The following is a 56582-nucleotide window of genomic DNA, read 5'->3' as shown; positions in this document are numbered from 1 at the left end:
CTTTTTGGGCCATTTTGTCGCTTTTTATCAATTTTGGGCAAATTTCCCTCAATTTGGGCCATTTTCTGCACTTTTTTTGCCTTTTAGCCCCATCCCCATGCCCGATTTCGTCAATTCTGGGGCAACTTCAGGAAAATTTGCTCAATTTTGGTCAATTTTGGTCAATTTTGGGTCAATTTTTGTCAATTTTTCGCAATTTTGGGTCGATTTTGGGCATTTTTGGGGCGATTTTGGAGCGATTTTTTTCCCTTTCCGGCCCCTCCCCCCTTTCCCTCCCCTCCCCTCCCCCACCCGAGCTCTTTCCCCTCCCCCCCCCCCCCAAATTTTGGGACCCTCCCCCAAAATTTTGGGCCCCCCCCCCCTCCCCCGGGGCGCTCCCACCTGTGGCTCCCCCGCCCCGCCACTTCCGCACACGTGACCCCCGGCGGCGACCAATCAGCGCTCTCCTCCTCCGCAGGGGGTGACTCCGGCCGGCCAATCAAGGCGCGGCGTTGCGCCGTCACGTGATTGGGGGGAGCGGCCAATCGGACGCGCCGGCCGCGGGCGCGTCGCCATGGCAACGCGGCGGGCTGATCACGTGACGGCCGCGGCCTACAAGGCTTCAAAAATCGACCCAAAAAACGTCCCAAAAATGCCCCAAAAATACAAAAAAAAGCCTCAAAATCGCCCCAAACCGACCCAAAACTGCTCCTAAATCCAGCACGCGGCTAAAAAGCGCCGCGAGCCGCTCAAAAATCGCCTAAAAATGACTTAAAATGCCCCAAAATGGAGAAAAAATGGCAAAAATGGGCCAAAATGGCCGCCAATGTCCCCAAATGTCCCCAAATGTCCCCAAATGTCCCCAAATGAACCCAAATGAACCCAAATGAACCCAAAATGTTCCCAGGGATGGTCTGGGGTGCCTTTGTGTCCTCAAGGGTGTCCCCAGGGCCACCCCGGTGTCCCAAAACGTCCCCAAAGTGTCCCCAAAGTGTCCCCAAGGCCACGTCAGTGTCCCCAAAGTGTCCCCAGGTTGTCCCCGTGTCCCCAGAATGTCCCCAGAATGTTCCCAAGGCCACCCCGGTGTCCCCAGAGTGTCCCCAGGGGTGTCCCCAAGTCCCCAAGGGTCTCCTCAGGTTGTCCCCGTGTCCCCAGAATGTCCCCAAGGCCCTCCTGGTGTCCCCAAGGTGTCCCCAAGGCCCTCCCGGTGTCCCCAAAGGTGTCCCAATGTCCCCAAGGGTGTCCTCAGGATGTCCCCGAAGTGTCCCCAAGGCCACCCCAGTGTCCCCAGAGATGTCCCCAAGTCCCTCCTGGTGTCCCCAAAGTGTCCCCAGGTTGTGCCCATGTCCCCAGGGGTGTCCCCATGTGCCCACAGTGTCCCCAAGGCCACCCCTTTGTCCCCAAGGATGTCCCCAAAATGTCCCCAAAGCACTCCCAGTGTCCCCAAAGTGTCCCCAAGTCCCTCCCGGTGTCCCCAGAGTGTCCCCAAGGTGTCCCCAAGGCCACCCCAGTGTCCCCAAGGATGTCCCCAAAATGTCCCCAAGGCCACCCCAGTGTCCCCAGGGGTGTCCCCAAGCCCCCAGAGTGTCCCCAAATCCCTCCCGGGTTGTCCCCATGTCCCCAGGGCCACCCTGGTGTCCTCAAGGTGTCCCCAAGTCCCTCCTGGTGTCCCAAGGCCGTCCCGGTGTCCCCAAAGTGTCCCCAAAGTGTCCCCAGGGATGTCCCCAGGGGTGTCCCCAAGTCCCCAAAGTGTCCCAAGGCCACCCCGGTGTCCCCAGAGTGTCCCCAAAGTGTCCCCAGGGCCATCCCAGTGTCCCCAGGGTTGTCCCCGGGTTGTCCCCATGTCCCCAAGGCCACCCTGTTGTCCCCAAGGTGTCCCCAAGGCCCTCCCGGTGTCCCCAAAGGTGTCCCAATGTCCCCAAGGGTGTCCTCAGGTTGTCCCCGTGTCCCCAGAATGTCCCAAAGTGTCCCCAAGGCCACCCCAGTGTCCTCAAAGTGTCCCCAGGGGTGTCCCCAAGTCCCCAAATCCTCCCCAGGTTGTCCCCATGTCCCCAAGGCCACCCCGGTGTCCTCAAGGATGTCCCCAAGGCCACCCCGGTGTCCTCAAGGATGTCCCCAAGGCACTCTCAGTGTCCCCAAAGTGTCCCCAAATCCCTCCCCGGGTTGTCCCCGTGTCCCCAAGTCCCTCCCGGTGTCCCCAAAGTGTCCCCAAGGGTGTCCCAATGTCCCAAGTCCCTCCCCAGGTTGTCCCAGTGTCCCCAGAGTGTCCCCAAAATGTCCCCAAGGCCACCCCGGTGTCCCCAGGGGTGTCCCCAAGTCCCCAAATCCCTCCCTGGGTTGTCCCCAAGTCCCCAAATGTCCCCAAGTCCCTCCTGGTGTCCCAAAGGGTCCCCAAAGTGTCCCCAAATCCCTCCCTGGGTTGTCCCCGTGTCCCCAGGGCCACCCTGTTGTCCCCAAGGATGTCCCCAAGGCCCTCCAGGTGTCCCCAAGATGTCCCCAAGGGTGTCCCCAGTGTCCCCAAGGATGTCCCCAAGTCCCTCCCCGGGTTGTCCCCGTGTCCCCAAGGCCACCCTGTTGTCCCCAAGGATGTCCCCAAAGTGTCCCCAAGGCCACCCCCGTGTCCCAGAGATGTCCCAGTGTCCCCAGGGGTGTCCCCAAGCCCCTCCCGGTGTCTCCAAGGGTGTCCCGGTGTCCCCAAAGTGTCCCCAAAGTGTCCCCAAGGTGTCCCCAAGGTGTCCCCAAAAAGGCTCCGAGGCTCTCGCTCCATTCTCAACTTTATTTCAATGTGCCCAGGTGTGCCCAGGTGTGCCCAGGTGTCCCCCAGGTGTGCCCAGGTGTGCCCAGGTGTCCCCAGGTGTGTCCCAGGTGTCCCTGGGTGTCCCCAGGTGTGCCCAGGTGTCCCCAGGTGTGTCCCAGGTGTGCGCAGGTGTGCGCAGGTGTCACTTGTAGAACTCGTGCTCCTGCTCGTCCTTCTTGATGACGGTTTTGTACGCCTTCTCAAAGTCCTTGGCCAGCACGATGTACCTGTTCTCCCTGACGGCCAGCATGCCACCCTGGGGACAATGTCACACCTGTGTCACGTGTGTCACCTGTGTCACGTGTGTCACCTGTGTCACCTACAGCTACACCTGAGTCACCTACACCGAGCTACAGCCACACCTGTGTCACCTGTGCCAGCACGATGTACCTGTTCTCCCGCACGGCCAGCATGCCACCCTGGGGACAATGTCACACCTGTGTCACCTACAGCCACACCTGAGAGTCACCTGAGTCACCTGTGTCACCTGCACCGAGCTACAGCCACACCTGAGTCACCTGTGCCAGCACGATGTACCTGTTCTCCCTGACGGCCAGCATGCCACCCTGGGGAGAGGCACACCTGTGTCACACCTGTGTGTCACCTGTGTCACCTACACCGAGTTACAGCCACACCTGAGTCACCTACACTGAGCTACAGCCACACCTGTGCCACCTGTGCCAGCACCATGTACCTGTTCTCCCTGACGGCCAGCATGCCACCCTGGGGACAGTGTCACACCTGTGTCACCTGTGTGTCACCTGTGTCACCTACAGCCACACCTGTGTCACCTACACCGAGTTACAGCCACACCTGAGTGTCACCTGTGTCACCTACAGCCACACCTGTGTCACCTAAACTGAGCTCCAGCCACACCTGTGTCACCTGTGCCAGCACCATGTACCTGTTCTCCCGCACGTCCAGCATGCCACCCTGGGGACAATGTCACACCTGTGTCACCTACAGCCACACCTGAGAGTCACCTGTGTCACCTCAGTGTCACCTACACTGAGCTACAGCCACACCTGTGTCACCTGAGTGTCACCTGTGTCACCTGTCACCTGTGTCACCTGTGTCACCTACACCAAGCTACAGCCACACCTGAGTCACCTCTGGTGTCACCTGTCCCATCCACAGGTACCACACCTGTGCCACACGTGTCCCCAGGTGCTCCACACCTGTCCCAGGTGTGCCTGGGTGTGCCCCACACCTGTCCCAGGTGTGCCCAGGTGTGTCCCACACCTGCCCCAGGTGTGCCCAGGTGTACCCGGGTGTGCCCCACACCTGTCCCAGGTGTGCCCAGGTGTGCCCAGGTGAGCTCAGGTGTGTCCCACACCTGTCCCAGGTGTGCCCAGGTGTGCCTGGGTGTGCCCCACACCTGTCCCAGGTGTGCCCGGGTGTGCCCCACACCTGTCCCAGGTGTGCCTGGGTGTGTCCCACACCTGTCCCAGGTGTGCCCGGGTGTGCCCCACACCTGTCCCAGGTGTGCCTGGGTGTGTCCCACACCTGTCCCAGGTGTGCCCAGGTGTGCCTGGGTGTGCCCCACACCTGTCCTGGGTGTGCCCGGGTGTGCCCCACACCTGTCCCAGGTGTGCCTGGGTGTGTCCCACACCTGTCCCAGGTGTGCCCAGGTGTGCCTGGGTGTGCCCCACACCTGTCCCGGGTGTGCCCAGGTGTGCCCAGGTGTGTCCCACACCTGTCCCAGGTGTGCCCAGGTGTGCCCAGGTGTGTCCCACACCTGCCCCAGGTGTGCCCAGGTGTGCCCAGGTGTGCTCTCACCTCCTGGCAGATGGAGTTGATGTCGGCCCCCGAGATCTTGTCCGGCCGCGCCACGTCTGGGTCAGGGGTCAAGGAAACGGCGCAGGTGTGCCCAGGTGCGCCCAGGTGTGGTTTTAACCCCTCCCAGGTGTACCCAGGTGTGCCCAGGTGTGTTTCTAACCCCTCCCACGTGTGCCCAGGTGCGCCCAGGTGCGGATACAATCCTCCAGGTCCACCTCCTCGGACAGGTGTGTGACCAGGTGTATTCCACCCCCCCAGGTGTGGTTTCTAACCCCTCCCAGGTGTTCCCAGGTGTTCCCAGGTGTGCCCAGGTGTGGTTTTAACCCCTCCCAGGTGTTCCCACGTGTTCCCAGGTGTTCCCAGGTGTGCCCAGGTGTGGTTTTAACCCCTCCCAGGTGTTCCCAGGTGTTCCCAGGTGTGCCCAGGTGTGGATACAATCCTCCAGGTCCACCTCCTCGGACAGGTGTGTGCCCAGGTGTATTCCCATCCCCCCCAGGTGTGTTTCTAACCCCTCCCAGGTGTTCCCAGGTGTGCCCAGGTGCGCCCAGGTGTGCTTTTAACCCCTCCCAGGTGTGCCCAGGTGTGTTTCTAACCCCTCCCATGTGCACCCAGGTGTATTCCCACCCCCCCCAGGTGTTCCCAGGTGTGCCCAGGTGTGCCCAGGTGTATTCCCATCCCCCCCAGGTGTGTTTCTAACCCCTCCCAGGTGTGCCCAGGTGTGTTTCTAACCACCCCCAGGTGTTCCCAGGTGCGCCCAGGTGTGTTTCTAACCCCTCCCACGTGTTCCCAGGTGTGCCCAGGTGTGGATACAATCCTCCAGGTCCACCTCCTCGGACAGGTGTGTGCCCAGGTGTATTCCCACCCCCCCCAGGTGTGTTTCTAACCCCCCCCAGGTGTGCCCAGGTGTGTTTCTAGCCCCTCCCAGGTGTTCCCAGGTGTGGTTTTAACCCCTCCCAGGTGTTCCCAGGTGTGCCCAGGTGTGCCCAGGTGTGGTTTTAACCCCTCCCAGGTGTTCCCAGGTGTGCCCAGGTGTGGTTTTAACCCCTCCCACGTGTGCCCAGGTGTGCCCAGGTGCGGATACAATCCTCCAGGTCCACCTCCTCGGACAGGTGTGTGCCCAGGTGTGCCCAGGTGTGTTTTTAACCCCTCCCAGGTGTGGCCAGGTGTATTCCCATCCCCCCCAGGTCTGTTTCTAACCCTCCCAGGTGTTCCCAGGTGCGCCCAGGTGTGGTTTTAACCCCTCCCAGGTGTACCCAGGTGTGCCCAGGTGCGCCCAGGTGTGTTTATAACCCCTCCCAGGTGTGCCCAGGTGCGGATACAATCCTCCAGGTCCACCTCCTCGGACAGGTGTGTGACCAGGTGTATTCCCATCCCCCCCAGGTGTGTTTCTAACCCCTCCCAGGTGTTCCCAGGTGTGCCCAGGTGCGCCCAGGTGTGCTTTTAACCCCTCCCAGGTGTGCCCAGGTGTGCCCAGGTGTGCCCAGGTGTGTTTCTAACCCCTCCCAGGTGTTCCCAGGTGTTCCCAGGTGTGCCCAGGTGTGCCCAGGTGTGTTTCTAACCCCTCCCAGGTGTTCCCAGGTGTTCCCAGGTGTGCCCAGGTGTGCCCAGGTGTGTTTCTAACCCCTCCCAGGTGTTCCCAGGTGTGCCCAGGTGTTCCCAGGTGCGCCCAGGTGCGGATACAATCCTCCAGGTCCACCTCCTCGGACAGGTTCATCTTGCCGGTGATGGTGGAGAAGATGAGGCGCTTCTGGCGCCGGTCGGGCAGCGGGAACTCGATCTTGCGGTCCAGGCGGCCGGGCCGCAGCAGCGCCGGGTCCAGCGTGTCCGCCCGGTTGGTGGCCATGATCACCTGCGGGCAGGTGAGGGGTGAGAACACACCTGGGCACACCTGAGATCCCTCAGATCTATAGAAACCCATTAAAAACCCCAAAAAAACCAGAAAACCCAAAAAAAACCCAAAAAACGCAGAATTCCTCATCCAGGTGTGCCCAGGTGTGCGCCGGTTGGTGGCCATGATCACCTGCGGGCAGGTGAGGGGTGAGAACACACCTAGGCACACCTGAGATCCCCAAAACCCACCCAGATCCATAAAACCCCGCAAAAAAACCCAAAAAACCCCAAAAACCCCCAAAAAACCCCAGAATTCCTCATCCAGGTGTGCCCAGGTGTGCCCAGGTGTGCCCAGGTGTGCGCCTGGTTAGTGGCCATGATCACCTGCGGGCAGGTGAGGGGTCAGGAGCACACCTGGGCACACCTGGGCACACCTGAGATCCCCAAATCCCACTCAGATCCATAAAACCCCCCAAAAAAACCCAAAAACCCCCAAAAAACCCCAAATTCCTCATCCAGGTGTGCCCAGGTGTGCGCCTGATTGGTGGCCATGATCACCTGCGGGCAGGTGAGGGGTCAGGGGCACACCTGAGCACACCTGGGGACACCTGGGGGACACCTGGGCACACCTGGGGACACCTGGGTGCACCTGGGCACACCTGGGGACACCTGGGGGCTCCTGGGCACACCTGGGTGCACCTGGGCGCACCTGGGCACACCTGGGCACACCTGGGCACACACCTGGGCACACCTGGGTGCACCTGGGCACACCTGGGGACACCTGGGGACACCTGGGGGGCACCTGGCCACACCTGGGGGCACCTGGGCACACCTGGGCGCACCTGGGGGGACACCTGGGCACACCTGGGCACACCTGGGCACACCTGAGGGGACACCTGGGCACACCTGAGGACACCTGGGCGCACCTTGACGTTGACGTTCTGGTCGAAGCCGTCCATCTGGTTCAGGAGCTCCAGGAGGATTCGCTGCACCTCGCGGTCGGCTTGGGGCGGAAAACGGCGATTTTGGGACGCCCCAATCCCAAACCCAAATCCCAAAATCCCAGAATTCCACCCCAAAATCCCAAAAATTCACCAAAATCCCCAAAATTCCACCCGAAATTCCCAAAATCCTACCCCAAAATCCACCCAAAATCCCAAAATTTCACACCAAAATCCACCCAAAATCCCAAAATTTCACCCCGAAATCCCCAAATTTCACCAAAATACCCAAAATTCTACCCAAAATCCCACCCCAAAATCCACCCCAAAATCCCAAACTTTCACCAAAATCCCCAAAATTCCACCCAAAATCCCACCCAAAATCCCAAAATTTCACCCAAAATCCCACCCAAAATCCCAAAATTTCACCCAAAATCCACCCCAAAATCCCAAAATTTCACCCAAAATCCACCCCAAAATCCCAAAATCCCCCAAATCCCACCCAAAACCCCAAATTCCATCCAGCTGAAGTTCTGAGGTTCTCCAGAAGGTTCCTCAAGCCCAAATTCCACCAAAAACCCCCTAAAATTCCACCAAAAACTCCCAAAATTCACCAAAAACCCCCAAAATTCCACCAAAAACCCCAAAAATTCACCAAAAACCCCCAAAATTCCATCAAAAACTCCAAAATCCGTCCAGGTGACCCCAAAACCCCACCCAAAACCCCAAATTCCATCCGGCTGAAGTTCTGAAGTTCTCCAGAAGGTTCCTCAAGCCCAAATTCCACCAAAACCCCCAAAATTCCACCAAAAAGTCCAAAATTCCAACCAGGTGACCCCAAAATCCCACCCAAAACCCCAAATTCCATCCGGGTGAAGTTCTCAGGTTCTCCAGAAGGTTCCTCAAGCACAAATCCCACCAAAAACCCCCAAAATTCCACCAAAAACCTCCAAAATTCCACAAAAACCCCCAAAATTCCACCAAAAACCCCCAAAAATTCACCAAAAACCCCCAAAATTCTACCAAAAACTCCAAAATCCGTCCAGGTGACCCCAAAATCCCACCCAAAACCCCAAATTCCATCCGGGTGAAGTTCTGAAGTTCTCCAGAAGGTTCCTCAAGCCCAAATCCCACCAAAAACCCCCAAAATTCCACCAAAAACCCCAAAATTCCACCAAAAACCCCCAAAAGTCCACCAAAAAAACCCGAAATTTCACCAAAAAACCCCCAAAATTCCACCCAAAATCCCCAAAATTCCACCCAAAACCCCAAATTCCATCTCGGTAAAGTTCTCAGGTTCTCCAGAAGGTTCCTCAAGCCCAAATTCCACCAAAAACCCCCAAAATCCCACCCAAAACCCCCCAAATCCCACCCGGGTCCCCCCAGACCCCAGCCCATGGAGACCCCTCCCCAGTTTGGGGGTCGGGGCCCTCACCCCCGGTCTGGGCGTCGAAGCGCTTGGTGGCGATGGCGTCGATCTCGTCGATGAAGATGATGGCGGGCGCGTTCTCCTTGGCCAGGCGGAAGACGTCGCGCACCATCCGCGGGCCCTCGCCCAGGTACTTCTGCACGAACTCCGAGCCCACCACGCGGATGAAGGCGGCTGGAGGAGACCACCCCCACCAAAAAAAAACCAGAATTTAGGATCTCCAAAAATCTCCAAAAATCACAAAAAAATCCCACCGGAATTCATGGAGAACACCAGGAACCAAAAACAGCTCCAGAAACACCAAAAATCCCACCGGGAACCCAAAACAGCTCCAAAAACCCCAAAAATCCCACTGGGAATTCATGGAGAGCACCAGGAACCCAAAACATCTCCAAAAGTCCCAAAAATTCCACCAGGAATCCATGGAGAACGCCAGGAACCCCTGGAGACCACCAGGAACCCAAAACATCTCCAGGAATCCCAAAATCCCACCAGGAACCCAAAACATCTCCAAAAACCCCAAAAATCCCACCAGGAACCCCTGGAGAGCCCCAGGAACCCAAAACATCTCCAGGAATCCCAAAAATCCCACCGGGAATCCATGGAGAGCACCAGGAACTTCAAAACATCTCCAGGAATCCCAAAAATCCCACTGAGAATCCATGGAGACCACCAGGAACCCCTGGAGAGCCCCAGGAACCCAAAACAGCTCCAAAAATCCCAAAAATCCCACCGGGAATTCATGGAGAGCACCAGGAACCAAAAACAGCTCCAGAAACACCAAAAATCCCACCAGGAACCCAAAACATCTCCAAAAACCCCAAAAATCCCACAGAGAATCCATAGAGAGCACCAGAACCCAAAACATCTCCGAAAGTCCCAAAAATTCCACCAGGAATCCATGGAGAACGCCAGGAACCCCTGGAGACCACCAGGAACCCAAAACATCTCCAAAAACCCCAAAAATCCCACCAGGAACCCAAAACATCTCCAAAAACCCCCAAAATCCCACCAGGAACCCAAAACATCTCCAAAAACCCCCAAAATCCCACCAGGAACCCAAAACATCTCCAAAAATCCCAAAAATTCCATCAGGAACCCCTGGAGACCACCAGGAACCCAAAACATCTCCAGGAATCCCAAAAATCCCACCGAGAATCCATGGAGACCACCAGGAACCCCTGGAGACCACCAGGAACCCAAAACACCTCCAGGAATCCCAAAAATCCCACCAGGAACCCCTGGAGAGCCCCAGGAACCCAAAACATCTCCAAAAACCCCCAAAATCCCACCAGGAACCCAAAACATCTCCAAAAACCCCAAAAATCGCACAGAGGATCCATAGAGAGCACCAGGAACCAAAAACATCTCCAAAAGTCCCAAAAATTCCATCAGGAACCCATGGAGACCACCAGGAACCCAAAACATCTCCAGGAATCCCAAAAATCCCACCGAGAATCCATGGAGACCACCAGAACCCCTGGAGACCACCAGGAACCCAAAACACCTCCAGGAATCCCAAAAATCCCACCAGGAACCCCTGGAGAGCCCCAGGAATCCAAAACATCTCCAGGAATCCCAAAAATCCCACCGGGAATCCATGGAGAGCACCAGGAACTTCAAAACATCTCCAGGAATCCCAAAAATCCCACCAGGAACCCCTGGAGAGCCCCAGGAATCCAAAACATCTCCAAAAACCCCCCAAATCCCATCAGGAACCCAAAACATCTCCAAAAACCCCCAAAATCCCACCAGGAACCCAAAACATCTCCAAAAATCCCAAAAATCCCACCGGGAATCCATGGAGAGCACCAGGAACCCAAAACATCTCCAAAAACCCCAAAAATCCCACCAGGAACCCATGGAGACCACCAGGAACTTCAAAACATCTCCAGGAATCCCAAAAATCCCACTAGGAACCCATGGAGACCACCAGGAACCCCTGGAGAGCATCAGGAACCCAAAATGTGGCCAGAAATCCCAAAAATCCCACCAGGAACCCCTGGAGAGCACCAGGAACCCAAAACATCTCCAGAAGTCCCAGAAATGCCACCGGGAATCCATGGAGAGCACCAGGAACCCATCAGGAACTCACCCAGAACCTCCCCAAACCCCCCCAGGTGTCCCCAGATGTCCCAAACCCCTCCAGATGTCCCCAAACCCTTCCCAGGTGTCACCAAACCCCTCCAGGTGTCCTTGATCTCCATCCCGAAGTTCTCCAGAACGTTCCTCACCCCCAAGAACCGCCCAAAACCCCCCCAGGTGTCCCCAAACCCCACCCAGGTGTGCCCAGGTGTGCCCAAGCCCCCCCCCAGATGCCCTCAAACCCCCCCAGGTGTCCCCAAACCATTCCAGGTGTCCCCAGGTGTCCCCAAACCCCGCCCAGGTATCTCCAACCCCCCCCAGGTGTCCCCAAACCCCCCCCAGGTGTCCCCAAACCCTCCCAGGTATCCCCAGGTGTCCCCTGACCCCACCCAGATGTCCCCAAACCCCTCCCAGGTGTCCCCAAACCCCCCCCAGGTGTCCCCAGACCCCTCCCAGATGCCCTCAAACCCCCCCCAGGTGTCCCCAGGTGTCCCCAGACCCCTCCCAGGTGTGCCCAGGTGTGCCCAGGTGTGCCCGGAGCTCACCTGTGGTGTGGTGGGCCACGGCCTTGGCCAGCATGGTCTTCCCGCAGCCGGGGGGGCCGTACATGAGCACCCCCCGCGGGGGGTCAATGCCGATCTGCGGGCGGGCGGGGCCGGGTTACCTGGGCTCACCTGGGGCCTCCAGGTCACCTGGGCTCACCTGGGCTCACCTGGAGCCCACCTGGGGCCTCCAGGTCACCTGAGAGTCCCCAGGTCACCTGGGGCTCACCTGGGGCTCACCTGGGGCTCACCTGGAGCTCCTCCAGGTCACCTGGGGCTCACCTGGAGCTCACCTGGGGCTCACCTGGAGCTCACCTGGAGCTCACCTGGGGCTCACCTGGGGCTCCTCCAGGTCACCTGGGGCTCACCTGGGGCTCTTCCAGGTCACCTGAGGATCCTCAAGGCCACCTGGATGTCCCCAGGTGTCACCTCAGCTCACCAGGTGTCCCAGGAGGTCCCCAGGAGCTCATCTGGATGTCCCCAGGAACTCACCTGAGCTCCCCAGGTGTTCCCAGGAGCTCACCAGGTGTCCCCAGGTTTCCCCAGGAGGTCCCCAGGTGTGCCCAGGTGTCTCTGGATGTCACCAGGAGCTCCCCAGGTGTATCTCAGGTGTGCCCAGGTGCGCCCAGGTGTCCCCAGGAGCTCCCCAGGTGTGCCCAGGTGTGCCCCCAGGTGTGCCCAGGTGCCCCCAGGTGTGCCCAGGTGTGCCCAGGTGTGCCCCCAGGTGTGCCCAGGTGCCCCCAGGTGTGCCCAGGTGCGCCCAGGTGCGCTCACCTGTTTGTAGAGCTCGAAGTGGGTGAGGGGCAGCTCCACGGCCTCGCGCACCTCCTGCTTCTGGATGTCCATGCCGCCGATGTCGGCGTAGAGCACGTCGGGCTTCTGCTCTGGGGGCCAGCGCGGACGGGGGTGGGCTACTGCGGCCAGTCTGGGGCTACTGCGGCCAGTGTGGGCTACTGGGATGAACTGGGGGCTACTGGGGCCAGTCTGGGCTACTGGGGCTACTGGATGAACTGGGGCCAGTCTGGGCTACTGGGGCTACTGGGATGAACTGGGGCCAGTCTGGGCTACTGGGGCTACTGGGATGAACTGGGGCCAGTCTGGGGCTACTGGGGAAACTGGGGGCTACTGGGGCCAGTCTGGGGCCACTGCGGCTACTGCGGCCAGTGTGGGCTACTGGGATGAACTGGGGCTACTGGGGCCAGTCTGGAGCTACTGGGATGAACTGGGGGCTACTGGGGCCACTGGGGCTACTGGGGGCTACTGAGATGAACTGGGGCTACTGCGGCCAGTGTGGGGCTACTGGGACCAGTCTGGGCTACTGGGATGAACTGGGGAAACTGGGGCTACTGGGGCTACTGGGATGAACTGGGGGCTACTGCGGCTACTGGGGCTACTGGGGAAACTGGGACAGTGTGGGGCTACTGCGGCTACTGGGATGAACTGGGGCCAGTCTGGGGCTACTGGGGCCACTGGGGCTACTGGGAAAACTGAGGCTACTGGGCTACTGGGACCAGTGTGGGGCTACTGCGGTGAACTGGGGGCTACTGGGCTACTGGGAAAACTGAGGCTACTGGGGCTACTGGGGCCAGTCTGCAGCTACTGGGGCTACTGGGATGAACTGGGGGCTACTGGGGAAACTGGGGAAACTGGGATGAACTGGGGGCTACTGGGGCTACTGGGGAAACTGAGGCTACTGGGGCTACTGGGGCCAGTGTGTGGCTACTGGGGTGAACTGGGGGCTACTGGGGCTACTGGGGAAACTGAGGCTACTGGGGCTACTGGGGCCAGTGTGTGGCTACTGGACCAGTCTGGGGCTACTGGGACCGGTCCCAGGCAACTGGGACTGGTCAGGGTCAACTGGGAACAACTGAGAACGAGCCCAGGTGTGCCAGGTGTGCCCAGGTGTGCCCAGGTGCGACCTGCTCACCCCAACACGACCCCACCCAACACCTCACCACCTCAAGGTGACCCCAAACCCCATTTTTTCCACCCCAAACCCCATTTTTTCCACCCCAAAACCCCATTTCCCGGATCCCAGGCGTGCCCAGGTGTGCCCAGGTGACACCTGCTCACCCCAACACGACCCCACCCAACACCTCACGACCTTAAAATGACCCCAAATCCCATTTTTCCCGCCCCAAACCCCATTTTTCCGCCCCGAAACGCCGTTTTCCGGACCCCAGGTGTGCCAGGTGTGGCCAGGTGTGCCCAGGTGCGCCCAGGTGTGACCTGCTCACCCCAACACGACCCCACCCAACACCTCACGACCTTAAAATGACCCCAAACCCCATTTTTTTCGCCCAAACTCCACTTTTCCACCCCAAAACCACATTTCCTGGATCCCAGGTGTGCCCAGGTGCGGCCAGGTGTGCCCAGGTGACACCTGCTCACCCCAACACGACCCCACCCAACACCTCACCACCTCAAGGTGACCCCAGTTGACTTTTCATCACCCCAACCACCATTTTTTTCGCCCCCAAACCCCATTTTTCCACCCCAAAACCCCATTTTCCAGGTGTGCCCAGGTGTGCCCAGGTGTGCCCAGGTGTGCCCAGGTGCGCCCAGGTGTGCCCAGCTGCGCCCAGGTGCACCCAGGTGACACCTGCTCACCCCAACACGACCCCACCCAACACCTCACGACCTTAAAATGACCCCAAACCCCATTTTTTTCGCCCCAAATCCCATTTTTCCACCCCAAAACCCCATTTCCCAGATCCCAGGTGCGCCCAGGTGTGCCCAGGTGACACCTGCTCACCCCAACACGACCCCACCCAACACCTCACCACCTTAAAATGACCCCAAATCCCATTTTTCCCGCCCCAAACCCCACTTTCCCACCCTAAAACCCCATTTCCCGGATCCCAGGTGTGCCCAGGCGCACCCAGGTGTGCCCAGGTGTGCCCAGGTGTGCCCAGGTGACACCTGCTCACCCCAACACGACCCCACCCAACACCTCACCACCTCAAGGTGACCCCAAACCCCATTTTTTGGACCCCAACCACTATTTTTAAGACCCCAAACCCCATTTTTCCGCCCCGAAACGCCATTTCCCGGATCCCAGGTGTGCCCAGGTGTGCCCAGGTGCGCCCAGGTGACACCTGCTCACCCCGAGACGACCCCACCCAACACCTCACCACCTCAAGGTGACCCCAAATCCCATTTTTTTCACCCCAAACCCCATTTTTCCACCCCAAAACCACATTTCCCAGATCCCAGGTGTGCCCAGGTGCGCCCAGGTGTGCCCAGGTGTGCCCAGGTGACACCTGCTCACCCCCAACACGACCCCACCCAACACCTCACCACCTCAAGGTGACCCCAACCACCGTTTTTTTCACCCCAAATCCCATTTTTCCCACCCCAAACCCCATTTTTCCACCCCGAAACCCCATTTCCCAGATCCCAGGCGTGCCCAGGTGTGGCCAGGTGTGCCCAGGTGCGCTCACCTGAGGTGAGCATCATGATGCTGCTGTCGGCCTCGGGCGGCAGGACGTCCACCAGGGCGTTGCTGTGCTTGTGCAGCGCCACCGAGGCGTTGGGCTTGAGCAGCTCGCGGTCGATGGTGCTCAGGATGCGCACGTAGTAGTTGGAACCTGTGTGACGCACCTGGGCTCACCTGGGGCTCACCTGGGGCTCACCTGGGGCTCACCTGGGCCGCGTGGGACGGGTGGGACGCGGCCGGAATGGCCGTGGGGAGGTGTGGTTATCTCGGCGTCCGGGCTTGCGGCCTCGGCGCGCCCAGGTGAGGCCTCAGGTGTGGCCAGGTGAGGCCTCAGGTGTGGCCAGGTGTGGCCAGGTGTGCCCAGGTGTGGCCAGGTGAGGCCTCAGGTGTGGCCAGGTGAGGCCTCAGGTGTACCCAGGTGAGGCCTCAGGTGTGCCCAGGTGAGGCCTCAGGTGTGGCCAGGTGAGGCCTCAGGTGTGCCCAGGTGAGGCCTCAGGTGTGGCCAGGTGAGGCCTCAGGTGTACCCAGGTGAGGCCTCAGGTGTGGCCAGGTGAGGCTTCAGGTGTAGCCAGGTGAGGCCTCAGGTGTGGCCAGGTGGAGCCCACCACGACCACGGGCCGGTCCACACCCTCTGATGAGCAATGGGACACCCCAAAATCACGTTCCCACCCGTCCCAGGTATCCCAGGTGAGTGCCCAGGTGTGTCCAGGTGTGCCCAGGTGAGGCCTCAGGTGTGCCCAGGTGGAGCCCACCATGACCATGGGCCGGTCCACACCCTCTGATGAGCAATGGGACACCCTGAACTCACGTTCCCACCCGTCCCAGGTATCCCAGGTGAGTGCCCAGGTGTGTGCCCAGGTGTGCCCAGGTGTGCCCAGGTGGAGCTCACCATGACCACGGGCCGGTCCACAGCCTCTGATGTCCAAGGGGACGCTCCAAAGTCACGTTCCCACCCATCCCAGGTATCTCAGGTGTGTGCCCAGGTGAGGCCTCAGGTGTGCCCAGGTGTGCCCAGGTGTGCCCAGGTGGAGCCCACCATGACCACGGGCCGGTCCATGCCCTCAGATGAGCAATGGGACACCCTGAACTCGTGTTCCCACCTATCCCAGGTATCTCAGGTGTGTACCCAGGTGTGCCCAGGTGTATCCAGGTGTGTGCCCAGGTGTGCCTCACCTGTGGTGGAGCCCACGATGGCGGTGTTCTGCTCCACGGCCTCCAGGAACTGCCCGATGACCAGCGGGACACGCCCTACCCATGGCCCCACCTACCCCAGGTGTGTGGAGCTATTCCCAGGTGTACCCAGGTGTATCCAGGTGTGTGCCCAGGTGTGTCTCACCTGTGCTGGTCCCCACCATGACCATGGTCTGGTCCACGGCTTCTGATGACCAATGGGACACTCAAACCCACGGTCCCACCTACCCCAGGTGTGTGGAGCTATTCCCAGGTGTGTTCCCAGGTGTGCCCAGGTGTGTCTCACCTGTGGTGGAGCCCACCATGGCCGAGTTCTGCTCCACGGCCTCCAGGAACTGCCCGATGACCAGCGGGATGCTGCCAACCCCCATCCCCCGTGTCCCTCACCTACCCCAGGTGCACCCAGGTGTTCCCAGATGTACCCAGGTGTGCCCAGGTGTGTGCCCAGGTGTGTCTCACCTGTGCTGGTCCCCACCATGACCATGGTCCGGTCCACGGCCTCTGATGGCCAATGGGACACTCGAACCCACGATCCCACCTACCCCAGGTGTGCCCAGGTGTGCCCAGGTGTGTCTCACCTGTGGTGGAGCCCACGATGGCCGTGTTCTGGTCCATGACCTCTGATGACCAATGGGACACCCCCAACCCATGGCCCCACCCACCCCAGGTGTGTGGAGCTATTCCCAGGTGTGCCCAGGTGTGCCCAGGTGTGCCCAGGTGTGCCTCACCTGTGGTGGAGCCCACGATGGCGGTGTTCTGGTCCACGGCCTCCAGGAACTGCCCGATGACCAGCGGGATGCTGCCAACCCCCATCCCCCGTGTCCCTCACCGATCCCAGGTGTTCCCAGGTGTATCCAGGTGTATCCAGGTGTGCCCAGGTGTGTGCCCAGGTGTGTCTCACCTGTGCTGGTCCCCACCATGACCATGGTCCGGTCCACGGTCTCTGATGACCAATGGGACACTCGAACCCACGATCCCACCCACCCCAGGTATCTCCCACCTACCCCAGGTGTGTGGAGCTATTCCCAGGTGTGCCCAGGTGTGTGCCCAGGTGTGCCCAGGTGTGTCTCACCTGTGGTGGAGCCCACGATGGCGGTGTTCTGGTCCACAGCCTCCAGGAACTGCCCGATGACCAGCGGGACACGCCCAACCCCCATCCCCCGTGTCCCTCACCGATCCCAGGTGTGCCCAGGTGTTCCCAGGTGTATCCAGGTGTGTCTCACCTGTGCTGGTCCCCACCATGACCATGGTCTGGTCCACGGCTTCTGATGACCAATGGGACACTCAAACCCACGGCCCCACCTACCCCAGGTGTGCCCAGCTATTCCCAGGTGTACCCAGGTGTGCCCAGGTGTGTTCCCAGGTGTGTGCCCAGGTGTGCCCAGGTGTGTCTCACCTGTGGTGGAGCCCACGATGGCCGCGTTCTGGTCCATGACCTCTAATGACCAATGGGACACCCCCAACCCATGGCCCCACCCATCCCAGGTGTACCCAGCTATTCCCAGGTGTGTACCCAGGTGTATCCAGTTGTGTACCCAGGTGTGCCCAGGTGTGTGCCCAGGTGTGTCTCACCTGTGGTGGAGCCCACGATGGCCGTGTTCTGGTCCACGGCCTCCAGGAACTGCCCGATGACCAGCGGGATGCTCTGGATGCGCTTCACCTCCTCCTGCGCGTGCAGGAATTCCTTCTTGAGGTTCCGCTGCTCGTCCTTGATGTACTCCTCCTGCACCTCCAGGAACTCCAGCTCCTGCTGCAGCTTCTGCAGGTGAGAACACACCTGAGCCAGGTGAGACACACCTGGGTACACCTGGGGCACACCTGGGACACACCTGGGGTACACCTGGGTACACCTGGGGCACAGCGCAGGAGCTGAGCTCCTCCTGCACCTCCAGGAACTTCAGCTCCTGCTGCAGCTTCTGCAGGTGAGACAGGTGAGACACACCTGAGACACACCTGGGTACACCTGAGACACACCTGAGCCAGGTGAGACACACCTGGGACACACCTGGGCACACCTGGGGCACAGCGCAGGAGCTGAGCTCCTCCTGCACCTCCAGGAACTCCAGCTCCTGCTGCAGCTTCTGCAGGTGAGAACACACCTGAGCCAGGTCAGACACACCTGAGACACACCTGAGACACACCTGAGACACACCTGAGCCAGGTGAGACACACCTGAGGGACACCTGAGCCGTGGGACATTGTCACACAGGTGTGCTCTCAACTTGTACCTGCTGTACAGGTAACCTCACCTGTCCCACAGGTAACCTCACCTGTCCCCAGGTGTGTCACTCACCTTGTACCTGCTGTACAGGTCCTGTAACCCCTCACCTGTCCCACAGGTAACCTCACCTGTCCCAGGTGTGTCACTCACCTTGTACCTGCTGTACAGGTCGTTCCCAGCCCTCACCTGTCCCCAGGTGTGTCACACAGGTGTGTCACAGGCGTCACTCACCTTGTACCTGCTGTACAGGTCCTGTAACCCCTCACCTGTCCCACAGGTAACCTCACCTGTCCCAGGTGTGTCACTCACCTTGTACCTGCTGTACAGGTAACCTCACCTGTCCCCAGGTGTGTCACTCACCTTGTACCTGCTGTACAGGTAACCTCACCTGTCCCCAGGTGTGTCACTCACCTTGTACCTGCTGTACAGGTCCTGTAACCCCTCACCTGTCCCACAGGTAACCTCACCTGTCACTCACCTTGTACCTGCTGTACAAGTCATTCCCAGCCCTCACCTGTCCCAGGTGTGTCACTCACCTTGTACCTGCTGTACAGGTAACCTCACCTGTCACACAGGTGTGTCACACCTGTCACTCACCTTGTACCTGCTGTACAGGTCCTCCAGGTCCTCGGGCTCCGGCACCAGGAAGGCGAGGCCGGGGAGGGGCCGGGGGGCGGCCGAGGCCGGGACATCGTCCTGGGCAGGTGAGACAGGTGAGAGACAGGTGAGAGACAGGTGAGAGACAGGTGAGACAGGTGAGACAGGTGAGACATGGACAGGTGAGACACAGGTGAGACAGGTGAGAGGTGAGACAGGTGAGAGACAGAACAGGTGAGTCAGGTGAGACATAAACAGTGAGATACAGGTGAGACAGGTGAGACACAGACAGGTGAGATATGGACAGGTGAGACAGGTGAGACACAGGTGAGATACAGGTGAGATACAGGTGAGACAGGTGAGATACAGACAGGTGAGATACAGACAGGTGAGACTCAGGCGGGACAGGACAGGTGAGATCCAGGTGAGAGACAGGTGAGAGAGACAGGACAGGTGAGGCACAGGTGAGACTCAGGTGGGGCAGGCAGGACAGGACAGGTGAGACAGGTGAGAGACAGGTGAGATCCAGGTGAGACAGGTGAAGGACAGGTGAGGGACAGGTGAGACAGGTGAGGCACAGGTGAGATGGATGGGACAGGTGAGGGACAGGTGAGGCACAGGACAGGTGAGACACGGACAGGTGAGGGACAGGTGAGATCCAGGTGAGATGGATGGGACAGGTGAGACAGGTGAGACAGGTGAGACAGGACAGGTGAGACAGGTGAGATACAGGTGAGATACAGACAGGTGAGGCAGATGAGAGACAGGTGAGATACAGACAGGTGAGACTCAGGTGGGACAGGTGAGACAGGACAGGTGAGGCCCAGGTGAGATCCAGGTGAGGCACAGGTGGGACAGGTGAGAGACAGGTGAGATGGGCAGCACAGGTGAGACAGGACAGGTGAGATGGATGGGACAGGTGAGACAGGTGAGACAGGTGAGACAGGACAGGTGAGGGACAGGTGAGATCCAGGTGAGATGGGCAGCACAGGTGAGAGAGACAGGACAGGTGAGATGGATGGGACAGGTGAGGGACAGGTGAGACAGGACAGGTGAGGCCCAGGTGAGATCCAGGTGAGGCCCAGGTGAGCAGCGGCACCCAAAATGGGGGAGGGGCACCCCCAGGTGAGGGGGGGGGCACCTGGGGGAACACCTGGGGGTGGGGGAGGGGCCCTAAAATGGGGGGAGGGGCTTTAAAAATGGGGGGAGGGGCTTTAAAAATGGAGGAGGGGCTTAAAGGGGAGGGGTTCAAAAATGGGGAGGGGGCTTAAATTGGGGGGAGTGGTTCGGAAATGGGGAGGGGGCTTAAAAGGGGAGGGGCTCAAGCGGGGCTTTAAAATGGGGGAGGGGCTTTAGAATGGGGAATTTAAAAGGGGAGGGGCTTAAAACCGGGGGGCGGGGCCTTTAAATTGGGGGCGGGGCCTCGGGGTGTGGGGCGGGGGGGGGGACAACTGGGGGAGGGGTCCCAAAAATTTTTGGGGGGGGTCCTGACCTCCCCTCCCCCCCCCCCGCAAATCGGCATCCAAAAAAAGGGGCGTGGCCACAACGCCGGAAGTGGGCGGAGCCCGCTTAAAAAAAAAAATAAAAACAAAAAAAAAACGCTCGGGGCCCCTCCCCCCCCCCCCCCCCAATTTTTGGGGGTCCCCCGGGTGCTCCCCCCCCTCCCCTCCCCCCCCCCGGGGGTTTTGGGGACCCCCCCCTCCCCTCCCCCCCCTCACCTGCGGCTTCTCCCCGAGCAGCCCCAGCTCCTCCATCGTGACCGAGCGCGCCGGAAGTGACGCCAGCGCGCCGCGCAGGCGCGCGGTGACGTCAGGCGGAGAGGGGGGGTGGGGGGGCGTGGCTACGGCCGCGCGCGGCGGGCGGGGCCCGGGCGGGGCTCCCAGTTCGGACCAGTTTGGGACCAGTTCGGGACCAGTTCGGGACCAGTTCGGACCAGTTGGGGCCAGCTGGGCCCGGTGCACGCGGGGAACCCTCCCAGTTCAGCCCAGCGCCCTCCCAGTACAAACCAGTAACCCCAAACCCCAAACCAGTACAAACCAGTAACCCCAAATCGCCTCCCAGTCCCTCCCAGTAACCCCCAGTTGCCCCCCAGTTCCTCCCAGTTCCCTCCCAGTCCCTCCCAGTTCAATCCCAGTTCCCTCCCAGTAGCCCCAAACCCCAAACCAGTACAAACCAGTAACCCCAAATCCCCTTTTTACCCCCCCAATCCCCTCCCAGTTTGTCCCAGTTTATCCCAGCTCCCTCCCAGTCCCTCCCAGTTCCATCCCAGTCCCTCCCAGTTCCCTCCCAGTTCCTCCCAGTCCCCTCCCAGTTTGTCCCAGTCCCTCCCAGTCACACCCGAGCATCGTGTCCAGCTCTCCGTTCTCCTTTATTGCCGTCCCAGTCCCTCCCAGTTTGTCCCAGTTTGTCCCAGTTCCCTCCCAGTCCCCTCCCAGTTTGTCCCAGTTTATCCCAGTCTCTCCCAGTTCCCTCCCAGTTTATCCCAGTCCCTCCCAGTTTGTCCCAGTTCCTCCCAGTTCCATCCCAGTTCCTCCCAGTCCCTCCCAGTCACACCCGAGCCTCGTGTCCAGCTCTCCGTTCTCCTTTATTGCCATCCCAGTCCCTCCCAGTTTGTCCCAGTTCCCTCCCAGTCCCCTCCCAGTCCCCTCCCAGTTTGTCCCAGTTCCCTCCCAGTCCCCTCCCAGTCCCCTCCCAGTTTGTCCCAGTTCCCTCCCAGTCCCCTCCCAGTCCCCTCCCAGTTTGTCCCAGTTCCCTCCCAGTCCCTCCCAGTTTGTCCCAATCCCGTCCCAGTCCCTCCCAGTTTGTCCCACTTTATCCCAGTCTCTCCCAGTTCCCTCCCAGTTTGTCCCAGTCCCTCCCAGTCACACCCGAGGCTCGTGTCCAGCGCTCCGTTCTCCTTTATTGCCATCCCGCTCCCTCCCAGTCCCTCCCAGTTCCCTCCCAGTCTGTCCCAGTCTGTCCCAGTCCCTCCCAGTTCCCTCCCAGTCTGTCCCAGTCCCTCCCAGTCTGTCCCAGTTTGTCCCAGTCTGTCCCAGTTCGGGTCATCTCAGCCCCAGTTTCTTCTTCTCGCGCTGCTTGCGCCGCACGACCTCCAGGTTGCGATCCTTCCACTGGCTCTTGCGCAGCTTGATGGGCCGGCTGCCCACGTACTTCCCTGCAAACTGGGCTTACTGGGAGCACTGGGAGCACCCAGGGGGGGACTGGGACAAACTGGGGGGACTGGGATGGACTGGGAGTGCCGGCTGCCCACGTACTTCCCTGCAAACTGGGCTTACTGGGAGCACTGGGACGGGCTGGGGGGGGACTGGGACAGACTGGGACAAACTGGGACAGACTGGGATGGACTGGGAGCGCCGGCTGCCCACGTACTTCCCTGCAAACTGGTCTTACTGGGAGCACTGGGAGCACCCAGGGGGGGACTGGGGGGACTGCGGGGGACCCCTGCAAACTGGGCTTACTGGGAGCACTGGGACAGACTGGGGGACACTGGGACGGACTGGGGGGGCACTGGGACAAACTGGGGGGCACTGGGACGGACTGGGGGGGCACTGGGACAGACTGGGAGGGACTGGGAGCACCTCGGGGGGGGCTGGGTGGGGCTGGGGGGAGACTGGGAGGGACTGGGAGGGAACTGGGGGGGGACTGGGAATGAGTGACGGGGACTGGGAAGGGATTGGGAACGACTGGGAGGTTGGGGGGACCCCAAGGTTCCCACGACGTCCCCAATGTCCCCAACCCCCCCCGCTGTCCCCAATCTCCCCAATCCCCCCCAGTGTCCCCTCAGTGTCCCCAATGTCCCAAATGTCCCCAATCCCCCTGATCCCCGTGACGTCCCTGATGTCCCCAATGTCCCCAATCCCCCCAATGTCCCCCCAATGTCCCCTCAGTGTCCCCTCACCGTTCATCTCCTGCATGGCCCTGACATTCCCCCTGATGTCCCCAAACCCCCCAATCCCCCCAATGTCCCCAATGTCCCCGATGTCCCTGATGTCCCCAATCCCCTCGATGTCCCCCGTGTCCCCCCGCTGTCCCCTCACCGTTCATCTCCCGCATGGCCCTGACGTACCCTGATCTCCCCAATCCCCCCGATGTCCCCAATGTCCCCAATCCCCCCGATGTCCCCAATGTCCCCAATCCCCCCAATGTCCCCGATGTCCCCAATCCCCCCGATGTCCCCAATGTCCCCAATCCCCCCAATGTCCCCGATGTCCCCAATCCCCCCAATGTCCCCGATGTCCCCAGTGTCCCCAGTGTCCCCAATCCCCCCAATGTCCCCAATGTCCCCAATCCCCCCAATGTCCCCGATGTCCCAAATGTCCCCAATCCCCCTGATGTCCCCCAATGTCCCCAATGTCCCCAGTGTCCCCAATCCCCCCGATGTCCCCAATGTCCCCAATCCCCCCAATCCCCCCAATGTCCCCAATCCCCCCAATCCCCCCTCAGTGTCCCCAATCCCCCCGATGTCCCCAATGTCCCCAATCCCCCCGATGTCCCCAATGTCCCCAATCCCCCCAATCCCCCCAATGTCCCCAATCCCCCCGCTGTCCCCCCCGATATCCCCCCTCAGTGTCCCCTCACCGTTCATCTCCCGCATGGCCCTGACGTTCCCCAATGTCCCCAATCCCCCCGATGTCCCCAATGTCCCCAATCCCCCCAATGTCCCAAATGTCCCCAATCCCCCCAATGTCCCCTGTGTCCCCAATCCCCCCAATCCCCCCGCTGTCCCCCCCGATGTCCCCCCGCTGTCCCCCTCACCGTTCATCTCCCGCATGGCCCTGACGTTCCCCAATGTCCCCAATCCCCCCCAATGTCCCCGATGTCCCCAGTCCCCCCAATCCCCCCGATGTCCCCAATGTCCCCGCTGTCCCCTCACCGTTCATCTCCCGCATGGCCCTGACGTACCCCAATGTCCCCGATGTCCCCAATCCCCCCGATGTCCCCAATCCCCCCGATGTCCCCAATCCCCCCAATGTCCCCGATGTCCCCAATCCCCCCAATCCCCCCGATGTCCCCAATGTCCCCGCTGTCCCCTCACCGTTCATCTCCCGCATGGCCCTGACGTACCCCAATGTCCCCGATGTCCCCAATCCCCCTGATGTCCCCAATGTCCCCGATGTCCCCGCTGTCCCCTCACCGTTCATCTCCCGCATGGCCCTGACGTAGTCGTTGGGGTCCTTGAAGGACACGAAGCCGTAGCCCTTGGTCTTGCCCGAGCGCTTGTCCCGGATCACCTTGGCCTTGAGGAAGGACGGGAAGCGCCCGAAGGCGCGGCCCAGCGTCTCGTCGTTCACCTCGTTCCCCAGGTCCCCGCAGAAGATGCGGAAATCGTCTGGATTTTGGGGCGAAAAACGGCGGGTTTGGGTCGTTTCGGGGTCGTTGCGCAGTTACGGGGTCATCACGACGTTGTGGGGTCACCACGCAGTTCTGGGGTCGTGGGGAGACCCCAGGGTCGTGATCTAGGCCAGGCTCTTGTCATTGACCTCAATCCCCAGATCTCCCCAGAAAAAGTAGAAATTATCTGAATTTGGGGTGAAAAACGGCGATTTTGGGTCATTTTGGGGGTCATTGTGAAGTTATGGGATCATCACAAAGTTCTGAATTCATGGGGACATCTTGGAGCTGTGACCCAGCCCAGGCTCTTGTCATTGACCTCAGTCCCCAGATCCCGACAGAAAAACCAGGAATTGTCTGGATTTTGGGGCCAAAAACGGCGATTTTGGGTCGTTTCGGGGCCATCGTGTTATTTCCTGGACTACAACTCCCATCATGCCCTGCGGCAGCATTCCCACGCTCCTTAAAACGGTCCCAGTTCCTCCCAGTCCCTCCCAGTGCTCCCAGTCCCCCGAATCCCCTCCCAATCCCCACCCAGTCCCTCCCAGTTTATCCCAGTCCCCTCCCAGTCCCTCCCAGTCCTTCCCAGTCCCTCCCAATTCCCCCCAATCCCCTCCCAGTCCCTCCCAGTGCTCCCAGTCCCCCCCAATCCTTTCCCTGTCCATCCCAGTTCCCTCCCAGTCCCCCCCCAGTCCCTCCCAATTCCCCTCAATCCCCTCCCAATCCCCTCCCAGTGCCCCCCAGTCCCCCCCAGTCCCTCCCAGTGCTCCCAGTCCCTCCCTATCCTCTCCCAGTCCCTCCCAGTGTATCCCAGTCCCCCCAATCCCCTCCCAATCCCCTCCCAGTCCCTCCCAGTCTCTCCCAGTCCCGCCCAGTCCCTCCCAGTTCTTCCCAGTCCCTCCCAGTTCCCCCCCAATCCCCTCCCAGTCCCCTCCCAGTCCCGCCCAGTTTATCCCAGTCCCCCCCAATCCCCCCCAATGCCCTCCCAGTTTATCCCAGTCACTCCCAGTTTATCCCAATCCCCTCCCACTCCCTCCCAGTTTATCCCAGTTCCCCCCCAGTCCCCTCCCAGTGCTCCCAGTCCGTACCAGCGTCCCACTCCAGCAGACTGGGATCCTCCCAGCTGCTCCCGGCCGCCGTGCGGATGCAGCGCTTCAGCCGCTCGCCCCGCCCCTTCCGCTTGTCCTCGGCCGCAGGCTCCGCCCCCACCTGGCCGACAGCCGTCAATCACCCGGGACACGCCCACCACCCCGCCCGGACACGCCCACACTAAAATGAACCCTGGGTTTGTAAGCTCCGCCTACTTTTGGGTAGCCCCCGCCCAGCCTTTACGGGAAGCTGTCAATCATCTGGACACGCCCATCACACAGCGGACACGCCCACCCCGCTCCCAGCCAACCCAAAACCTCCTAAAGTTGGAGCTCCACCCACTTTTGGACAGCCCTGCCCCATCCTAATGGTCACCTGTCAATCAACTGGGACACGCCCACCTGGACAGAATTCCCACTTGTAGGCTCCGCCCCCTTTTGGACAGCCCCGCCTCATTCTAACAGACAGCTGTCAATCACCTGGGCACGCCCATCCAACCGTGGGCACGCCCACTCTGCTTGGGCCCCGCCCACCCAGCAGGAAATGCCACCACCCCTGAGGCTCCGCCCCTTTTCCCACAGCCCCACCCCATCCTGATGGACAGCTGTCAATCACAGGAGCCTGCCTGTGGCCACGCCTACCTCCATTTGGCCACGCCCCATTTTTCTTACCACGCCCTTCCAACCCTGAGGCCACGCCCCAATTCTCAAAGCCCCGCCCCTCCTGAACACCTGCCAATCATTTCTGAATGCCACGCCCATGTCCCCCTCTAGCCCCACCCACACAACCAATTAACCCCGCCCCCTTTGCCCCCACCCACCCCATTCAGGTCCCGCCCCTTTAAGCCCCACCCACCTCTGGCACAGGGAAGGGCGGGGTCCTGTGGGCGTGGCCTGCGCAGCGGGCGTGGCACCGGTGCCATGTGGGCGGGCCCCGGGCGTGGCTCCGGAGGGGGCGTGGCCATGGCCGGGGGTGGAGCCGGGAGGCTGGGACCAATCCGGGGCTCCTCGGGGGGCGGGGCCCGGGGGGGCGGGGTCTCCTCCTGCGGGGGGTGGGGCCAGAAAGGGAGGGGTTAAGGGGGCGGGGCTTCCTGGGGCGTTAAAGGCAGCGCTAAATGGGTGTGGCTAAAGGGGAGGGGCTAAACAGGGTGGGGTTAAAGGGGGTGGAGCTAAATGAGGAACAATTAAAGGGGAGGGGCCAAACAGGGTGGGGTCAAAGTGGGAGGAGCAAAAGCTCAGAGATTAAAGGGGGAGGAGCTAAATTGGGAGGGTCCAAAAGGCAGAGAATAAAGGGGAGGGGCTAAACAGGGTGGAGCTAAACAAGACAAAAGGGAGGGGCCAAACAGGGTGTGGCTAAGGGGGAGGGGCCAAAGGGGTGGGTTGGGGGAGGAGCTAAAAGAGGAGCACTGGAAGTGGGAGGGGCCTGGAGGGGCGTGGCCTCGCGTTGTGGGGAGGGGCCTGGAGGGGGAGGGGGTGAAAGCGGGCGGGGCTTCCTCAGGTGGGGGAGGGGTTAAAGGGGGTGGGGTTAAAAGGGGCGGGGCCACAGGGGGGCGACACTGAGGGGACGTTGGGGACACCGGGGGGGGTCAGGGGGTCACGGGGGGGGGGGGAGGGGCTCACCGGGGCGCGCCGGGGGGGGGTGGGGTACACGGTGGGCGCGGCCTGGATGACGGGCGGGGTCGGTTTGGGGGGGCCCGGGGGGGGGGCCCGGGGGGGCCACTCGGGGTCCCCGCGGCCACCGGGGGGAGGGGGGGCACGGGCGCCCCTCCCCCCCCCGCCTGCGGGGACAAACGGGGTCAGGAGAGGATGGGGGGGAAACATAAAAAAACCCCCAAAATTCTGACCCAAAAAACCCCAAAATTCTGACCCAGAAAAAGCAAAATTCTGACCCAAAAAACCAAAATTCTGACCCAGAAAAATCCAAATTCTGCCCTAAAATATCCCGAAATTCTGCCTCAAAATACCCCAAATTCTGCCCTAAAATATTGCAAAAATACTGACTCAAAAAATATCCCGAAATTCTGCCTCAAAAAACCCCAAATTCTGCCCTAAAATATCCCAAAATTCTGACCCAAAAAAACCCCAAAATTCTGCCTCAAAATACCCCAAATTCTGCCCTAAAATATTGCAAAAAATACTGACTCAAAAACCCCAAAATTCTGCCTCAAAAAACCCCAAATTCCACCCTAAAATATCCCAAAATTCTGCCCCACAAACACAAAACTCTGGATCAAGAAACCCCAGAATTCTGTCCCGAAAATCCCAAATTCTACCCCCCCAAAAAAACCCAAATTCTGCCCAAAATTATCCCCAAATTCCCCTCAAAATGCAGAAAAAAACCTTAAATTTTGTCCCAAAATCAGCCCAAATTCCACCAGTTCCTCCCAGTCCCTCCCAGTCCCCCCCAGTCCCTCCCAGTTCCTCCCAGTCCCTCCCAGTCCCTCCCAATCCCCTCCCAGTCCCTCCCAGTTTATCCCAATTCCCTCCCAATTCCCTCCCAGTTCCCCCCAGTCCCTCCCAGTTCCCTCCCAGTCCCCCCCAGTTCCCTCCCAGTCCCTCCCAGTTCCCCCCCCAGTCCCTCCCAGTTGCTCCCAGTCCCCCCCAGTCCCTCCCAGTCCCTCCCAGTCCCTCCCAGTCCCTCCCAGTCCCTCCCAGTCCCTCCCAGTTCGTCCCAGTCCCTCCCAATTTATCCCAGTTCCCTCCCAGTTCCCCCCAGTCCCTCCCAATCCCCTCCCAGTCCCTCCCAGTCCCCCCCAGTCCCCCCCAGTTGCTCTCACCGGGCCGGCCGCTCTCAGGGCGCCCCCCAGCGGCGCCCCCAGGGGGGTGGGGGGGGGTCTCTGCAGTGGGGGAGGGGCGAGCAGCAGGGGGGGGGGCGGGGGGGGCCCCCAGGGGAGGCCCCACCCCCACCATGGCCCCGGGGGGGGGGGCGCAGGCCCAGGGGACCCCGGGGACCCGCTGGGGACAGCGGGGGGGGACAGCGGGTCAGCGCCGTGCCTCAGTGTCCCCAGAGCGTCCCCAAAGTGTCCCCAAACCCCAAAAACGTCCCCAAAAATGTTCCCAAACCCCCAGAAATGTCCTCAAAATGTCCCCAAAAATGTCCCCAAACCCCCAAAAGTGCCCCTAAAGTGTCCCGAAACCCCCAAAATGTCCCCAAACCCCAAAAACATCCCCAAAAAATGTCCCCAAACCCCCAGAAATGTCCCCAAACCCCAAAAACATCCCCAAAAATGTCCCCAAACCCCCAGAAATGTCCCCAAACCCCAAAAACATCCCCAAAAATGTCCCCAAACCCCCAGAAATGTCCCCAAACCCCAAAAACATCCCCAAAAATGTCCCCAAACCCCCAGAAATGTCCCCAAACCCCAAAAACATCCCCAAAAATGTCCCCAAACCCCCAGAAATGTCCCCAAAGTGTCCCCATACCCCCAAAAATGCCCCCAAACCCCCAGAAATGTCCCCAAACCCCAAAAACATCCCCAAAAATGCCCCCAAACCCCCAGAAATGTCCCCAAAATGTCCCCAAAAAATGTCCCCAAACCCCCAAAAGTGCCCCTAAAGTGTCCCGAAACCCCCAAAATGTCCCCAAACCCCAAAAACATCCCCAAAAATGTCCCCAAACCCCCAGAAATGTCCCCAAACCCCAAAAACATCCCCAAAAATGTCCCCAAACCTCCAGAATGTCCCCAAAGTGTCCCCAAACCCCCAGAAATGTCCCTAAAGTGTCCCCATACCCCCAAAAATGCCCCCAAACCCCCAGAAATGTCCCCAGAATGTCCCCAGTGTCCCCAAACCCACAAAGTGTCCCCAAACCCCCAGAAATGTCCTCAAAATGTCCCCAAAAATGTCCCCAAACCCCCAGAAATGTCCCCAACCCTCCCAATGTCCCCGATGTCCCCAATGTCCCCCCATGTCCCCAATGTCCCCAATATCCCCAATCTTCTGAATGTCCCCTGAATGTCCCCCCATGTTCCCCCAGTGTCCCCAGTATCCCCCCATGTCCCCAGTGTCCCCCCAATGTCCCCCCCAGTGTCCCCCGTGTCCCCAATGTCCCCCCCGTGTCCCCTGTCCCGTACCCGGGCGCTGCAGCACGTGTGGCACGAAGGCCGGGCGCAGGATCGGCGGCCGCTGCGGGGACACGGCTGGGGACAGAGGGGACAACGTTGGGGACACTGGGGACATTGGGGACATTGGGGACACGGCTGGGGACAGAGGGGACAATGTTGGGGACATTGGGGACACTGGGGACATGGCTGGGGACAGAGGGACAGAGGGGACAGAGGGACAGAGGGGACATTGGGGACACTGGGGACACTGCTGGGGACAGAGGGACAGAGGGGACATTGGGGACATTGGGGACACGGCTGGGGACAGAGGGACAGAGGGACAGAGGGACATTGGGGACACTGGGGACATTGGGGACACGGCTGGGGACAGAGGGGACAACGTTGGGGATATTGGGGACATTGGGGACACGGCTGGGACAGAGGGACAGAGGGACAGAGGGACATTGGGGACATTGGGGACACGGCTGGGGACAGAGGGACAGAGGGACAGAGGGACATTGGGGACACTGGGGACATTGGGGACAGAGGGACAGAGGGACATTGGGGACATTGGGGACACGGCTGGGGACAGAGGGACAGAGGGACAGAGGGACATTGGGGACATTGGGGACAGAGGGACAGAGGGACATTGGGGACACTGGGGACATTGGGGACAGAGGGACAGAGGGACAGAGGGACATTGGGGACACTGGGGACATTGGGGACAGAGGGACAGAGGGACATTGGGGACATTGGGGACACGGCTGGGGGACAGAGGGACAGAGGGACAGAGGGACATTGGGGACATTGAGGACACGGCTGGGGACAGAGGGACAGAGGGACAGAGGGACATTGGGGACACTGGGGACATTGGGGACAGAGGGACAGAGGGACATTGGGGACATTGGGGACACGGCTGGGGACAGAGGGACAGAGGGACACTGGGGACATTGGGGACATTGGGGACATTGCTGGGGACATTGGGGACAGAGGGACAGAGGGGACATTGGGGACATGGCTGGGGACAGAGGGACAGAGGGACAGAGGGACATTGGGGACATTGGGGACACTGGGGACATTGGGGACACGGCTGGGGACAGAGGGACAGAGGGACAGAGGGGACATTGGGGACATTGGGGACAGCCAAGGGACAGCGGTGACACTGCTGGGGACAGAGGGACAGAGGGACAGAGGGACATTGGGGACACGGCTGGGGACAGAGGGACAGAGGGACACTGGGGACATTGGGGACATTGGGGACATTGCTGGGGACATTGGGGACAGAGGGACAGAGGGGACATTGGGGACATGGCTGGGGACAGAGGGACAGAGGGACAGAGGGACATTGGGGACATTGGGGACATTGGGGACATTGGGGACATTGGGGACACGGCTGGGGACAGAGGGACAGAGGGACAGAGGGACATTGGGGACATTGGGGACACTGGGGACATTGGGGACACGGCTGGGGACAGAGGGACAGAGGGGACAGAGGGACATTGGGGACATTGGGGACAGAGGGACAGAGGGACATTGGGGACACTGGGGACATTGGGGACAGAGGGACAGAGGGACATTGGGGACATTGGGGACACGGCTGGGGACAGAGGGACAGAGGGGACAGAGGGACATTGGGGACATTGCTGGGGACAGAGGGACAGAGGGACAGAGGGACAGAGGGGACAGAGGGGACAACATTGGGGACATTGGGGACACGGCTGGGGACAGAGGGACAGAGGGACAGAAGGGACAGAGGGGACATTGGGGACACTGGGGACAGCCAGGGGACAGCCAGGGGACACCGGGGGACACGGGGGACACCGGGGACAGCGGTGGCACTGACCTGGCCCCACGAATGGCACCGGGGGTGTCCCCAAGGGGGGGACGGTGGCGGCGGCGGCGGCGCGAGCCTCGAGGGACTGCTGGACCTGGGGACAGAGGGGACAGAGGGGACAATGGGGACATTGGGGACATTGGGGACAGTGAGGGGACATCGGGGACACTGAGGGGACATTGGGGACATTGAGGGGACATTGGGGACATTGAGGGGACATTGGGGACATTGGGGACACTGAGGGGACAATGGGGACATTGGGGACACTGAGGGGACAGTGGGGACATTGGGGACATTGGGGACAGAGGGAACAGTGAGGGGACATCGGGGACACTGACGGGACAGTGAGGGGACAATGGGGACATTGGGGACATTGGGGACACTGAGGGGACATCGGGGACAATGGGGACATTGGGGACAGTGAGGGGACATTGGGGACATTGCAGGGATAGTGAGGGGACATTTGGGGACCCTGGTGACACTCAGGTGACATTTGGGGGACACTCAGGTGACATTTGGGGGACACTCAGGTGACACGCCTGCTGGTAGGCGTTGGTGGCGGATGAGGGGGGTTGGGGACACAGGTGACACTCAGGTGACATTTGGGGACATTTGGGGACACTTGGGGACACCCAGGTGATATTTTGGGGATATTTGGGAACACTTGAGGACACCCAGGTGACACAGGTGACATTTTGGGGACACAGGTAACACTCAGGTGACACTTAGGGACACTGAGGTGACATTTTGGGGATATTTGGGGACACTTAGGGACACCCAGGTGACATTTTGGGGACACAGGTGACACTCAGGTGACATTTGGGGACACTCAGGTGACACAGGTGACATTTTAGGGACATTTGAGGACACTCAGGTGACATTTGGTGACATTTTGGGGACACTCAGGTGACACAGGTGACATTTTGGGGACGCCCAGGTGACATTTTGGGGACATTTTGGGGACATTTTGGGGACACCCAGGTGACATTTTGGGGACATTTTGGGGACATTTTGGGGACGCCCAGGTGACATTTTGGGGACATTTTGGGGACGCCCAGGTGACATTTTGGGGACATTTTGGGGACATTTTGGGGACACCCAGGTGACATTTTGGGGACACACCTGCTGGTAGGTGTTGGTGGCGATGATGGGGCGCAGGACGGGGGGCGGGGCCAGGGGGTCCCCGGGGGCGGGGCCTGGAGCCCCCAGCACCTCCTGCTCGAACCTGCACCAGTACAAACCAGTAAGGACCAGTACAGACCAGTAAGGACCAGTACGGACCAGTACGGACCAGTACGGGCTGGAAACCCCCCAGTGACCCTCCCAGTACCGCCCCAGTGCCCCCCAGTAACCCCAAACCCCGCCCCCGTCACCACGGCAACGCCAGACCCCGCCCCTCCCTCCTTCAGTCCCCGCCCCCGTCACCACGGCAACGCCAGGCCCCGCCATCGCCCCACCAACCTCACCCCCGTTGCCATGGCAGCACTCAGACCACGCCTCTCCCTCAAGCTCCGCCCCCGTTGCCATGGCGGCCGTCAAAGCCACGCCCCCCTCCCGGCCGCCATGACAGCCCCGCCGCTCCCTTCCCCTCACAGCGCCATCTCCGCCTCCATCTCCTTCAGCCGCTCCTCGCCGCTCTTCACCGCGGCCCCGCCCGCTCCCGCCGCCGCTCCGGGCCCGGGCCCGGGCCCCGCCGCCACCACCGCGGCCCCGGGCCCGGCTCCCGCCGCCATCCCCGGCCCCGCCGCTCCGGGAGCCGCCGCCGCCGCCATGGCCGAGACCGCCGCGAGCACTTCCGCCCGCCTGAGGGGCACTTCCGGCGCGGCGCAGTGACCGCCGCTCAGCGCGACAGCATTGAAAAAACGGACGCGGGTTTGGGGCGAAATCGCCGGGAAAAGGACAAAAAGGGCGGCGGAAGGGGCGAGAAGCGCTTTAATGGCGGCGAGGCGGCGCGGAGGCCGCGGGCAGGGCGCGCTCAGCGCTTGAGCACGCTGTACACGTCCCCGCGCACGCCTGCAGCTCCTGGTAGGGCGAGTCCTGCTCCGGGGAGCGGGGCTTGGGCGGGGCTGTGGGCGAAGGGGGCGTGGTCACGGTGGAGACACGCCCCGTGACCCCCAGTGCCCTCCCAGTGACCCCCAGTGACCCCCAAAGCTCCTCCCAGTGACCCCCAGTGACCCCCAAAGCTCCTCCCAGTAACACCCAGTGCTCCCAGTGACCCCCAGTGACTCCCAGTAACGCCCAGTAACCCCCAGTGCCCTCCCAGTGCTCCCAGTGACCCCCAAAGCTCCTCCCAGTGACCCCCAGTGACCCCCAGTGCTCCCAGTGACCCCCAAAGCTCCTCCCAGTAACACCCAGTGCTCCCAGTAACACCCAGTGACCCCCAAAGCTCCTCCCAGTGACCCCCAGTGACCCCCAAAGCTCCTCCCAGTGACCCCCAGTGACCCCCAGTGCTCCCAGTGCCCTCCCAGTGCTCCCAGTGACCCCCAGTGACCCCCAGTGACCCCCAGTGACTCCCAGTGCTCCCAGTAACACCCAGTGCCCTCCCAGTAACCCCCAGTAACCCCCAGTAACCCCCAGTGACACTCAGTACCCCCCCCAGTCACCCCCAGTGCCCTCCCAGTCACCCCCAGTGACTCCCAGTAACTCCCAGTAACCCCCAGTGCTCCCAGTACCCCCCCAGTAACCCCCAGTGCCCTCCCAGTGCTCCAGTGCCCTCCAGTGCCCTCCCAGTCACCCCAGTAACCCCCAGTGACCCCCAAAGCTCCTCCCAGTGACCCCCAGTGCTCCCAGTGACCCCCAGTGACTCCCAGTGTCCTCCCAGTGCTCCCAGTGACCCCAAAGCTCCTCCCAGTGCTCCCAGTGCCCTCCCAGTGCTCCCAGTAACCCCCAGTGCCCTCCCAGTGACCCCCAGTGACTCCCAGTAACGCCCAGTAACCCCCAGTAACGCCCAGTAACCCCCAGTGCCCTCCCAGTGCCCTCCCGGTGACCCCCAGTACCCTCCCAGTGCTCCAGTAACCCCCAAAGCTCCTCCCAGTGACCCCCAGTGACTCCAGTGACCTCCCAGTCACCCCCCAGTGCCCTCCAGGAACTCCCAGGCCTCTCCTCGGCCACGCCCACAAACTACTCGTCCTGTTTGGCCACGCCCACAAAGAGCCCTGGCGGTTTGGCCACGCCCATAGGTGATCCCTCCCCTTTGGCCACGCCCAGATCGCGTCCGTTTCCGTTTGACCGCGCCCACAAACAGCTCCTCCCACTTGGCCACACCCAGACACGGTCCCACCCTCTTTGGCCACGCCCACAACCATTCCTTTCCCGCTGGACCACGCCCACAAATGTCTTCTCCTGCTAGACCACGCCCGTGATCAGCCCCGCCCCTCGGGCCACACCCAGAAAAGGCCCTCCCCCTTTTGGCCACGCCCACAACCTGCCCCTCCCCTTTGCCACGCCCGCGATCACTCCCCTCCCACTTGACCACGCCCACAAGCTGCCCCTCCCCTTTGCCACGCCCGCGATCACTCCCCTCCCACTTGACCACGCCCACAAATAGCCCCACCCTCTTTAGCCACGCCCACAAATGCACCCCCATATTAAGCCACGCCGCAAACAACCCCTCCCTCTTTAGCCACGCCCATAACCCGCCCAGCCCTTTGACCACGCCCACAAACGACCCCTCCCTCTTTAGCCACGCCCACAAAAGCTCATCCCACTCTGACCACGCCCACCTGGGCGGCCCCGCCCCGCCAGCCAATAGGCTCCGCCCGCGATCAGCAGCGTCAGGATGACGGTCAGCGGCCACGAGCGCCGCGATTGGCCCCGGCCCCGGGAGGCAGCCGGAACATTCTGGGAAAAGGGGGCGGGGCAGGGGCGGGGCCGCCTCGTGACCCCGCCCTCACCCCCCCGTGACCTCTGACCCCGCCCTGGGGGAGGGGCCTCACCTGGCTGGGCGGCGGCCGCTCCTGGCACCGGCAGCGGGAGAGGGGGCGGGGCTTGATCAGCCACGCCCCAACCACGCCCCATTTAGCCCCTCCCCCCGCCTGGGGCGGGGTGGGGGAGGGGCTGAAGGGTGGGGGAGGGGCTAAAATGGGGTGGGGGAGGGGCGGGTCAGGGAGACCCAGGGTGGGGGAGGGGCTCACAGGGGGGGGGAGGGGCTCGGGGGGGGTCCCCAAGGAGTGGGGGAGGGGCAAAAGGGGATCCTCAGGGTGGGGGAGGGGTTCAGGGGTGGGGGAGGGGCTCGGGGGGTCCCCAGGGGGTGGGGGAGGGGCCGACCCCCCCCCCATTTCTCCGCCATTCCCCTCCCCCACCCCGGCCCGGCCACTTCTGCTTTTGGGGGCGGGGCCCGGGAGGGTCCCCGGGGTGGGGGAGGGGCAGAGGGGACCCCCCGGGGGTGGGGGAGGGGCGGGGGGGACCCCCGGGGGTGGGGGAGGGGCCTCACCCAGCAGCAGCAGGACGAGGCCGAGGGTCCCTGGGGGGGCCATGGCGGCGCTGGGGGAGGGGGAAAGGGCGGGGCCGGGCGTGGCACACCTCAGGCCACGCCCTCATCTGGGGGCTCGGCCTCTGATTGGGCGGCCCCGCGACCCCGCCCAAAACTCGTGATTTTTCTCCCCCACCCCCCTTCCCCCAAAACTTCCCCATTTTGGGGTCCCTGCTGTAGCCACGCCCCCTTCCCAACAAGCCCCGCCCAGTCGCCAGCAAGTTCCGCCTTTATTAAATCCCGCCCCTCCTTTAAACCCCGCCCCTTTTTAAATGAGCGCGGGTCCTTTAAGGCTCCGTGGGCGGGGCCTCCATTTCCCATTAGGCCACGCCCACCGCGCTCTTTGATTGGATGAACCAGCGGAGGTTATTCCGCGCGCTGATTGGCCCCGGCAGCGCGAATAAACGCGGAAGTCGCGCCCTGATTGGTGGAATTCGGCGAGGCGGGAGCAAGGCGGGAAAAGGCGGGCGCTGATTGGTCGGCGCCTCACGGCGGCGCGCGCGGCATGCGCGCGCGCAAGGCAGGGCGGGAAAGGCGCGGCCTGAGGCGGCCCCGGGCGGGCGCGACCACTGCGAGTACGGGGGAGGGGGGGGAACGGGGGGTCCGGGGGGATTTGGGGGGTCCTGAGGGGGTTTGGGGGGGTCTGGGAAAGACCATTGGGTGCGGGGGGGGGGAATTTGGGGGGGTTCGAGGGGGTCCCGAGGGGTCTGGGAGGGCTGAGGGGGGGGTGGGAGGGACCACTCGTGTTCCGGGGGGGGAGGTTTGGGGGTCTGGGAGGGACCAACTGGGGGTTTGGGGGGGGATTTTGGGGGTGTGGGAGGGACTATTGGGGGTTTGGGGGGGATTTTGGGGGTGTGGGAGGGACCATTTAGGGGCTGGGGGGGGGGGGGCTGGGGGTTCCTGAGGGGTTTGGGGGGAGTGGGAGAGACCATTTGGGAGTTTTAGGGGGGATTTAGGGATTCTGGGGGGATCTCAGGGGGATTTTGGGGGTCCGGGAGGGACCATTTGGGGGATTTTTGGGGGGGTCTGGGAGGGACCATTTGAGGGTTTCCGGGGGGGTTTGGGTGTTTGGGAGGAACCATTCGTGTCACGGGGAGGGGGGTTTAGGAGGTTCGGGAGGGACCATTTGGGTGTTTGGGGGGGATCCCGAGAGGGTTTTTGGGCTTCTCAGGAGAATTTTGGGGGTCCCAGGTGGAAATTTGGGGGTCCCAGGTGGATTTTGGGGTGTCTGAGTGGATCTGGGGTTTTTCTGAGTGGATTTTGGGTGGGTTTGGGCAATCCCAGGTGGAATTTTGGGGGTCCCAGGTGGATTCGGGGTTTTCTGAGTGGATTTGGGGCAATCCCAAGTGGAATTTTGGGGGTCCCGGGTGGATTTTGGGGTTTTTCTGAGTGGATTTTGGGTGGGTTTGGGCAATCCCGGGTGGAATTTTGGGGGTCCCAGGTGGATTTTGGGGTTTTTCTGAGTGGATTTGGGGCAATCCCAGGTGGAATTTTGGGGGTCCCAGGTGGAAATTTGGGGGTCCCAGTTGGATTTTGGGTTTTTCTGAGTGGATTTTGGGCAATCCTAGTTGGATTTTGGGTGTTTCTGAGTGGATTTTGGGCGGGTTTGAGCCGTCCCAGGCCGGATTTCCCCCGTTCCCAGCGGGATTTCCCCCGTTCCCAGCCGGAATTCGGGGGGGCTGTGGTGAATTTCGGGGTTCCCCCCCAGCCCCCCGTTTTCCTGCCCTCCAGGCCATGGCTCCGCCGCGCTGCAGCCGCTGCCCGCTGCCCTCGGCGCTGCTGCGCTCGCGCTCGCTGCTCCCGTTCTGCCGCCGCTGCTTCCTCAGCGCCTTCGAGGCCGAGACGCTGCAGGCGCTGCTGCAGCCCGGCCCGGGGCTGCCGCCCCGAAATCACGGGGTTCGGCCCCAAAATCCCGGGATGGAACACCAAAATCCCGGGCTGGAACCCCAAAATCCCGGGCTGGAACCCCAAAATCCCGGCGTGGAACCTCAAAAGCCAGGGGTTCCACCCCAAAACCTGCAAAATCCCAGGGTTCCGCCCCGAAATCCCGGGGTGGAACACCAAAAATCTGGGGTGGAACCCCAAAATCCCGGGGTTCCGCCCCAAAATCCCGGGGTGGAACCCCAAAACCTGCAAAATCCTGAGGTTCCGCCCCAAAATCCTGGGGTTTCGACCCAAAATCTGCAAAATCCCGGGGTTGCACCCCAAAATCCCGGGGTGGAACCCCAAAATCCCGGGGTTCCACCCCAAAATCCCGGGGTTCCACCCCAAAACCTGCAAAATCCCGGGGTTCCGCCCCAAAATCCCGGGGTGGAACACCAAAGTCCTGGGGTGGAACCCCAAAATCCCGGGGTTCCATCCCAAAACCTGCAAAATCCCAGGGTTGCACCCCAAAAATCTGGGGTTCCATCCCAAAATCCCGGGATGGAACCCCAAAATCCCGGGATTCCGCCCCAAAATCCCCAGGTGGAACCCCAAAACCTGCAAAATCCCGGGGTTACACCCCAAAACCCCCCGATTTCCCCCCAAAACCCCCCGATTTTCCCCCAGAATTTTGGGATTTCCCCCCAAAACCCCCCAATTTCCCACCAAAACCCCGGGATTTCCCCCAAAACCCCCCCATTTCCCCCAAGATTCTGGGATTTCCCCCCAAAACCCCCCGATTTCTCCCCAAGATTCTGGGATTTCCCCCCAAAACCCCCCAATTTCCCCCCAAAACCCCGGGATTTCCCCCCAAAACCCCCCCATTTCCCCCCAAGATTCTGGGATTTCCCCCCAAAACCCCCCGATTTCTCCCCAAAACCCCCCAATTTCCCCCCAAAATCCCGTGATTTCCCCCCAGGATTTCGGGATTTTTCCCCAAAACCCCGGGATTTCCCCCCGGCACCCCGGGCCCTCCCCCTCGCCGGCCCCGCGGCCGCGCCCCCGGCCCGGCGACGCGGTGGCCGTCGGCGGCCTCGGGGGGCAAGGACTCCACGGTGCTGGCGCACGTGCTGGCGCGGCTGGGCCGGCGCCTGGGGCTGCGCCTGGCGCTGCTGGCCGTGGACGAGGGCATCGCGGGCTACCGGGACGCGGCGCTGCGGGTCCTGCGCGCCGCCGGCGCCGCGCTGCCGCTGCCGCTGGCCGTGGTCTCGCACCGCGAGCTCTTCGGCTGGGCCGTGGACCAGCTGGGGCCGGCGCTGGGCCGGCGCAGCCGCTGCACCGTGTGCGGCGTGTTCCGCCGGCACGCGCTGGAGCGCGCCGCCAGGGAGATGGGCGCCGACTGGATCGCCACCGGTGAGCACTGGGACGGACTGGGAGAGACTGGGAGAGACTGGGTTATACTGGGAGAGACTGGGTTGTACTGGGTTATACTGGGTTATACTGGATTATACTGGGTTATACTGGGTTATACTGGGAGAGACTGGGTTATACTGGGTTGTACTGGGAGGGCCTGGAGCGCCCCGCCAGGGAGATGGGCGCCGACTGGATCGCCACCGGTGAGCACTGGGTTATACTGGGTTATACTGGGAGAGACTGGGAGAGACTGGGTTAGACTGGGTTATACTGGGTTATACTGGGTTATACTGGGAGAGACTGGGTTATACTGGGAGGGGACTGGGTTATACTGGGTTATACTGGGAGAGACTGGGAGAGACTGGGAGGGACTGGAGCGCACCGCCAGGGAGATGGGCGCCGACTGGATCGCCACCGGTGAGCACTGGGTTATACTGGGTTATACTGGGAGGGGCTGGGAGGAGCTGGTGGTAATGATGGGTCACTGCCGGTCACTCGCGGTCACTGCTGGTCACTGCCGGTCACTCGTGGTCACTCATGGTCACTCGCGGTCACTCACGGTCACTCACAGTCACTCGTGGTCACTCACGGTCACTCTGCTCCCCCAGGCCCACAACGCCGACGATGTGGCCGAGACGGTGCTGATGAATTTCCTGCGCGGCGACGTGGCGCGGCTGCGGCGCGCGGCCAACGAGGCCTGGGGGGCCACCAACGAGGCCTGGGGGGCCACCAACGAGGCTACCGTGGCCACCAACGGCAACAAAGCCTGGGGGGCCACCCAGGGACCCACCGTGGCCACCGACGAGGCCTTGGGGGCCACCACAGAGGCCAACGGGGCCACCGATGTCAGCGGGGCTACCGATGAGGCCACCACGGCCACCAACAGGACCGTGGCCACCAGTGAGGTCTCAGGGGCCACTAACGAGGCCACCACAGTCAACGAGGCCGCTGTGGCCGCCAACGCGGTCAACGCGGCCAATGACAGCAACGAGGCCACCAATGAGGTCGCTGCGGCTACCAAGGAGGCCACCGTGGCCACCAGGAGCTCCGGGGAGGTTCCTCCACCCTCGGTGGCCTCCAGTGGCCCAACGGAAGCCAACGATGGCCAAAGGAAGCCCTTGGGAGAGGCAAGGGATTGTCCCGAAAACCCAACGCGAATTTTGGGAAACTCAACAAGACCCAACCAAAACCCAACGAAACCCAACGGGAACCCAACGGAACCATTGGAGAACCCAACGGAATCGTGGGAAAGTTGGACAAAACCCAACGAGAACCCAACAAAACACTTGGAAAACTCAACCAAACCATTGGAAAACACAACGAAACGCAACGAGAGCCCAACGAAACTCAATGAGAACTCAACAAAACTCAACGAAGACCCAACGAAACCCAACAAGAACTCAATGAAAGTCAATGAGAACCCAACGAAACCCAACGAGAACTCAACCAAACCCAATGAAACCCAGCAAGAACCCAATAAGAACTCAATGAAAGTCAATGAGACCCCAACGAAACCCAATGAGAACTCAACGAAACCCAACGAGACCCCAACGAAACTCAACGCAAACCCAACCAAACCCAACAGGAACCCAAGGAAACCCAACAGGGACCCAACCAAACCCGCCAAGCCCTCGAGGAAGCCCAGCGCGGCGGCGCCGTGGCCGACGGTGCCGCGGCTGAAGCCGCTGCGGCACGCGTCGCAGAAGGAGATCGTGCTCTACGCGCACTTCCTGGGGCTGCCCTACGCCAGCGCCGAGTGCCGGCACGCGCCGCTGGCCTTCCGCGGCCACCCGCGGGCGCTGCTCAAGGAGCTGGAGGCCGCGCGGCCGGCGGCCGTGGCCGCGCTGGCCCACTCGGGCCGGCGGCTGGCCCTGGGGGCGGCGCCGGGCGCGGGGGCGGCGCCGGGGGCCTGCGGGCGCTGCGGCGCCGTGGCCAGCGGGGAGCTGTGCATGGCCTGCGTCCTGCTGGCCGCGCTCGACCGCGGCCGGCCCAAGCTGGCGCTGGGCAAGCGCGGCCTCAGGGTGGCTACCGAGGGCGGGAGGTGGGAGGGGGGCGGTGGCTACTGGGAGGGGGACGGTGGCCACTGGGACGGGGGTGGTGACCACTGGGAGGGTGGCCAAGGGGACTGTGGCTGTAGGAGTGGGGGTCAAGTGACCTGTGGCCACCAGGATGAGGGTGGTGGCTACTGGGGGGGAGGTGATCTAGGGGCTGGTGGCCACCAGAGCAAGGACATTGAGGGTGGTGGCCAAGGGCTCGGCGGCCACCAGGATGGGGGTGGTGGCCACCGGCCAGGTGGACAAGGCTGTGGTGGCCACGGCAGCTGTGGCTGCAGGGCCGGTGGTCGAGCGGCCATCGCTGGCCACGGGGGTGGCGATGCCAGCGGTAAGAGTGGCCACCAGGCCCAGGGTTTTGGTGGCCACGATGACCACCAGGGTTTTGGTGACCACCAGGGTTTTGGTAGCCATAGTGACCACCAGGATTTTGGTGGCCGGCGCGCGGCCGGGCCGGTGCGGGTGGAGCTGCAGGGCCGCGCCGGCCGCTCCGAGCGGCGCCTCCGCGGCTTCGGCCACGGCCGGGGGGGCCCCGGGGGGGCTGGGGGACATCTGGGACTTCTGAGGGGACACCTGGGGACGTTTTGGGGACATTTTGGGGCTTTTTGGATGTTTTGGGGATATTTTTGGGGAGAATTGGGGATATTTTGGGGTTTTTTGGGATTTTTTGGGGACGTTCCTGGAATATTTTGGGGTTCCTTGAGGACATTTTTTGGGGACATCTGGGACTTCTGAGGGGACACCTGGGGACGTTTTTGGGGACATTTCTGGGATATTTTGGGGACATTTTTTGGGGTTTTTTTTGGACATCTGGGGGACATTTTGGGGACATTTTTGGGGTCGTTTGGGACATTTTGGGGACATTTGGGGACATCTGGGACTTCTGAGGGGACACCTGGGGATGTTTTTGGGGACATTTTTGGGGACATTTTTGGGATATTTTGGGGACATTTTTTGGGGACATTTCTGGGACATTTTGGGGATATTTTTAGGGAGATTGGGGATATTTTGGGGTTTTTTGGGACATTTTTTGGGGACATTTGGGACTTCTGAGGGGACACCTGGGGACGTTTTTGGGGACATTTCTGGGATATTTTTGGGGACATTTCTGGGACATTTTGGGGACATTTTTGGGGTCGTTTGACACATTTTGGGGACATTTTTGGGACATTCTGAGGTTCCTCGAGGACATTTTGGGACATTTGGGGACATCTGGGACTTCTGGGGGGACACCTGGGGACGTTTTTGGATTTTTGGGATATTTTGGGGTTCCTTGGGGACTTTTTTGGGGTTTTTCGGACATTTGGCAACACCTGGGGGCATTTTTGGGACATTTGAGGACATTTCAGGGGCTTTGGGAACATTTTGAGGGCATTTTTGGGGTTTTTTTAGGACATTTTGGAGTATTTTTGGACAATTTCGGTGGTTTTGGGACAAATTGGGTTTTTTTGGTGACGTTTTTGGGTTTTTTGGGACTTTTTTGGGGTTTTTTGGGACTTTTTTGGGGTTTTTTGGGACATTTTTGGGTTTTTTTGATGACGTTTTTGGGGTTTTTTGGACTTTTTTGGGGTTTTTTGGGACATTTTTGGGTTTTTTGGGCTCCCCGGGGCCGTCAAACCGCGGGGGGGGGGGGGAGGGGTGGTGAAGGGGGCGGGGCCAGCGGAGTTCATGCAAATGAGCCGCTGATGGCGGGGCGTGTTTATGCAAACCAACCCAATAAAGCGATTTGAAACCGGTGATTATGCAAATGAGGCGCGTTCGTGAGCGGGGGGCTCATTAACCAGCGGGGCTGCGCGGAATCATGCAAATTAAGGGCGTGTTTATGCAAATTAAGAGGCCGGTTATGCAAATGAGGCGCGGAAGCGCGGCGGCGCTATGCAAATATGAACGGTGGGCGGGGTAAGAGGCGTGGCCTGATTTCCGTATAAGGAGCGGGCGCCGCCGCGCGGGCCAATCGGCGCGCGGGATGCAAATCGGGCTGCCGCGGTGAGTGACGTCACTTCCGTCGCGCTGTCGGTGACGTCACGCAGCAATGGCGGCGCCGCGGGTGTCGCTGGGGGCGCTGAAGGAGCCGCTGGGGCTGAACCGCGGCCTGCAGTGGGTGCGGAACTGGGGGCACTGGTTTATACTGGGAGCGACTGGGGGGGCACTGGTTTATACTGGGAGCGACTGGGGGGGCACTGGTTTATACTGGGAGGGAACTGGGAGCACTGGTTTATACTGGGAGTGGAACTGGGGGCACTGGTTTATACTGGGAGCGACTGGGGGGGCACTGGTTTATACTGGGAGTGGAACTGGGAGCACTGGTTTATACTGGGAGGGAACTGGGGGGGCACTGGTTTATACTGGGAGGGAACTGGGGGGGCACTGGTTTATACTGGGAGGGAACTGGGGGCACTGGTTTATACTGGGAGGGAACTGGGAGTACTGGTTTATACTGGGAGGGGCTCCAGGGGTTACTGGGATGAACTGGGATGAACTGGGATGAACTGGGAGGGGATATTGGGGTCACTGGTCTGTACTGGTCTGTACTGGTTTGTACTGGTTTGTACTGGTTTGGGGTTACTGGTTTATACTGGGAGGGACTGGGAGGGACTGGGGGCAGCTGAACCCAAATCTGGGGAATTTTGGGGCTGAATTTTTTGGGATTTTTTTGGGTTTTTTCCTGATTTTTGTTGGATTTTCCTGAAATTCCCATTTTTTATCCCACTGTGGCCCCAAACATCCCAAAATTGTCCCGAATTTTCTCATTTTAACCCAAATTTCAGCTGAAAAATTCCGGAGTTCCCTGAATTTCCCCATTGTTACCAAAAATCCCAAAATTTCCCAAATTTTCTCTTCTTTAAATCAGATTTTTACTTCAAAAGCTCCAAATTTCCCCATTTTTCCCAAAATTTTGGCCCCAAAATTCCCAAATCCCGATTTTCCCTGCACGTCCAAGGGGAAATTCCCAATTTTCCCGTTTTTCTCCTGATTTTTGTCGTTTTTTTTCCCAATTTTTGGGTTTTCCCCCCCAGTTTTTGTTAAATTTTCACAATTTTCTGGTTTTTGTCCCCAGTTTTTTCCTGTTTTTGCCCAATTTCCCCATTTTTCTCCCCAGTTTTTGTCAGTTTTTCCCAATTTTCCCGTTTTTTTCCGTTTTTTCCCAATTTTTGGGTTTTTCCCCCCAGTTTTTGTCAGTTTTTCCCAATTTTCCCATTTTTCTCCCGTTTTTTTTCCTGTTTTTTCCCAATTTTCGGGTTTTTCCCCCAGTTTTTGTTGAATTTTCCCAATTTTCCCGTTTTTCTCCTGTTTTTCCCCGTTTTTTCCCAATTTTCGGGTTTTTCCCCCTGTTTTTTTCCCGTTTTTTCCAATTTTTGGGTTTTTCCCCCCAGTTTTTGTCAGTTTTTCCCAAATTTCCTGTTTTTTTTCCCGTTTTTCCCAATTTTCCCCGTTTTTCCCCCCCAGTTTTTGTTGAATTTTCCCAATTTTCCCGTTTTTCCCCCCAGTTTTTCTCCATCTTCGCTTTCGCCACCTGCGGCGCCTTCGAGGGCTCCGTCACCTTCAGGGTCACCTGCGCGGGGCTGGAGAACGGCAGCGTCAGCGCCGCCTTCGCCTACCCCTTCAGGTGAGACACACCTGGGCCAGGTGAGACACAAAACACACCTGGGCCAGGTGAGACACAAAACACACCTGGGACAGGTGAGGGACAGGTGAGACACACCTGGGACAGGTGAGACACAAAACACACCTGGGACAGGTGAGACACACCTGGGCCAGGTGAGACACAAAACACACCTGGGACAGGTGAGGGACAGGTGAGACACACCTGGGCCAGGTGAGAGAGACACAAACACACCTGGGACAGGTGAGGGACACCTGGGACAGGTGAGACCCCAAAAACAGTCTAAAACACACCTGGGACAGGTGAGGGACAGGTGAGACACACCTGCGACAGGTGAGACACAAAACACACCTGGGACAGGTGAGGGACAGGTGAGACACACCTGAGACAGGTGAGACACAAAACCAGCCTAAAACACACCTGGGACAGGTGAGAGAGACACAAAACACACCTGAGACAGGTGAGACACAAAACACACCTGGGACAGGTGAGAGACACCTGGGACAGGTGAGACCCCAAAAACAGTCTAAAACACACCTGGGACAGGTGAGAGAAACACAAAACACACCTGGGACAGGTGAGACAGGTGAGACACACCTGGGACAGGTGAGAGACACCTGAGACACACCTGGGACAGGTGAGACACAAAACACACTTGGGACAGGTGAGACAGGTGAGACACACCTGCGACAGGTGAGGGACAAAACACATCTGGGACCAGGTGAGAGGCACACCTGAGACACACCTGGGACAGGTGAGGGATGGGACAGGTGGGGGGGGGTGGAAGGTGCAGGAAGGTCCAAAGCAGCCCCAGGTGTTCCCAGGTGTGCCCCAGGTGATCTCAGGTGACCCCCAGATGTATCCAGTCCCCCCCAGATGACCCCAGGTGTGCCCAGATGACCCCAGGTGCCCCCAGGTGACCCCCAGGTGTGTCCAGATGACCCCAGGTGCCCCCAGGTGACCCCCAAGTGTGTCCAGGTGAGCCCAGGTGCCCCCCAGGTGACCCCCAGGTGTTCCCAGCTGACCCCAGGTGACCCCCAGGTGCCCCCAGGTGCCCCCAGGTGTTCCCAGCTGACCCCAGCTGACCCCCAGGTGCCCCCAGGTACCCCCAGGTGCCCCCAGCTGACCCCAGGTGCCCCCAGGTGACCCCCAGCTGACCCCAGGTACCCCCAGGTGACCCCCAGGTGTTCCCAGCTGACCCCAGGTGACCCCAGCTGACCCCCAGGTGACCCCCAGGTGAGCCCAGGTGCGTCCCTCCGCGCAGGTTGAACCAGGCCGTGTTCCAGCCCTCGCTGACTCACCTGTGCAACCACACCTGGCCCAGGGACGTGCACCTGGTCGGGGACTTCTCCTCGGCCGCCAGGTTCTTCGTGGGCGTGGCCGTGGCCGCCTTCCTCTACAGCCTGGGGGCCCTGGGCGGCTACCTGGGCTACCTGCACCTGTACAGGTGCGCCGGCTCGCGCCTGCCCCTGGCGGTGAGTGGGGGCGCACGGGGGCACCTGCACAGGTGGGGTCTGGGGGGCGGGGTTACCTGCACAGGTGTGCTCAGGTGGGGTTTACCTGCACAGGTGGGGTCTGGGGGGAAGAGTTACCTGTACAGGTGTGCTGAGGTGGGATTTACCTGCACAGGTGGGGTTTGGGGGGGCGGGGTTACCTGTACAGGTGTGCTCAGGTGGGATTTACCTGCACAGGTGGGGTTTGTGGGGAGTTTACCTGTACAGGTGTGCTCAGGTGGGATTTACCTGCTCAGGTGAGCTCTGGGGGGGGGGTTTGGGGGGGGGAAGGGTTACCTGTACAGGTGAGGTTTGGATGGGGTTACCTGCCCCCCATACAGGTGTGTTCAGGTGCGCCCAGGTGGGATTTACCTGCTCAGGTGGGGTTGGGGGGATTTACCTGCACAGGTGTGCTCAGGTGGGCTGTGGGGGGGGTGTTACCTGCTCAGGTGCGCCCAGGTGGGATTTACCTGCTCAGGTGGGCTCGGGGGTTACCTGGGCAGGAATTTTTAGGGATTTGGGCGGAATTGAGGAGGATTTGGAGCAGAATTCCGGAATTTTGGGGATCCCGAGGGGATTTTGGGGGGGTTTAACCCTTTGTGCCCCTTCTCTCTCTGCTGCCCCTGAAGGACCCCAGGTAAGCCCCGCCCCCTTTTTTGGGAGCTCCACCCCCAAAATTCCCTTTTTTCCCCCCAAAATTCCCAATTTTCCCTCAAACCTTCCCGTTTCCCCCCCCCCCCAATTCTCATTTTTTTCCCCAAAAATTCTCTTTTTTCCCCCAGAAATCTTAATTTTCTTCTCCTAAAATTCTCATTTTTCACCTAGAATTCACGATTTCCCCCCCAAAATTCTCATTTTCCACAAAAATTTTCTCGTGTCCTCCCCAAAATTCCCGATTTTTGCCCCAAAATTCCATTTTTGTCCCAAAATTCCCAATTTCCCCCCAGAAATTCCCAGTTTTGCCCCTAAAATTCCCATTCCCCCCCCCCAAATTTCTTGTTTCCCTCCCAAAATTCCCATTTTTCTCCCCAAATTTCCAACTTTTCCCTTCAAATCCCTGCAGGAATTTGGGGTCTCTCCCCACTTTGTCCCTCCCCTGAATTTTTATCGATTTTTTCCTTTTTCATCCCAAATTTTTTGTTTCCCTCTCATTTCTCTGGGCCCCCCCCCCCCCTTTTAAGATTTTTTTCCCTTTTTTTTTTCTTTTGTTTCCCATTTTTGGGTCATTTCATTTTGGTTTTTGTCTTTTTTTTTCCATTCCTTTTTCAGTAAATTTTCCCCATTTTTGGGACATTTTTTCCCCATTTTTGGGCTCTTTTTTCTCCTTTGTTTCCTTTTTTTTCTCCTTTTTTTTCTCATTTTCTCCCCGTTTTTTGGGCCATTTTCTCTTTGTTTTCTCTCATTTTTTGGGGGTTTTTTCCCCCCATTTTTGGGTCTGATTTTTTTTCCATTTTTAGGTCACTTTGTCTCCATTTTTGGGCCGTTTTCTCTCCATTTTTGAGTTGTTTCTGCTCCGTTTTCAGGCAATTTTTGGGGCATTTTTGGGCCATTTTCCCTCCATTTTTCTTCAAATTTTGGGGATTTTTCCCCCCCTATTTTTGGTCCATTTTCTCTCTATTTTTGGGTCATTTCTCCCCCATTTTTGGGTCATTTTGTCAGTATTTTTGAGTCATTTCTGCTCCGTTTTTGTGCTTTTTTTGGGTCTTTTTTTGGGCCATTTTTGCTCCATTTTCGGGACTTTTTTTGGGCCATTTTTGCTCCGTTTTCGGGACTTTTTTTGGGTCATTTTTTCCCTGCAATTTTTCTTCCCCTCCCCCACCTTTTTGCCCCGTTTCCCCCAAATTTCGCGGCCCCTCCCCCATTTCCCCTTCCCCGCCCCTCCCCCACCTTGGGCTCATTTCCTCCCCTCCCCCTCCCCAATTTTTTGGGTCAATTTCCCCCGTTTTTGGCTCTTTTTTTTTTTTTCCCTCCCCCACCCTGACCGCGTGTCCCCTCCCCCCCCCCAGGACCTGGTGGCCTCGGGGCTCGTGGCCGCCCTGTGGCTCGTGGCCTCCTCGGCCTGGGCCCAGGGCCTGGGGCACGTCCGGGCGGCCGTGGCCGCGCCCCTCCCCCACTGCCCCTCCCCCACCGTCGACTGCGTCCACGCCGGGGTCACCCCCATGGGCAGCCTGGGGGCGTCCGTGGTGAGCGGGGAAACTGAGGCGCGGCTGGGGGACGGGGGGGGGGGTCTGGGGGGAAACGGAGCAGGGAAACTGAGGCAGGAGTGGGGGAGGGGGGCTGGGGGTGAGGGAGGGGGAGTTTGGGGTGGGGGAGGGGTTTTTGGTGGGTGGGGGAGGGGGGAATTTGGGGGAAATTGAGTGGGGAAACTGAGGCAGGAGTGGGGATGGGGGGCTGGGGGGTGGCGGAGGCATTTGGGGAGGGGCCTGGGGGATTTTGGGGGGAGGGGTAATTCAGGGTGGGGGGGGGCCCTTGAGGGGGTCGGGGGAAGGGAAACTGAGGCATGGTGCAGGAGGGAGATCGGCGATTTTGGGGGACGTTGAGGGCGGGGCGGGGGCGGGGCTTGGATGGAGGAACCGGGTGGGGGGGAGGGGCTTATGGGGGGTGGGGGAGGGGCTCGGACCCCGTTCCTGGCCCCTCCCCCACCCCGTTCTTCTTCCAGGCCTTCGGCTTCCTCAACCTCCTGCTCTGGGCCGGCGGCTGCTGGTTCATCTACAAGGAGACGCCGCTGCACCGCCCGGCCCCGCCCCCCGACCCCGCCCCCTCCCCCATGTGACCCCGCCCCTCCCCCCCACGTTTGTAGCGGTGCCAAGTTTGGGGGCGGGGCTGAGCATTGGGGGGGCGTGGCCAGGCGCTGGGGGAGGGGCTTTGTGCGCGGGGTGGGGGAGGGGTGGGGGTTGAGCGTTGGGCGGGTGACGTTGACCTTGGTGAGCCTGGGTTGGTCTCGGGCTGAGCTTTGGGTGACCTCACCTGGCCTGGGGCAGGCTGGGCCGTGACTTTGGCTCGGTCTCGACTTTGCGTTGGTCTTGACCTTGAGTTAGTCTTGGCTTTGGCTTGGTCTTGACTTTGAGTTGGTTGGTCTTGGCCATGGGTTGGTCTTGGCCATGGGTTGGTCTCGACTTTAGATTGGTCATGGCTTGGTCTTGACTTTGGGTTGGTCTTGGCCGTGGATTGGTTGGTTTTGACCATGGGTTGGTCTTGACTTTGGGTTGGTCTTGACTTTGGTTTGGTCTTGACTTTAGGTTGGTCTCGGCCATGGCTTGGTCTTGGCTATGACTTGGTCTTGGCTTTGGGTTGGTTGGTCTTGGCCATGGGTTGGTTGGTCTTGACTTTGGGTTGGTCTTGGCCTTGAGGTAGTCTCGACTTTGAGTTGGTTGGTCTTGGCCATGGGTTAGTCTTGACTTTAAATTGGTCTTGGCCACAGCTTGGTCTTGACTTGGGTTGGTCTTGACTTTGGTTTGGTCTTGGCCAATGGGTTGGTCTTGGCTATGAGTTGGTCTTGACTTTAGATTGGTCTTGACCAGAGCTTGGTCTTGACTTTGGGTTGCTCTTGGCCATGGGTTAGTCTTGACTTCGGGTCGGTCTCGGCCACGGGTGGGTTGCTCTTTCCCTCGCTGACCATTGGGCGGGTCTGGGTTGACCTCTGGCTGACCTTGCCGTTGGTTTGGACCGGCCTTGACCATGGGATGATTGATCTTGACTTCATTGACCGTGGCTTGGTCTTCACTTGGCCATTGGGGACTTTGATCTCAGCTCGACCTTGGCGTGGGTTGGTCTCGGGTTGGTGTTGACCATTGGTTGGTTGACCTTGACTTTGGTGACCATCGGCCAGTCTTGGGTTGACTTTTGACTTCACTGACCATTGGTTGACCTTGGCTTGACCATTGGTTGACCTTGGCTTGACCCTTGGTTGGTCTTGGCTTGACCGTTGCCTCGGTGTTACTTTGGCCGACCCTCGGTTGAGTTGACCGTGACTTGGCTTGGCCCGAGATTGACCCCTGGGCTGGCCCTGACCGCGCGCTGACCATTGGCCGGATTGGTCTTGCGGTGACCATCGGCTGGGTCAGGTTGGCCGTTGGTTGGTCTTGACTTGGGTGGACCTTTGGGGTCACGTTGGGTTGGTCTCGGGTGGGTTTGGACTGGGTTTGGCTGACCATCACCCGGCTTGCTCTTGAGCTTGACCAGCGCTTGGTTGACCTTGACTTGGCGCGGCTTGGCCTTGACTCGTGCTGACCGTTAGCCTTGATTCCGCTGACCGTTAACGGAGGCGACCGTTGGGTTGGTCTTGATTGATTAACGGTTAATTGGGTTGACCACTGGGTTGGCCTTGATCTTGAGATGACCATTGGGTTGGTCTTGACTTTGACCATCGATTGTCCAGTCTTGATTTGAGCTGCTCATTGGCTCGCTTCGACTTTGCTGACCATTGGTTGAGTTGAGGTTGGGTTGGGTTGGGTTAATCTTGGCTTTGAGTTGGGTTGGGTGGACTTCGGGTTGGGTTGACTCTGAATTGGGTTGAGTTGACCTTGGCCGATGTTGGGTTGGGTTGGGTTGGTGTTGGGTTGGTTGCACCTTGGGTTGAGTTGAGTTTGGTTGGATTGGGTTGACTTTTGGCTTGGCTTGGATTGAGTTGGGTTGACCTTGGGTGACCTTGAGTTGGGTTGGGTTGATCTTGGGTTGGGTTTGATTGGTTGACATTGGGTTGGGTTGGGTTGACCTTGGGTTGGGTTGGGTTGGGTTGATCTTGGTTGACCTTGGGTTGGGTTGGGTTTGGTTGGTCAACCTTTGGTTGGGTTGGGTTGTGTTGACCTTGGGTGACCTTTCCTTGACCCCGCTCGGGTTCGCGGCCCCTGATTGGCCCCACCCCCACCTGCCCTCCTCCCATTGGCTCCTCCGCCAGGTGGGCGTGGCCAAACACTCCGGGATCTCCTCCCCTCCCCCCCCAGCTCCGCAAGTGCCTCAATAAACGAAATTCTGGGAAAATGCCCCAAAATCGCCACGGGGATCGGGGGAGGGGACGCCGGGGGGGGTTGGGGACACCGGAGATGGACCCGAGGCCGCGATCGTCCCCAGTTTATTGCTTCTGACCCCAAATCCGCGCCGCGGTGGCCCCGGCGCCGTCGCCGTGTCCCGAACGTCCCCCGCTGCGGCGTCACCGCCGCGTCCCCGAGGTGTCCCCGAGGTCCCCTGGGCGGCGTCCGCGGCGTCCCGGAGCCGCCGCAGGTCGAGACGCAGCCACGTGTGACCCTGGTGTCCCCCGTCCCCGTGTCCCCGAGGTGTCCCCAATGTCCCCAAAGTGTCCCTGAGGTGTCCCCATGTCCCAATGTCCCCAAGGTGTCCCCAATGTCCCTACATCCTGTCCATGGTGTCCTGGATCCAGGACACGAACTCGCACACCTTGGTGTGACCCTGCTGTCCCCATGTCTGTGTCCCCATGTCCCCAAGGTGTCCCCATGTCCCCAAGGTGTCCCCAAGGTGTCCCTAGGTGCTGTCCATGGTGTCCTGGATCCAGGACACGAACTCGCACACCTTGGTGTGACCCTGGTGTGACCCTGGTGTCCCTCATCCCCATGTCCCCGAGGTGTCCCCATGTCCCCATGTCCCCAATGTCCCCAATGTCCCCAATGTCCCCGAGGTGTCCTCAAGGTGTCCCCAATGTCCCTACATCCTGTCCATGGTGTCCTGGATCCAGGACACGAACTCGCACACCTTGGAGTGACCCTGGTGTGACCCTGGTGTGACCCTGCTGTCCCCATGTCTGTGTCCCCAATGTCCCCGAGGTGTCCCCAATGTCCCCAATGTCCCCAATGTCCCCATGTCCCTAGGTGCTGTCCATGGTGTCCTGGATCCAGGACACGAACTCGCACACCTTGCTGTGACCCTGGTGTCCCCATGTCTGTGTCCCCATGTCCCCGAGGTGTCCCCATGTCCCCATGTCCCCAATGTCCCCAATGTCCCCAAGGTGTCCCCAATGTCCCTAGGTGCTGTCCATGGTGTCCTGGATCCAGGACACGAACTCGCACACCTTGGTGTGACCCTGGTGTGACCCTGGTGTCCCTCATCCCCATGTCCCCGAGGTGTCCCCAAGGTGTCCCCATGTCCCCGAGGTGTCCCTATGTCCTGTCCATGGTGTCCCCATGTCCCCATGTCCCCAAGGTGTCCCCATGTCCCCATGTCCCCAATGTCCCTGAGGTGTCCCCAAGGTGTCCCCAAGGTGTCCCCAATGTCCCTAGGTGCTGTCCATGGTGTCCTGGATCCAGGACACGAACTCGCACACCTTGGTGTAGACGCCGGGGTGGCCGGGCAGGGCGCAGGTCTGCAGCCCCCAGGAGACGACGCCCTGGAGGGTCCCGTTGCAGGAGAGGGGACCCCCAGAGTCACCCTGCGGACACGGGGGACAGGGGTCACTCTGGGGTCACTCTGGGGTCACTCTGGGGTCACTCAGGGGTCAGGGGGTCACTCAGTGGTCACTCTGGGGTCAGGGGGTGACTCAGTGGTCACTCAGGGTCCCATTGCAGGAGAGGGGACCCCCGGAGTCACCCTGCGGACCGGGGGGCAGGGGTCACTCTGGGGTCACTCAGGGGTCAGGGGGTCACTCTGGGGTCACTCTGGGGTCACTCGGGTTAGGAGTCACTCTGGGGTCACTCAGGGGTCAGGGGGTCACTCTGGGGTCACTCTGGGGTCACTCGGGTTAGGAGTCACTCTGGGTCACTCAGGTGCCAAGGGGTCACTCAGGGGTCACTCTGGGGTCAGGGGTCACTCAGGGGTCAGTGGATTTTGGTCAGATTTTGGTCAGATTTTGGCCGGATTTTGGCCAGACTTTGGTCAGATTTTGGCCAGATTTTGGCCAGACTTTGGTCATATTTTGGCCGGATTTTGGCCAGACTTTGGTCATATTTTGGCCAGATTTCGGCCAGACTTTGGTCAGATTTTGGCCGGATTTTGGCCAGACTTTGGTCATATTTTGGCCGGATTTTGGCCAGATTTCGGCGCGGCGGGGGCGGCTCCGGGGCTGGGGCTCGGGGCTCACCTGGCAGGAGTCGACGCGGCGGTTGCGGACGCCGGCGCAGAGCATGCTGGGCGTGATGCGCTGCGGGTACGCGCGGCGGCACGCGGCGTCCGACAGCACCTGCACGTAGGCGCAGATCAGGCGGTTCGGCAGGGTCACTGCGGGGTCACACACCGCTCACTCGCACCCAAATTCCCCCCAGATTCACCTCGGTTCACCCCCAGAATTTCCCCCAAAAGTTCCCCCCAGTTCACCCCCAAATTCCCCCCAGTTTCTCCCCGATTCCCCCCAAAATTCCCCCCAAATTTCCCCCCGGTTCATCCCAAATTTCCCCCTCGACTTTCCCCCCCAATCTTCCCGCAATTCACCCCCAAAATTTCCCCCAATTCACCCCCAAATTTCCCCCTCGACTTTCCCCCCCAATCTTCCCGCAACTGACCCCCAAAATTTCCCCCAATTCACCCCCAAATTTCCCCCTCGGACTTTCCCAAAATTTCCCCCAAATTTCCCCCAATTCACCCCCAATTTCCCCCCCAAATTTCCTCCAATTCCCCCCCAGTTTCCCCCAAATTTCCTCCAATTTCCCCCCAATTTCACCCAAATCTCCCCAATTTCCCCAATTTCCCCAAATCTCCCCAGTTTCCCCCAATTTCACCCAAATCTCCCCAATTTCCTCCAATTTTCCCCAATTCCCCCAATTTCACCCGAATCTCCCCAATTCCCCCCAATTTCACCCAAATCTCCCCAATTTCCCCCAATTTCACCCAAATCTCCCCAATTTCCTCAATTTCCCCCCAATTCCCCCCAATTTCACCCAAATCTCCCCAATTTCCCCCAATTTCACCCAAATCTCCCAATTTCCTCCAATTTCCCCCCAATTCCCCCCAATTTCACCCGAATCTCCCCAATTCCCCCCAATTTCACCCAAATCTCCCCAATTTCCCCCAATTTCACCCAAATCTCCCCCAATTTCCTCCAATTTCCCCCCAATTCCCCCCAATTTCACCCAAATCTCCCCAATTTCCCCCCCAATTTCACCCAAATCTCCCCAATTTCCCCCCAATTTCCCCCCAATTTCATCCACATCTCCCCAATTTCCCCCAATTTCCCCAAATCTCCCCAGTTTCCCCCAATTTCCCCCCCAATTTCCCCCAGTTTCCCCAATTTCACCCAAATCTCCCCAATTTCCCCCCCAATTTCCCCCCAATTTCATCCACATCTCCCCAATTTCCCCCAATTTCCCCCAAATCTCCCCAGTTTCCCCCAATTTCCCCCCCAATTTCCCCCCAGTTTCCCCCAATTTCACCCAAATCTCCCCAATTTCCCCCAATTTCCCCCCAATTTCCCCAGTCTCCCCAGTCTCCCCCCGCTGTCCCCGGGGGTGTCCCTGTCCCCGACCCTGCGGCGTGGTGACCGTCCCCCAGCCGGACAGCAGGCAGGAGGCCTCCGGCCGGGGCGCAGGCGCGGGGCAGGGCCAGTGGCCGGGACGCCGCGGCCGATGGCCGCCGGCCGGTCCAGCCGCAGCAGGGCCAGGTCGTTGTCCAGCGTGGCCGGGTCGAAGCGCGGGTGGGTCACGGCCAGCGCCACGCGCCGCTCCTGCTCCGTCCCCTCGCGCCGCGTCAGGTCGTCCTCGCCCAGCCGCACGCGGAGACCCCTGGGGACAGCGGGGACAGTGCTTGGGGACATTGAGGGGACAGTGCTTGGGGACATTGGGGACAGCGGGGACAGTGCCGGGGATGGGGACAGCGGGGACAGTGCTTGGGGACATTGGGGACAGCGGGGACAGTGCCGGGGATGGGGACAGCGGGGACAGTGCTTGGGGACATTGGGGACAGCGGGGACAGTGCTTGGGGACATTGAGGGGGACAGTGGTTGGGGACATTGGGGACAGCAGGGACAGAGTGGTTTGGGACATTGGGGACATTGAGGGGATTGGGGACAGTGGGGATAGTGGTTGGGGACATTGAGGGGGTTGGGGACACTGGGGGGATTAGGGACAGTGTGAAGATTGAGGGGGTTGGGGACATTTGGGATACCGAGGACATTGAGGGGGTTGGGGACACGGGGGGATTTGGGAACATTGGGGACATTGAGAGGGTTGGGGGCATTGGGGACATTGCGGGAGTTGGGACAGTGGGGATATTGCGGGCACTTTGGGGGGGTTGGGGACATTGGGGACAGCGGGGACATTGAGTGGACTGTGGACATTGGGGACATTGGGGGGTTCAGGACATTGAAGTGTCCCCATGAGCTGTCCCCTGTCCCTGTCCCTGTCCCTGTCCCTGTCCCCTGTCCCTGCCCCTGTCCCTGTCCCCCAGGTGATGTCCACTGTCCCCTGTCCCTGTGAGCTGTCCCCTGTCCCTGTCCCCAGGTGATGTCCCCTGTCCCCAGGTGATGTCCCCTGTCCCCTGTTGTCACCTCTTGGCGCAGTGGGCGGCGGTGAGCACCCAGAGGGGTCACACCTGTCCCTATGAGCTGTCCCCTGTCCCCTGTCCCCTGTCCCTGTCCCCTGTCCCCAGGGGGTGTCCCCTGTCCCCAGGCGGTGTCATTGTCACCTCTTGGCGCAGTGTGTGGCGGTGAGCACCCAGAGGGGTCACACCTGTCCCTGTCCCTGTCCCCTGTCCCCAGGTGATGTCCCCTGTCCCCTGTTGTCACCTCTTGGCGCAGTGTGCGGCGGTGAGCACCCAGAGGGGTCACACCTGTCCCTGTCCCTGTCCCCTGTCCCCAGGTGATGTCCCCTGTCCCCAGGTGTCCCCTGTTGTCACCTCTTGGCGCAGTGGGCGGCGGTGAGCACCCAGAGGGGCCGCAGCAGGACGCCCCCGCAGCGCAGGGGGCCGTAGAGCAGCACCTGCCAGGGCTGGGACAGCGGCAGGCAGGGGTAGCCCCCGATGACGCGCACGTCCTCGCCGTCCTGCGGCTCGCAGGTGACGCGCTGGCCCGGGGGACACGGCGGCGGCTGGCACACGGTGGCACCTGCGGGCGGCACAGAGGGAGGGACAGCAGGGCTGGCACCGGCACGGGGACATTGCCACCCGGCGTGGCACCTGGGCCACCAGGTGTGGGGACATTGCCACCCGAGTGTCACCTGGGCCACCAGGTGGGGGACATTGCCCACCCGGAGTGTCACCTGGGCCACCAGGTGTGGGGACATTGCCACCCGGAGTGACACCTGGGCCACCAGGTGTGGGGACATTGCCACCCGGAGTGACACCTGGGCCACCAGGTGTGGGGACATTGCCACCCGGAGTGACACCTGGGCCACCAGGTGTGGTACATTCACAGGGACATTGCCACCCAGCGTGGCACCTGGGCCAGCAGGTGTGGCACGTTCATGGGGACATTGCCACCCGGAGTGTCACCTGGGCTAGCAGGTGTGGGGACATTGCCACCCGGAGTGTCACCTGGGCCACCAGGTGTGGTACATTCACAGGGACATTGCCACCCAGCGTGGCACCTGGGCCAGCAGGTGTGGCACGTTCATGGGGACATTGCCACCCGGAGTGTCACCTGGGCCACCAGGTGTGGCACGTTCATGGGGACATTGCCACCCGGAGT

The 56582-nt window shown here is 60.6% G+C and overlaps 5 protein-coding genes and 2 long non-coding RNA genes across 17 annotated transcripts; 3 read left to right on the top strand and 4 right to left on the bottom strand.

Annotated features, from left to right (window-relative positions):
- Positions 1-2829: 2829 nt before the first annotated feature.
- On the bottom strand, positions 2830-20657 carry PSMC4 (proteasome 26S subunit, ATPase 4). 9 transcript variants are annotated; one of them, XM_053969473.1, is made up of 13 exons: positions 20549-20656; positions 18831-18929; positions 17585-17771; positions 14826-14972; positions 12157-12266; positions 11386-11479; positions 8762-8929; positions 7312-7388; positions 6236-6404; positions 4556-4611; positions 3631-3709; positions 3527-3546; positions 3175-3222 (listed from the first exon to the last, which is right to left on the bottom strand). In XM_053969473.1, the coding sequence occupies exons 1-13, from the start codon at positions 20582-20584 to the stop codon at positions 3208-3210; spliced, it is 1257 nt and encodes a 418-aa protein (XP_053825448.1). In that variant the 5' UTR covers positions 20585-20656; the 3' UTR covers positions 3175-3207. The 9 variants fall into 9 exon arrangements, with proteins under 9 accessions (XP_053825446.1, XP_053825445.1, XP_053825444.1 ...); XM_053969467.1 differs by having other exon boundaries at positions 3204-3222; positions 3527-3537; positions 3590-3709; positions 20549-20657; XM_053969471.1 differs by lacking the exons at positions 3527-3546; positions 3631-3709 and adding an exon at positions 2830-3003 and having other exon boundaries at positions 3167-3195.
- Positions 6430-7274, bottom strand: LOC128802921 (uncharacterized). Its single transcript, XR_008435608.1, has 3 exons — positions 7240-7274; positions 7073-7114; positions 6430-6452 (listed from the first exon to the last, which is right to left on the bottom strand). It is a non-coding gene; the product is annotated as an uncharacterized LOC128802921 (long non-coding RNA).
- Positions 20658-21799: 1142 nt separating the features above from the next.
- On the bottom strand, positions 21800-32884 carry RBM42 (RNA binding motif protein 42). Its single transcript, XM_053969477.1, is given in 11 exon segments — positions 21800-21984; positions 23965-24159; positions 25250-25370; positions 26106-26292; positions 26870-27027; positions 28027-28107; positions 28110-28204; positions 29323-29388; positions 31136-31220; positions 32249-32351; positions 32720-32884. Coding segments are annotated over 11 exon segments (1344 nt in total). The 5' UTR covers positions 32860-32884; the 3' UTR covers positions 21800-21871.
- A 5556-nt stretch (positions 32885-38440) lies between these two features.
- Positions 38441-41078, top strand: CTU1 (cytosolic thiouridylase subunit 1; the record flags this gene model as incomplete). Its single annotated transcript, XM_053969464.1, has 3 exons — positions 38441-38874; positions 39484-40914; positions 41042-41078. Coding segments are annotated over 3 exons (1902 nt in total), but the record flags the coding sequence as incomplete, so codon positions are not given.
- Positions 41079-42917: 1839 nt separating this feature from the next.
- On the top strand, positions 42918-50855 carry LOC128802923 (synaptophysin-like protein 1). Of its 3 annotated transcripts, XM_053969479.1 has the most exons (7): positions 42918-43025; positions 44413-44531; positions 45793-46003; positions 48028-48204; positions 48681-49226; positions 49261-49458; positions 49545-50855. In XM_053969479.1, the coding sequence occupies exons 1-5, from the start codon at positions 42957-42959 to the stop codon at positions 48792-48794; spliced, it is 690 nt and encodes a 229-aa protein (XP_053825454.1). In that variant the 5' UTR covers positions 42918-42956; the 3' UTR covers positions 48795-49226; positions 49261-49458; positions 49545-50855. The 3 variants fall into 3 exon arrangements, with proteins under 3 accessions (XP_053825454.1, XP_053825455.1, XP_053825453.1); XM_053969480.1 differs by lacking the exon at positions 49261-49458; XM_053969478.1 differs by having other exon boundaries at positions 48681-49458.
- Positions 50856-51583: 728 nt separating this feature from the next.
- Positions 51584-52076, top strand: LOC128802919 (uncharacterized). The gene is made up of 3 exons (XR_008435607.1): positions 51584-51609; positions 51844-51945; positions 52000-52076. It is a non-coding gene; the product is annotated as an uncharacterized LOC128802919 (long non-coding RNA).
- A 144-nt stretch (positions 52077-52220) lies between these two features.
- On the bottom strand, positions 52221-56082 carry LOC128802918 (kallikrein-14-like; the record flags this gene model as incomplete). Its single annotated transcript, XM_053969465.1, is given in 5 exon segments — positions 52221-52400; positions 53049-53185; positions 54426-54528; positions 54531-54681; positions 55793-56082. Coding segments are annotated over 5 exon segments (834 nt in total), but the record flags the coding sequence as incomplete, so codon positions are not given.
- Between the last annotated feature and the right edge of the window lie 500 nt (positions 56083-56582).

Source organism: Vidua macroura, unplaced genomic scaffold, assembly GCF_024509145.1.
Source record: "Vidua macroura isolate BioBank_ID:100142 unplaced genomic scaffold, ASM2450914v1 whyUn_scaffold_213, whole genome shotgun sequence".
Taxonomy (NCBI): Eukaryota; Metazoa; Chordata; class Aves; order Passeriformes; family Viduidae; genus Vidua; species Vidua macroura.
The sequence above is the reverse complement of the archived record's forward strand: the minus strand, read 5'-3'. Positions and strand labels throughout refer to the sequence as shown.

Coding starts and splice junctions, on each gene's coding strand:
- PSMC4 (XM_053969467.1), bottom strand. CDS start 20,584: ATGGAGGAGCTGGGGCTGCTCGGGGAGAAGCCGCAG. Junction 18,930..20,548: donor TGCTCGGGGAGAAGCCGCAG/GTGAGGGGGGGG, acceptor TCACCTGCCCAG/GACGATGTCCCGGCCTCGGC. Junction 8,930..11,385: donor CGTGGCCCACCACACCACAG/GTGAGCTCCGGG, acceptor GGTCTCCTCCAG/CCGCCTTCATCCGCGTGGTG.
- LOC128802923 (XM_053969480.1), top strand. CDS start 42,957: ATGGCGGCGCCGCGGGTGTCGCTGGGGGCGCTGAAGGAGCCGCTGGGG. Junction 46,004..48,027: donor GCTCGCGCCTGCCCCTGGCG/GTGAGTGGGGGC, acceptor CCCCCCCCCCAG/GACCTGGTGGCCTCGGGGCT. Junction 48,205..48,680: donor GCAGCCTGGGGGCGTCCGTG/GTGAGCGGGGAA, acceptor TTCTTCTTCCAG/GCCTTCGGCTTCCTCAACCT.